Source organism: Nyctereutes procyonoides, unplaced genomic scaffold (assembly GCF_905146905.1).
Source record: "Nyctereutes procyonoides isolate TBG_1078 unplaced genomic scaffold, NYPRO_anot_genome, whole genome shotgun sequence".
Classification (NCBI taxonomy): Eukaryota; Metazoa; Chordata; class Mammalia; order Carnivora; family Canidae; genus Nyctereutes; species Nyctereutes procyonoides.
Genome location: NW_026575140.1, coordinates 85,560,027 through 85,631,564, shown reverse-complemented (window position 1 = coordinate 85,631,564; position 71,538 = coordinate 85,560,027). Strand labels below are relative to the sequence as shown.

General features: G+C 45.4%; 1 protein-coding gene across 7 annotated transcripts; it reads left to right on the top strand.

The window, feature by feature from the left end:
• The first annotated feature begins 15,050 nt into the window (after positions 1-15,050).
• Positions 15,051-57,203, top strand: SNX19 (sorting nexin 19). Of its 7 annotated transcripts, XM_055306075.1 has the most exons (13): positions 15,051-15,207; positions 16,527-17,057; positions 17,796-18,395; positions 20,569-20,707; positions 21,753-21,853; positions 21,969-22,088; positions 23,928-24,058; positions 25,290-25,383; positions 25,880-26,060; positions 28,696-28,825; positions 53,121-53,305; positions 54,493-54,580; positions 55,659-57,203. In XM_055306075.1, the coding sequence occupies exons 2-13, from the start codon at positions 16,698-16,700 to the stop codon at positions 55,789-55,791; spliced, it is 2,262 nt and encodes a 753-aa protein (XP_055162050.1). In that variant the 5' UTR covers positions 15,051-15,207; positions 16,527-16,697; the 3' UTR covers positions 55,792-57,203. The 7 variants fall into 7 exon arrangements, with proteins under 7 accessions (XP_055162050.1, XP_055162051.1, XP_055162048.1 ...); XM_055306076.1 differs by lacking the exon at positions 16,527-17,057; XM_055306073.1 differs by having other exon boundaries at positions 16,600-18,395.
• The last annotated feature ends 14,335 nt before the right edge of the window (positions 57,204-71,538 follow it).

Sequence of the window (71,538 nt, the reverse complement as noted above, 5' to 3'; positions counted from 1 at the left end):
GAAAGGAAAAATATTTTCAAAATGAGCTGAGCATCAGGGAACTGTCTGGTGATTTCAAAGTGCCTAACATATGTGATTTTAAGTCTGGAAAAAAAAAGAAGATGAAGGGAAGAAACATTGAAAATTGAAAAATAATAGCCAAAATTTTTCCAAAGCTGATGAAAACTACAAAACTATACTGAGATCCAAGTACTCCAATAAACCCAAGTGCAAGAAACACAAAGGAAACTACAAGGAGGCATATCATAATCAAATTACTTAAAGCCAGAATTTAAAAAAGAATTTCAAAGCAGCAAGATATAAAAAGGCATATTTCATACAGAACAATGAGATAAAGATGATGGCAAATTTCTCATTAGAAACAGTGAAAGTCAAAAGAAACTGAAGCAATATTTTTGAAGTACTAGGGAAAGAAAAAAAAACTGTCAACCTTGAATTCCATACCCAGAAAATATATCTTGCAAAGGTGAAATAAAGACTTTTTCAGGCATAAAAATGTCTGGAAGCTTTTATTACTGACAGAATGTCACCACATACACACAAAAAAAAATATTAAGGAAGTCCTAAGTCCTTTGGGTAGAAAGAAAATGATACCAGAAAGAAATATGAATATACAACAAAGAATGAAGAGCACCAGATCTGATAATACATGAGTAAATATAAAATTTATTTTTATTACTTAAATCACTTTAAAAGACAAAGACAGTTCACTCGTTAAAGCAAAAGCAAAAATACTAAAATGTATGTTGGGATTTACAAAATATGCTGAAATTAAATGTATGACAATACCACAATGGTCAGAAATAGAAAAATAAAAGAATGTGGTTGTAATATTCTTAAACTATATGTAAAGTGGTATAATATTTTTTAAAGATTTTCTTTATGTGAGAAAGAGGGAACATGAGCAGGGTGAGGGTAGAGGGAGAGGGAGAAGCAGACTCCCCACAGAGCAGGAGCCTGATATGGGGTTCAATCCCAGGATCCTAAGATCAGTGAACTGAGCCAAAGGCAAATGCTTAACTGACTGAGCCACCTAGGTACCCCAAGTGATATAATATTTTTAAATATTTTTATTTTAATTCTAGTATATAGTTAACATACAGTGTTATATTACTTTCAGGCATACAATATAGTTATTCAACAATTTTATACATTATAAAGTGATATATTTCCTAAAAACAGACCATACTGCATTAAATATGCATACTATAAACCTTAAACGAGGGGTGCCTGGGTAGCTCAACTGGTTTAGCCACCAACTCTTAGTTTCAGCTCAGGTCATGATCTCAGGGTCATTAAATCAAGCCCTAGGTCAGACTTTGTGCTTGGTAGGGAGTCTGCTGGAGATGATCTCCCTATGTTCCTCTTTCAGTTCTCCCTCTCTCCCTCTTCCCCCCTCAAAAAAGATTTTATATATATATATATATATATATATATATATATATATATATATATTAAATCTTAAATGAAACAAAAATATTGCAAATGAGGCAACAAAGAAGAAAATATGGTATCACTAAAATGTTCAATTAATCCAAAAGAAGGAGAAAAACATAAAAAAGAAAACAAAAAATAGAACAAATGAAAAACAAACAGCAAGATGGTAGATTAATACTCAGCCATATAAATAGTCATATTACATATGTGTGGTCTAAACATTCAGATGGATAGAAAAGCAAGAACTAAAAGTTATCTACAAAAAATCCACTTTAAACATAACACATTGTTAGAAGTAAATGCATGAAAACTACTTATCACTCTAACACTGATCAAAAGAAAGCTGGAACACAGCTTGAAAGTGATCTTGTTAGCCAAATTTGTGGCAGACCATAAAAAAGAATAATGCCAGAAAAATGGAAAATGAGGGCCTTTTTCCAATTCATTCTATAAGGTCACCATTTCTCTGATATCCAAACCTAAGACATTACAGGAAAAGAAAACAGCGCCCTCTCTCTCTCTCTCTCTCTCTCTCTCTCTATATATATATATATATATATATATATATATATATACACAAATATACATGTATACTATATATGTATATATATTACATGTATATATATCCCTTATAAATATTGATGCAAAAATTCTTAAGATTTTAGGATTCAAATCCAATATGATTTTTTTTTAAATAATACATTATGAGCAAATGGGGCTTGTCCCAAGAATTTATGTTTGGGTTAACATTAGACCATTAGTCAATGAAACTTACTGTATTAACAGACCATATGATTATCTCAGTAAATATAGAAAATGTAGTTGATAATATGAATGTTTTATGCATCAACTTGGTTAGGGTATAGCACTCAGTTATTTTTTTTTAAAGATTTTATTCATTCATGAGAGACACAGAGAGAAAGAGAGGCAGAGACACAGGCAGAGTGAGAAGCAAGCTCCATGCAAGGAGCCTGACATGGGACTCGATCCTGGGACTCTGGGATCACACCCTTGGCCAAAGGCAGGTGCTAAACTGCTGAGCCACCAAGGGATCTCCAGCACCCAGTTATTAATCAAACACTAATCTAAGTATACTGTGAAGGTATTTTGTAAATGCGGTTAACATCTACAATTGATTGATGTTAAGTAAAGGAGATTGCCCTTAATAAGGGTAGAGGGACTCATCCACTCAGTTGAAAGGCCATAAGAGCAAAAACAGATTTTCCAGATAGAAAATTTTGCCTCAAGACTTCAGCATTAATTTGTGCCTGAGCTTGCCGTACAGATTTTGGACATGCCAGCCCCCAAAATTGCATGAGGTGGATTCCATAAAATAAATATCTCCTGATAGATAGTTATATAGATAATTTATAAATATAAATATATGGGGGGCAGCCTGGGTGGCTCAGTGGTTTAGCACTGCCTGCAGCCCAGGGTGTGATCCTGGAGACCAGGATTGAGTCCCACGCCAGGCTTCCTGCATGGAGCCTGCTTCTCCCTCTGCCTGTGTCTCTGCCTCTCTTTCTCTCTCGCTCTGTGTCTCTCATGAATAAATAATAAATAAATAAATAAATAAATAAATAAATAAATAAATAAATAAATAATATTATTTACTTACCAGATTTTGAAATATACATTTGTTATGTATATGTATATGTAAAAAATAGAGAGAGATTGAGAAACAGAATGTTAAGTTTTCTGAACTGGTTTGCGGGTTTCTGGAATTAATTCTCTAATCTTACTGTACTTAAATTTATTAATAATTCTATTTCCAGTGGTAAAGAAGGTAGTGATGGTCTGTGGCACCATGTGGCAATAAAGATATACAAAATACCATTTTTGGGTAATCTACATCAAATACTTACAAAAGTCAAGGTTCTTAGCGACCATCTATTTGGTATCTAGTTTAGTTAGACTAACAAGTATAACAAGATTGGCTGGTTGCTCCTAAGTGCACTGGAGAAAGTAGGAAAAAAAGAAATTGAACTCAGGGCTTCAAGTTCCTAGCTCAAGCTCAGTATAAATTAACTGAAAATGTCTATGTTATGCTTGAAAGAAAATCTTATCTCTAATAGCAACAGAACTGAGAGTTCCAAAAACCAAACTCAGAGTCTCATCTTCCAAGTAGCTGAATTACAAAGCAAATTGAATTATCAACCTCATAGGATATATTCTGTTCAACTAAGGTACATTGTCTAGGAAGGAACGACATCCTAAAAACTACAATGGAGACATATGGGCAGATCCTGATGAAGCTGGAGATACTGAAACCTTCAGTCCCACTGAGTCTTCTTTGCCAGTGGACTTCTTTGCTGCACCTGTCTGAAGAGATTAACCTGCTTTTCATGAGAGAACTCTAATGGCCTTTCCCGAGGTAGTTGCCTTGCCAGATACTACTAATTCTTCTCAGGGCTACACGCATATGACCCCTCTTTGCTTCTAGGTCTGTGGCAAGATTAAAGCCCAAGCAGACCCTCAAGGGTGAGTTACAAAGGAAGTATATATACTCTAAAATAACTGCATGAATTTTCCAATTTATACAGAGAGAAGTCTGGGGAATATATGTAGGAATAGATATTAAGGGTGTGGAACATAAAATTGGATCAGATCAAATGTATTAATATGGTACAGTAGCAGAGATTCTCATTTCAGTGTTTTAGCTCCAGGGGTTATAAAGTGCTCTAAAAGTTTGTTTTGTTTGTTAGCTAAGACATGAACCAAAAATTAGCCAACACTAAATGAAACTGATGTGCCAGAACTGCCTTGGTATACCATAAAGTACCCAAAAGCTTAGGAAGATTAGAATGTCACAGTAATTTTATCAGGTAAGATCTGCTAGGCCTCTGTGGGAGGGTCCAAGTAACATCCCTTTCACCACAACCATGGGAAATAAATTGTGAGGTGGGCCTTCGCATTCTTATCTGAGGTCGCTCTTCTCTGTAAGCCAGAAATCACAATGAGATTTACTGCCTCTTAACTAGGATACTTAGATGAATGGGTTGTAACTGGATCCCAAGGTAGCAGTGTGTTCAGTGGTGGCACTTAGTCATCACAGACAAGGTGAGTGAGGTTACAAATGGAAAGCATGGTCAAGGCAGTAATCAGAATAATCCGACACAGAGATCTATGCCATTTGTTATTTGATCATTGTCCCTAGAAGAGACATAATGGACCATCTACTAAATCAAGAGTCTCAGGTCAAGTGAGCAAAAGTCTAACTTGCATCACCAAGACAGAAAGTATTGCCCCTTCAATCAGTTTTCAGACTTGATCAAGTTTTACCTGGGTGACTGTACATTAGAGGAAAAGAAAATAATTAGACTTTTGGGGGTTATTGAAACGTTGACTCTGAACTGTCACTGATTTTAGGAGACCTAAAATGTCAATGTAGTTCACTGCTCAGAGCAGCAGCTATGCCGGTCAGATTATCAATAAGGTTCTAGTTCAAGTCTATCTCACAGTGGGTACAATGGGTCACCAAACAAATCCCACGGTTATTTTCACAGTTTCAGAATGCATAATTGGAATAGACACATTGAGCAACTAGAAGGATCCCCACACTGCTTCTGTAACCTAGAGAGGAAGGGCCATTATGGTGGGAAAGACTAGCTGAAAGCCACTAAAACTGCTTCTACCTGGGAAAAGAGTAAACCGAAAGCAATAAATACCACATTCCCAGATGGATCTCAGAGACTGATGCCATCATCAAAGACTTGAAGGATACAGTGTAGTGGTGATTTCACCATATTCCCATCCAACTCCCTAGTTGGTCTGTGCAGAAAACAGATGGGTCTTGGATACTGACAGTGGATTATTATAAATTTAATCAGGTAATGATTCCAACTACACCTGCTGTTCCAGATGTGATTTTGTTGCTTGAACAAATTAACACATCCCTGATTCCTAGTATGTAGCTATTGATCTGGAAAAAAATGTATTTTTTCTTGATACCTGTTAATAAAGACCATCAGAAGCAATTTACCTTCGGATGGAAATATGCCTTCGCTATCCTAATTTAGGAGTATGTCAATGCTCCGGCCTTATGTGATAATTCAGTCCACAGAAACCTGATTGCCTTTCCCTTCCATAAAGTCCATAAAGTATTTTATCACACTGTCCCATTACACTGATGGCACTGATGTGCTAATAAGCTAAAACTAGCAACTATTGGTAAGAAATTTGCATGTCAGAGGTTGAGAAATAAATACAAGATAATTCAGATGCCCTCCCCCTCAGTGAAATTTCTAGAAGTTCAGTGTTGTCATACATGTCAAGCTATTCTTATATCTCTTAGGTACAATGCCTAGCAACCCTCGAGTTTTACAGGCAGCATATTCCTCCTTCGGGCATGCTACTCTGGCCCATATACCAAGTGACCCAAAAAGCTGTTTGAATAGGGCCCAGAAGAAGAAGAAGAAGAAGAAGGCTCTGTAACACATCCAGGGTGACATGCAAGCTGCTCTGCTACTTGGGCCATATGATCCATTAGATCAATGGTGCCTAAAGTGCCACTGGCAGATACAGATGCTGTTTAGAGCCTTTGGCAGACTCTTACAGGTATTTTTCGAAGAAAAACAAAAGGAAATCTTCATACAAAGAATTGCACATGGGGCACCTGGTTGGCTCCATTGGTTGAGATCTGCCTTCGGCTTGGGTTATGATCCTGGAGTCCTAGGATCAAGCTCTGCATCAGGCTCCTTGTTCATTGTGGGCCCTGCTTCTCCATCTCTCTCCCTTTGCCTACTGCTTCCTCTGCTTGTGCTCTTTATGTCAAATAAATAAATAAAATCCTGAAAAAAAACAATAAATTGCATGCAAAAATTCATACCAGCCTTATTCGATATAGTCATAAACATTAAAAAATCCAATGTCCATCCACAGATGAATAAACACATTATGACATATCCATTCAATGGAACATTACTCAACCATAAAAAATAGATCAATTAGCAATTGATTAATGCAGCAATATAATGAAACTCAAAACAATTATGCTGAGTAACAGAAACCAGACACAAAAAAGTGTATGGCGTATGATTTCACTTATATACAATTCTGGAAAATGCAAACTAATCTAAAGTGAAAGAAAACAAATCAATGGTTACCTGGGGGAGTGGGCAAGGCAATGCTGAGTGGGCAGGAGGAAAGTTTTGAAGATGATAGATATGTTAGCTACTACTGTGGCAGTGGTTTCATGGGTGTATATACGTGTATATGCATCAAAACTTAATCAACTTGCACAATTTAAGTATGTGAAATTCATCTAATGCCAACTCTACTTCAGTCGAGTTGTTAAAAATATTTAAATATAAGAAAATAACTGCATGGGGCAAATACTTCTGTTTCCTATTCAAAATGATGTTGTAAGTTAAATGTCTCTTATTATAGCTTGTTATGAGATTTGTTTATTTTGTTTTCATTTCATTTTATTTTTATCCTCTTAAGAATTTTATACAGTATTATATAAATTTGGAATAACCATATACATTTGGACTTGATTTGGGAGAATTGGCTGGTAAAATTCTCCAGTGTTTTGTTTGTGGTAAACTTTAAAAATATTATTTTATTTCTTAATAGGTTAGATCTATCCAGACATTCTATTTCTTCCTGAAACTATTTTGTAATTTATATTTTTCTAATTTTTTTTCCATTTTATCTCAGAGTTTAAGCTAGCTATCACAAATTTTTTTATCTTTAATCTCCCCTATATCTGTATTTCTGTCTCAATATTGTTACTGTGTTTCTCTCCTTTTTATTCTCAATTTCACTTGATCTTTTCTTACCGCTTATTATAATCAACTTTTGACTTTCTTATAACCAATTTTTGGCTTTGTTCACCTTCTTTATATTATTAATGCTTCCTAAATCTGTGTATATATGTCTTCATTCCAGTTCCAGACAGTTCTCTGCCAATAGTTCTTTAAATGATTCCTCTTCTTCATTCTATCTATATATTATCATATATCCTATTTCCTTGCTGTGATACAGTCTAGGTAATTTATTTAAACATGTATTCCAAGCCATTAATTCTTTCTTCAGCTATATAGCTGTAGATAATCAATTATAATCAACTATTAAAGACATCTATTAAGATTTTTATTTCAGTTGTGTGACAGAGGATAAACTTTTCCTCTACCTTCCTGGATTCCATGTCTGATTTAAGAATTACACTGACATCAAGGCACCTGGGTGACTCAGTTGGTCGAGTGGCTGACTCTTGATTTTGGCTCAGGTCATAATCTCAGGGTACTGGGATGGAGCCCCAAGTGGGGATGGAGCTCATTGGGGAGTCTGCTCAAGGATTTTTCTCTCTCCCCCTCCTCTTCCCCTCCCCCTGCTCAAGCTCTCTCTCTCTCTGTCTCTCTCTCTCTCTCTCTCTCTCTCTCTCTAAAGAGTGACATAAGAGAGATTAAGAGGGAGAAAACATTTTAATTATATATGTGTGTGCATGGGAATTTCATAAAAACATGAGATTCGATGAGGCAGCCAGATGATTAAGACTTATATACTACCTGAGCTAAGGAAAGAGGAGAGGGCTTTCAGGCTTCTGCAGATGGGGAGACAAAGTATGGAAAGGAAAGAGGAGGAAATAGATAGTGAGTCAAGGTTGCCATGTTGTGCAGTTAAGAGTCTCTCCCGGGGAAAAAAGTTGACTCTGGGAGTAGCTCTCTTTGTGGTATAGGTACATTGACAAATGGAAATTTCATTTTTAAGTGTAAATTTCCTTTATAAAAGGAGAAAATTAAACTATACGTTAGGCTGTTTTTTCATTTAGTTCAAAATAATCCAAATGCCAAAGTGGCAGATTTTGGGGTCACATGTTCTGAACTCCTCCAGCAGTTTTTTCATTTATAGAAATTCTCTTTGACTATTTTTTTAAATCTACATGGCCATATTTGATCACTTGTCATTGCTAGGTCATATTTATGCTTCATTTCTTTAGAGTTCATATGCAAATAAGTATGTTAACTTCCATTTCTATGGCCTTGGTGGTCTAAATCCAATCTGTTGGTTATTTCTTTTGATTCTCACTCAGGGTGGCTTGCCTTCCCTTATACTTGATGACTTTGGAATTCATACTCAGTCTATATCAAATGTGAGGTAATTTGAGGGGTTTAAAATGAGAATATTTTTTTCAGAAAGGATTTTAATCTGTGTCTTCTGGGAGCTAGGGAAAGCCACTGGCCTGGAACTTCTTCAAACTCCGCTCAAGGACTGTGACTAAGACAGGAATTGGGCTCAGTTCTACTTCCTTCTGCTGGAACAAGGCTCAGAACCTGGATTACAGTCTTGCTGAGGACATCTGTCCTTAGGGCCACCCTGCCCTCCCACTCTGCCTTCATTTCAGAGTTTGTTTTCCGTTCTCTTTGGTTTTGAGAGAGGGACAGGATAGTGTATCTTGAACTCATCACCTACTTCTCCTCTTATGAGTCCATCAATTCACCACAAATTGTTTCCATTCAGGATCCAGTTGTCCTGCAGTGAGAAGGCCTAGTAGATAGAGCACTTAGTACCATGTACAGTCAGATGTTTAACTTAAGTCTATGTCTCAATGATCTTTTCATTTTTGTATGCTATGAAAGCAAATGTTGGCAACTATTAAAACTATCATCCTGGGGATCCCTGGGTGGCTCAGCAGTTTAGCACCTGCCTTTGGCCCAGGGCGTGATCTTGGAGTGCCAGGATTGAGTCCCACATTGGGCTCCCTGCATGGAGCCTGCTTCTCCCTCTGCCTATGTCTCTGCCTCTCTCTCTCTCTCTCTCTCTCTCTCTCTCTCTCTCTCTCTCTCTGTGTGTGTCTCTCATGAATAAATAAATAAAATCTTTAAAAAAAAAAACCAAAAAACTATCACCCTTCTTTTCAGTATCCTGATCATCAAAATGTGACCATCCACTTAACCCACAGACAGAAAGGAACTATTATGAACTGCTTTGTGTCTTCCCAGAATTCATATGGTGAAGTATTAACCCTCATAATATGTACACCTCATAATACACCTCATAATATGACTGTGCTTAGAAATAAAGCCTTGTAGTAGTTTATTTTACCTGTCAATTTGACTGGTTCCAGGGTGCCCACGTTAAAAAATATTTCCGGGTGTGTCTGTGAGGGTGTTTCTGGAAGAGAGTAGTATTTGAATCAATGGACTCAGTAGATTGACTTTCCAAATAGGGATTGGCATCACCCAACCCATTTAGGGTCTAAATAGTGTAACAGATGGAAGAATGAACTCAGTCTTTTTTTTCCCCTGCCTCAAAGATTGAACTCAAAGACATCTCATCTTCTCCAGGCTTTAGACTGGGATTTACATAATTGACTCCCCCAGTTCTCAGGCCTTTAGACTTAGACTGAATGATACCATTGGCTTTCCTGGGTATCCAGTGGCAGATCACAGGACTTCTCAGCCTCACTAGCAAGAGCCAATTTCTTATAGTGAACCTACATCTATATGCATGTGTACACATATATACTGATTGTTTCTCTGGTGATTAAAATTAAATGAAGTTATATGGGTAAGCCCTCATCCTAAATGAGTGGTCTTTATTTTTTTTAAGATTATAATTATTTATTCATTCATGAGAGAGACAGAGAGAGAGAGAGAGAGAGGCAGAGACACAGGCAGAGGGAGGAGCAGGCTCCATGCAGGGAGCCTGACGTGGGACTCGATCCCGGGTCTCCAGGATCATGCCCTGGACTGAAGGCAGCACTATACAGTCATACAAAGTCCATCTTTGAATTCCCAATACTTAGCCTAATGCCTGTTGGATGAATGGATGAATGGATATATGAATGGATGAATGAATGAATACATGAGATGCAATTTCCCCTTAAGATGCCATACTCTCTGCTGCCCCCTGGTGGCTATTTATTCTACAACACTCCATCTAAGGCATCTTCATGGCTTCTTCCAGGTAACTTGTTTTCCAATTCATGAAAAATTTCCCCTTCCTATTTTAGTATTATCATACTCTATTTTGGTCATCCTCCTCGTTTACTGAGAATTTTTGTACCAAGACCTCAGTCCTCACTATTCTAATGTCAATGACATTCTATGGCACTTAGGTCATCCTTCTCAAAAACAAGATTCAAAATTTCTTCCTCACCCCTAATATGTTATCTACACCCTACTCCAGGAATTCATTATGTGGCCACACGCAGACTTCATGGTCACAAGATTTTCATCTCTGGATATTTTGGTTCTGCAGTCAGTTGAATAATGACCCCCAAAGATGTCCGTACTCTAATCCCCAGAACCTGTGACTATGTTTTTATCGCAAAAGGACCTTTACAGATGTGATTAAGAATCTTGAGATCAGAAGATAACTTTGGATTATCTGGGAGGACTCAACATAATCACAAGGGTCTTCATAAGAAACATGCAGAAGGGTCAGGATGAGAGGAGGAGAAGTGACAGCAGAAGCAGAAGTCAATGTAATGTGAGGCCAAGAGCAAGAGAAGGCAGGCAGCCTCTAGAACCTGGAAAGGGCAAGAAAACAGTTTCTTCCATAAAGACTCCAGAAAGAACACATCGCTGCCAGCTGAATTTAGATTTATGACTTTCAGAACTGTTGAGAAAAAAATTTACATTGCTATAACCACCAAGTTTATGGTAATTTGATAGAGCAGCAATAGGAAACTAACACAGGCTCCAACAAACCGACTTCTAATCACAAGCTTTTGTTCTTCTGGCTCACTAGTCTTTCAGTACGACTAACCCTATTCTCACAATTGATTGTCTCTTTCCTGGCTTCATTTCCTTTCCTAGACACCTGGACACGATGATTTTAGAATGTTAACAGCTCTCTTCTCAAGACATCAAGGCCCTAACCTGAACTAGGTCCTCAGTCCCTCTTTATTCTCCTGTTCCTCATAGCAATAATTCTAAACCAAGTCACCTGCCGCATCACTAGTCCTCTCTTTAGTGGGTTTCTTTGACTTCTATTTTTGAAAGAAAATTGAGGTATGGCATGACCTGCCTCCAGCATGGCCCCCTTGATGCAGTGTCCCTTGTTCTCACTGTTCCTCTTATTTCTCTCCGCTGTTTCTACCTAACAGACCTTCCTTCTCTCATCCCCTTGCTCTCTCTATCCTCCATTCACCTAAAATAACTTTACTTCTTTTTCTTTTTCCAACATTTCCCAACTTTCTCTGAAGAATTTATTGACACCACCAATTCCCCAATTGACCACCTTTCCTTTGTGTTCCCATTTTATTACACATATTTCTACTGCACTTGTCATACCACGCATGAGAATGTTTTATTACATTGACTTGTTTATGTGTCTTTCTTCTTTAACTAGACCGAGAGTCTCTTGTGGTGAATTATTGTGTCTTATTTGTCTTGTAATCTCCAACCAGAACGTTGCCTATAATGTTTTAAGAAATGGTAAGAAGGAAAGTGGGAAGGACTTAGTGAAATGGTGAGTGATGTGGCAAAACGGCCAGCCTCCTCCCACCACATATACACACCGTCGCCAGCACCAAACATCAGTTCTGCCTCTCACCTCCTCCTTGTGATTAATCTGTTTGGAGACTAAGGCTGGTCCCAGATCTCTAGGCAGAAACTCATTCCAGTCAAAATGACAAGTGCACTGGCATGTTCATCAGAGAGTCCTATTTCATCAAATCCATTTCAGAATCGGGAAGGCACTCTTGGCTACCTCCGTGCTCCAGGCCATCTGGTCAGGTGGCATAGTGCCCACATACAAGGTCAGTTCCTTACTGCCCTGAGCACTCAGATTATGCTGCAGAGTAAACTTTCTCTCTGAACGGTCACAGGAAAATCTTCAGAATCACATTGGTCTCTCTCTCATCCACTTCTTTTAGTTCTTGGCTAAGCGGCAGGTATATTTCTCCAGAGCATCATCGGGATCTAATTGTCCTTCTAACTGAGAACAACGAAATGGTCTGGGAAGACAAAGGAGGCAGCACCCACTTCTTATATTCCTTTTTTTTTTTTTTTTTTTTGGCGGGAAGGAGAGCAGCAGTGACGTGGTCTGTGCCATGGAAACATTGGGCAACTTTCTGGGGTCTCAAGGATGTGTCCGGTTAGCTTCGCGGACATTCTGTCCTAAATCAGACTGTTTGTGTTACAATTGATAGGCACTAACTATGCCTCACATCTAAATGATGATTCCTTTTGTATTCAAACGAAATCTTTGCCCTAACAGTACAAATGAGAGAAGCTACAATATGTTTGCTCCTTGTTGGCACAGTGTTTGGTTGGAGTTTGCCTGAAGATTCCTCTAAACATCTGGGAACTGACGCTGTAATGATGAAGCCTGCTAATTTCGTAGAGAAAGCTGAAGCTGAGCAATCATAAGTAGCTCTATACAAATGAAATGCATCCTGTGCCAAAATAAAAAGGACAGGCACACTGCAGGCAGAGCTGGTAGGGACGAAGATGAGGAAGAAAGCTGGCTTCACGTGACACGGGGACATTCTTGTGCATGGTCAGCTCTACTGCCAGGTAGTCAATCTTCCCGTAGGTAATTCTGTCTGTGAAGATTTCAAAGCAGATACATTTGAGGATTGTCTGAAAAATACATCTCTACTTCTGCCCTTTTTCCCCCTATATATTTAGGGGGAATGGGGGAAGACAACACGGAGGGGGTTAGAAACCAACTGTCACCCTTGAAGATTCAACATAAAGGCTACCCTCTTTGCGAGGTTCCCTCTAAACCACTGCCACCCACAGTGATCTGTCCTTCCCCTGAATATCTGTAAGATTTTGCATTTTACTGTATACCATACTGACCTGTGTTATTAGTTATCCATTCACGATGCAGGAACTTGTCTCCTCAATTACCTGCCAGGTCCTGGAGGACAAGGACTGCTGGATTCGTCCACAGTACCTATTCACAGTGACTGAATACATCAAATCCTCAAAATATCTGATCGCTTGGGTAATGCCACCAGCAAATAACCCCCAAACCACAAATAGGATTTTGTTACACAGCATATGAAATGTAAGGAATAAATCTATCTCTGTATTAATATTTCACGCCTCGTGTTCTGCAATTCCTGAAAACAAGGTAGGGGAGTTATGTTTTGGGGGCTGCAGGGGTGTATCGGAGGAAGCAGGGTAAATGTTAAAATGTGCTAGGCCAATGAAAGAGTGTCCACGTGGGATTAACACAAACTGGATCAGTGAGAGTTTGCCTAAGTAGCAAGAGATGTGGCCGGCTTCATTTAGTAATATTTTTGTATATCTTTTTATTGGAGTTGATTTGCCAACATATAGTATAACACCCAGTGCTCATCCCATCAAGTGTCCCCCTCAGTGCCCGTCACCCCGTCACCCCATCCACCCGCCCTCCTCCCCTTCCACTACCCCTTGTTCGTTCCCCAGAGTTAGGAGTCTCTCATGTTCTCTCACCCTCTCTGATATTTCCCACTCATTTTCTCTCCTTTCCCCTATAATCCCTTTCCCTATTTTCTATATTCCCCGAATGAGTGAGACCATATAATGTTTGTCCATCTCCGGTTGACTTACTTCACTCAGCATAATGAACTCTTGGGACTTCATCAAGATAAGAAGCTTCTGGGGATCCCTGGGTGGCTCAGGAGTTTAGCACCTGCCTTTGGCCCAGGGCCTGAACCTGGGGACCCGGGATCGAATCCCACGTTGGGGCTCCCTGCATGGAGCCTGCTTCTCCCTCTGCCTGTGTCTCTGCCTCTCTCTCTCTCTCTCTCTCTCTCTGTGACTATCATAAATAAATAAATAAATAAATAAATAAATAAATAAATAAATAAATAAATAAGTAAATCTTAAAAAAAAAAAAAGATTAGCTTCTGTGCAGCCAAAGAAACAGTCCACAAAACTCAAAGACAACCTACAGAATGGGAGAAGATATTTGCAAATGACATATCAGACAAAGGGCTAGTTCCCAAAATCTATAAAGAACTTATTAAACTCCACAGCAAAGAAACAAACAATCCAATCATGAAATGGGCAAAAGACATGAAGAGAAATCTCACAGAGGAAGACATAGACATGGCCAACATGCACATGAGAAAATGCTCTGCATCACTTGCCATCAGGGAAATACAAATCAAAACCACAATGAGATACCACCTCACACCAGTGAGAATGGGGAACATTAACAAGGCAGGAAACCACAAATGTTGGAGAGGATGCGGAGAAAAGGGAACCCTCTTACACTGTTGGTGGGAATGTGAACTGGTGCAGCCACTCTGGAAAACTGAGTGGAGGTTCCTCAAAGAGTTAAAAATAGACCTGCCCTACGACCCAGCAATCGCACTGCTGGGGATTCACCCCAAAGATGCAGATGCAGTGAAGCGCCCGGACCCCCGCACCCCGGTGTTCTCCGCAGCAACGTGCACGGTCGCCGCCGAGGGAGGAGCCTCGGTGTCCGACAGGTGGTGGATGGAGACGCGGCCGTGGTGCACACTCGCAGGCGCGAGCACCCAGCACCCGCCCCGAGGATGCAACTGGATCATCTGGTCCTTAAGGCTCGGTCCCGCCGCCCCGCTGGGCCCCGCCCGCCCAGGCTCCGCGCCGTCGCCGCCGCCCCGCACCAGCAGGGGGAGCCCGCCCGTGCTCCCGGCATGCCCCGCTCCGCCCTCGCCACCCGGAAGCAGTCGCGGGGCCGCCGGCCTCGGGGTCGGGAGCCGGGAGCCCCGCGCGGTCGCCGGGTCAGCCTGGCGGAGGCTCCCCCGAGGGCGCGGGGGACACCGTTGGGCCCCGCCCTTCCCGGCTCGCTCCCGGCGCGCCCCGGCGCTGTGTGACCCGGCCCTCGGCGACGGTGAGTGCTGGGCGCGGGGGCTCCCGGACCCCGGACCCGGATCCCTTCCCTCCTCCTCCCCCCCCACCCCCCCCCCCGGGCGCTGCGGAGGCTCCAGCATCCCTGCCCCCCCCCCCGGCCGTGCGGAGGCTCCAGCATCCCTGCCCCCCCCCCGGGCGCTGCGGAGGCTCCAGCATCCCTGCCCCCCCCCGGCGTGCGGAGGCTCCAGCATCCCTGCCCCCCCCCCGGCCGTGCGGAGGCTCCAGCATCCCTGCCCCCCCTCCCTGGGCTGTGCGGAGGCTCCAGCATCCCTGCCCCCCCCCCGGGCCGTGCGGAGGCTCCAGCATCCCTGCCCCCCCCCCCGGCCTGTGCGGAGGCTCCAGCATCCCTGACCCCCCCTCCCTGGGCTGTGCGGAGGCTCCAGCATCCCTGCCCCCCCCCGGGCCGTGCGGAGGCTCCAGCATCCCTGCCCCCCCTCCCTGGGCTGTGCGGAGGCTCCAGCATCCCTGCCCCCCCCCCCCGGCCGTGCGGAGGCTCCAGCATCCCTGACCCCCTCCCCGGCCCTGCGGAGGCTCCAGCATCCCTGACCCCCCTCCCTGGGCTGTGCGGAGGCTCCAGCATCCCTGCCCCCCCCCCGCCGGCCGTGCGGAGGCTCCAGCATCCCTGACCCCCCCTCCCTGGGCTGTGCGGAGGCTCCAGCATCCCTGCCCCCCCCCCGGGCCGTGCGGAGGCTCCAGCATCCCTGCCCCCCCTCCCTGGGCTGTGCGGAGGCTCCAGCATCCCTGCCCGCCCCCCGGCCGTGCGGAGGCTCCAGCATCCCTGACCCCCCTCCCTGGGCTGTGCGGAGGCTCCAGCATCCCTGCCCCCCCCCCCCCCCCCGGCCGTGCGGAGGCTCCAGCATCCCTGCCCCCCCTCCCCGGCCTGTGCGGAGGCTCCAGCATCCCTGACCCCCCTCCCTGGGCTGTGCGGAGGCTCCAGCATCCCTGCCCCCCCCCCCGGCCGTGCGGAGGCTCCAGCATCCCTGCCCCCCCTCGGGCGGTGCAGAGGCTCCAGCATCCCTGACTCCCCCCTCCCCGGGCGGTGCGGAGGCTCCAACATCCCTGCCCCCACCTCGGGCCGTGCGGAGGCTCCAACATCCCTCCCCCCCCCCCCCCCCCCCGCCGTGCAGAGGCTCCAGCATCCCTGACCCCCCCTCCCTGGGCCTTGCGGAGGCTCCAGCATCCGTGACCCCTCCCCCCAGTGGTGCGGAGGCTCCGGGACCCCGCGTTATGAAGGCAGCACCGTCTGGGCGCCCGGCGGGAGCGAGGGGCACAGGCAGGGCCGCCTCTGTCTGTTTGCAGCGCCTGTAGGACGCCGAGGGCCCAGAGCCGCGCTGCCTGAGCCGCTCCCCGATATCCTGGTCTCCGCGCACAGCTCAGGTCCCGACCCCTGACTGACCCCTGACTCACCCGGAGTAGAAAGAGGCCAATCGATCCTCGGTGCCGTCCGTCCATCCGTCCGTCCGTCCGGCCATGCAGGCAGAGACCGTGTCCCCGCCGCGGGAGGCTCCGGCCCAGTCCAGCTGGAGCCTCCCCAGCCTGCTGAGCAGCCGGAAGCTGGTGGCCGCGGGGATCGTGCTGGGCTGGCTCCTGGTCATCCACTTGCTGGTGAACGTGTGGCTGCTGTGCGTCCTGTCTGCGCTGCTGGCGCTGCTGGGCGGGTGGCTGGGCTCGGACGCCGTGGTGGGGGCCTCGGGCCGACTGCACCTGGAGCGCTTCATCCCGGTGGCCTCCTGCCCCGCGAGCCCCGAGGCCGAGAGGCAGCTGGAGCAGGAGATCGATCGCACCATCCAGATGATTATTCGGGACTTTGTGTCGTCCTGGTACCGCTCGGTGAGCCAGGAGCCGGCCTTTGAGGAGGAAATGGAGGCCGCCATGAGAGGGCTGGTCGGGGAGCTCCGGAGGAGGATGGGCGTGGTGGACAGCCAGGCCCTTGCCCGCAGGGTGCTGACCCTGTGCGGCTGTCACCTGCAGAGCTATATTCAGGCCAAGGAAGCGGTGGCCGCGGAGCACAGTGGTACAGCCGAGCCCTCGCGGCTCTGGGAGGCCTACTGCCGAGCCACTGCCCCCCACCCCGCGGTGCAGAGCCCCAGCACCGAGGTGGCCTATACGCGCGGCTTGGTGAGCGTGCTGCTTCAGGGACTGGTGCCCAAGCCGCACTTGGAGACGCGCACCGGCCGCCACGTGGTGGTGGAGCTCATTACCTGCAATGTAGTCTTGCCACTAATCAGCAAGCTGTCGGATCCCGACTGGATCCACCTTGTCCTTGTGGGCGTCTTTTCCAAGGCCAGAAATAATCCAGCATCGGTGGTTAAACCCACGTCCGCAGCTAGCGCCCTGGAAAAGCCCTCAGTGCCCACGTCTCTGCCGCTGATAGTTGAGGTACAGAGTCTGCCAGAAGTGAGAGCCCCTTCTCCAGGCGCACCGCCGGTGCTGCTGAGCTGTAGTGAGCCAGACGGGCCTTCCCACCCCTCCCCAGACGTTGAAGAGGGCCACGAAGCCATGGAGGGAGAACTGGGTGTGGTGACAGAAGAAAGAAAAGTAGGAAACAACTCCTCCCGTTTCTTACAGCCAGACATTCGAGGCCCTTTGTTCCTATGTGAAGACACAGAGCTGGAGTCTCCGCTGTGTGAACTGAGCAAAGAAACCATCATGCTCATGACCCCAGGCAACTTCCTCTCTGACAGGATCCAGGATGCCCTGTGTGCCCTAGAGGGTCCCCAGTCCCTGGAGTCTAAGGATGTCGAGGGATCCGAAGGAATCGAAGGAGCAGAGGCTGAGGAGGGTCCAGGAACAGAGACAGGGTTGCTGGTCTCCATGCTGACTTCCTGCCCAGAGATCCACATTGACGCAGCAGACAAAGAAGGAGAACAAGGGGATGTCACCTCTCTTACAGCTTTGCTGACAGATCCAGAAAGGACCTGCCCCCCATGCCCCTCGTGCTTAGAGAAGGATCTCACCAATGGCGTGAGCTCCGTAGACCCTAGTCTGCCACAGGTTCTGCTTTCTTCCTCTCCAACCGGTCCTCTCAGCTCAGCCACCTTCAGCTTTGAGCCCCTGACCAGTCCAGATGGCCCGGTTGTCATCCAGAACCTTCGTATCACTGGTACCATTACTGCTCGAGAGCACAGTGGCACTGGATTCCACCCATACACCCTCTACACGGTGAAGGTAACAGGATTAGAATTATGGCCACCCACTCCGGGCTGGGAATGGGTTTGGAAAGTACAGTCAATGAAGCTAGTATTCTAAGGGAGAGAGGCTCCTCTTACTTGATTTGCTGGGTTCAATTGGACAGGAATCTATATGTGAATGGTCTGAAAATTATTTGTAAAGAAAGCAGAGTTGGGTTCTCTTTAGAACCTACAGGAACAATCCTAGAATCTCAGGGTTCTTAGGATACTGAGGGTCATGTGTTTCAGTTGTTCCCAGCGTACAGAGTCTTGTCCAGAAACTAACTCTCTTTCCAAACATCCCTGTGAATTTCTTTCTTTCCTTTTTTAATTACTAGTATCTTTTGTACCTTGTTTAGGAAGAGATTTATTTACCTATATATACCTCAGAAGGTAGCAAGTTCCTCACTCTTAGAGGTGTTTAAGCACAGAAGTAGGAATTACTTGGCAGAGATGATACGAAGGGGTTCATGTAGCAGATGGTGAGTTCAATTACAGCAGCAGCTCCCTAAAACTAGCTTTAGGACAGACTGCCTCCAAACCAGAAGAGGGCATTTTTGTGAATTTTCATCCAAAATCTATTTAAAGAGCAACCCAAGTGATTTTTGAGGTGCAGCCAGGTTTGGGAATGTATGAGTATTGGCTAGTGTTCCCCAAGGAGCAGAATATTCCATAGAAACTCCCAGGTGCTCCAAGTGTGAGAGCCCCACCCTGTATTTTCTCTATGTCTCATACCTAGGCCTTGCCTTCTCAGTGTTGGTCTGAGGGATTACTACTTTGCTTATGTCAGTTCATAATGAACACTTCTCTCCTGCTCTAGAAAATTTTAAAACAGCCTCAAGTCCCACCAACAAAGACACCATTTCTTCCATCACTTGCCCCACGATATAATAGCTCCCCCAAACAATAATGGTAACCTACCCTTAACGAGAAGAAGTACAGACACAGTTATTCCACGTCACTCATTATATCTTAACTACTCCCTGAAAAAGTCTACCCTGTACTGAGTTGAGTTGCTGCTTCCATGCTGTTCAGGGTGTTTGCTCTGAGGGAACATTCAGCACAAGTTGTATTTTCCCACCTACTGGCCCTCCACACATTTGAAGACCGCAAACTTTGACCCCTTACAACATCTTCGGTCTTCATGTGACTTCCAATCATACAGATGATATGTACTCAGGAAAAAAAAAATCAGCTTAGCTCCGAGAATAATAATTTTTTTTTAAATTTTTTTTAATTTTTATTTATTTATGATAGTCACAGACAGAGAGAGAGGGGGGGGGGCAGAGACATAGGCAGAGGGAGAAGCAGGCTCCATGCACCGGGAGCCCGACGTGGGATTCGATCCCGGGTCTCCAGGATCGCGCCCTGGGCCAAAGGCAGGCGCCAAATCGCTGCGCCACCCAGGGATCCCCCGAGAATAATAATTAATCTGCCCAAAGCAAAATAAAAACACATGTTCCTTTAATGCATTCCAGGCAAACAAATGATTTTATTCATTAGCTCTTTTGGACTATTTGCTCTTCACCTCCAACTAACTAAATCATCACTGATGCAGTACAATGGCAAATGGTTATCCTCTTGGAACGTCCAATCCATAGTTTAGGAGCAAAAGAGGCAGTATCATTTTTATTGCCGTTGTACCTTCTGTTTTAAATTCTTTGAGATTTGAAAGATAGTAATATAGCCTTTCTTTAAAAGATTTATTTATTTCTGAAAGAGCAAGAGAGAGGGAATACAAGCAAAAGAAGGAGAGGGAGAGAGAATCCCAAGGCTCCAAGCATGGAGCCCGACACAGGGCTCAACCCCACGACCATGAGTTCACAACCTGAGCTGTAACCAGGAGTTGGACACTTAACCAACTGTGCCACTGAGGAGCCCTGTAGCCATTTTTATAAGTAAAGAAAGTGTTTGCAGGAGGGAGTTTTGAGATGGAAGAAGGGAATGGAGAATAGCAAAACTCACTTTCTGGGCCACATATGTTGGGAACTGCTTCTCATTCCTTAATTCAGCCGCTATGGGAATAGGAGTTATTCATTACAACTCAGAGCAACAATCAGATCTAGTAGGTTCAGAAACAGCATAGGAACATCTCCCTCCCACTACCCCTACTCCGCTCTTACCGTGTGGCCACTGAGGTGATGCACTAAACAGATTTGTTCCTTCAACAGTATGAAACAGCCCTGGACGGTGAGAACAACAGTGGCCTGCAGCAGGTGGCCTACCACACCGTGAACCGCCGCTACCGCGAGTTCCTGAATCTACAGACTCGTCTGGAAGAGAAATCAGATCTGCGAAAATTCATCAAAAGTCAGGAGTTTTCCTAGCCCAGACTGCTTGCTTTACACATCCAGCCACTTGATCCAAAAGGCTGGAGGCCTACTAGTTTGTGGGGGGAAATGGAGGAGGAGAATGCGGGTCCATGCTCCCCCAGTTTGCTTTCAGATATTTTGGGTTTTTGTGCTGGATAGCCGTGATCACATTCTTTCAGAGGCACTTCTTTGCTATTTAATGCTTTGTTCTGGGCCCCATCTAGAGTAAGCTTAAGAAACTTTCACATTTCCTCCTGTGTCTGTGAGGTAGTGTGAGGAGTTAAATTAACTTTTCCAGATATATAGATGGATTGCTCTTAAGTATTAAAATAGTATCCAGAAATGCTTGCCATCCATCCTTTAACAACCAGTCTTTTTGTGTGTTTGCTAATTGACACCCATAAGACACAGTAAGAGTAAGAAAATGTAACTCTAAAATAACTCTAAAATTTAACTCTAAAAATAAGCTAGTAAGCAGCTACATGGTTTAAAAAAAAAAATTACTGATGATCACCCAAATCTTTTAATAAGCTTAGGCATAAGTTAAAGGTTTCAGTTATACATTTTCTTTCTTTATAATAATAGTTACTACTAAATCAAGCTTGAAAACCTATGCTAGGTTCTCTACTAAATACTTTACACATATTAGCTCATTTAATTAACAACTTATGAGATAGGTACTATCATTATCCTCACTTTACAGAAAAAAAAAATCAAAGGAAGATTAAGCAACTTGCCTATGGTCATTCTTACAGTAGGGATTGGAGCAAAAATTTAGACTTGGGCAACTGGACTTCAGAGCCCTCATGTCAAACCACTGTATGTATGGTCTCCTGTACCTTAGTATGAACACTGATAACGAGAGTAGATTGCATGTACTATATCCTTGGGATATATTTGGAACCCCTGAAATAGGGAAATTGCAGGAATATATCCAACAGTTGTATTTTCTTTACATATATGATGTGTTTTATATGGAATATCTCTCTGTGAATGCTAAGTGAATGAGTTTGTGTTTTTGTTTTTGTTTTTTTTTTTTTAAGATGTGAAAGGTCCTAAAAAGCTCTTTCCAGATCTTCCATTTGGAAACATGGATAGTGACAGAGTAGAAGCCCGTAAGAGCCTCCTGGAATCCTTTCTAAAGGTCAGCATCCTTCTGCTTCTGCTGTGCTCTCATTCTAATTACCAGATACCTCAGCCAAGCTGGAGAGACCTGGAGACTGGGAATTTCTCTTTGAAATCCTTTTTGTCTTTTGCAGCAACTCTGTGCCATTCCAGAGATCACTAACAGTGAGGAGATGCAGGAGTTCCTTGCTCTGAACACAGATGCTCGTATTGCCTTTGTCAAGAAACCATTCATGGTGTCCAGAATAGACAAGGTACCAGCAGGGCCACTGCGCTCAGCTTTAGTCTCTCACCAGAGTGTAGGCAGTGACTGAAAAATAAAGGAGGTTGGGGGCAGGGAGAGACAGCAGAGAGGAGTCCATAGAACGTGGACTAGAATTTTCGAGACCAGTTGTAAATATTGGTTGGATCATCACCTAGCTGAATGACAGTGAGCAACTATGATACTACATGTGTACACATGTCTCCTGGGGGATAGTATGACACAGTAATTCTAAAGGAGGGCGATAAGGATCAATTTGTAACTCCATAGATAGGTGAGGGCAGGAAAGTCTCTCCTGGAGATAAAGATCATTCCTGGTGTTGGTCACCCAGGAAAGAGCCTGAGACTGGACACTAAGCTGGATTTAGATTGGTGTGGTGATTCTCTGGAGAACAGTGTGTGGAAAGAATTATACTTTTTTCAAGAGGGTGTCTCAGAACCTTTGGAGATGGTGGGAAAAGGACGTTTGTGTAGCACATTGTGTCCTGTAGGCAGTGATTACCAGCTGATTTTAAAGTCTCCAAGGCACAAGTCTAAGGTTTATGTTTATCCAAAGAAGGCATATGTTTTAAAAGGTTAGAAAACACTGACTCATTGGCAGAAGGGGGGACCTCTCTCTAGACGTCAGGGGATAAAATGAAAAAGTGGAATTTCGTGTGGTAGGAATTAGGAAACATTCACTGCTATGAGGAAAAAGCTGCAAACTGGAAAGGGATGAGTGAGGTAGAGTCCCCAGCATTCCGTGCAGACGTGTCCATCCACGCAGACGTGTTTACTCACTGAGTCACCATCCACTCGTTGCTTGCCTGGTCAAGTACCAGCTGCTGGCGATACAGCACTGGATGGAGCAGTTAAGGACCCTCCCCACAGACTACAATTTGTGAGCCTTGAAAGCAAGTGCTATTTTTTAAGCTGCACTGTCTCTTCGTGCTTCCCTCACTCCATGTGGTTTCCCTGGTTTGTTATCCCCTGCGCTTCACTGTGGCCTTACTCCCCCTTCAGCCTTGGCTCAGCTGTGCTAGCTGTGCTCCTCGTAGAGGATGAACACAAGCATGAGTTAAGGAAGGCATGGTGCTGCTCTGAGCTAGCAGTGTTAATTAGCAAGGAGCACCAAAGGAAAAGTAAAGATTTCTTTTCATTTCTTTGGTATTTTAGGATTTCGTTTGTCTGTACATTTTCTTTTTTAGCAAATATCTATATGTGATTTTCCCATTCTGAGAAATACAACTCTTCAGTGAGGATTATTTTATTTGGTCTTTATGAATAGTTTATATCAACTCCAGATGCCTTGATTTACTCTTTCTATAAAGGAGAAAAATTGTTTGGATTAACTGGAAAAACCAGTTCTTTGTGAATTTTCTGAGCATGCTAGTATTACATATGCTTCTAGAATGTATTTCTTCTCTGATAATCTTTAATCTTTCCTTTTTCCATATATTCCTACCTATATCACTTCTACTTATTCACATCTTGGCGAAAGTATTATTGATTTGAGAACTAAAAATCATTCCTTTATGTACTAGGAGAGAAATTGAAAAATGCAAAATATTTCACCAGCCTGAAGAGCTCCCAGGTTTTTATTTATTTCATTGTTTGTTTTGGCTTCTTTTCCTATGGCGTTGTTTGCCTTAACTCTGTGAAGAAGCAGATTTTTATGACCCTAGGGAAAAGGGAGGATAGTTGCCAGTAACTCTATCTGCTCTCAGACTAGTGGGAGTGAAAAGGCTCCACTAGCTAGCCTAGCTCTCTGCTCATCTTCATTGCATAAAGCACCTGAGACAATTGCTCATTTGGTGGTTTCTGTTTGACTCTGCACCTCTGACCCTTGCAGATGGTGGTGAGTGCTATTGTGGACACATTGAAGACAGCATTTCCGCGCTCCGAACCCCAGAGCCCCACAGAAGAGCTGAGTGAGGCTGAGACAGAAAGCAAGCCCCAGACAGAAGGCAAGAAGCCTAGCAAGTGAGAAACCCTTCGGTCACCAAGGGACCCTTGCCAGTTCTCAGATTTGTCAATCTTTAGCCCAAGCCCATCCCCACTCTCTAAGCCCAAGGAGAGAAGAAGAGATGGGTCACACACACCGGTTTTTATACAAAGCCAGACCCCACACTCCTCAGTGCTCAACTTAGAGGAGCCTGAGATCAGCATAGGCACCCTGCTGAAGTTTGTATTGCCATGGGGACCCAGGACTTAACTGACCAGGGAGTTTTGACTAGAGGGCAGACTCTAGATAATCTCCTTTTCCTGCAAGGAAAGATTTTTCCTGGAAGATTGAAATATTTCTTTCCTATTAAGAATGACGGCTTTTAACTGTTTGTCACTCCTGGAAATCTTAGCTCAGAAGATGCATATGCTAATAATAAGAAAGGCCAGACTGGACACCTGTAGAGCCTGTTTTAGGCTCTTCTCTTGCACTAGGGTCCCAGAGGAAACCGTTCAGGGTCAATACGTAGAAGGGAAAGGGTTCCACACTTAACCCTTACTGCAGACTTCATATCTGAACCTGGACCATTATGAAGAAAAAGAGTGAGTGAGTGAAAGTGAGAGAGAGTGTGTGTGTGTGTTTTGGAGAGGGGAGAAGGAAGGGTGGCAAGTTTGTAAGTTCGTGTATGTGTGTCTCACTATTTTTGTGTTCCTGTCTCAGGGACCAGCAGTTACACAATTTTTAGCCTTTTTCTACTGAGCCCATATTTTGAAGGGTGACCAAGATATCTGTGCTTAGAAGATCCTTGAAACATGAGGTTAGCATTTGCAGTCCCTCCCCTGGTTTTATTTGGAACGCTAGGGGAATAAGTGGATGTGCAAAAAGGGTAATAACAACAACAAAAACCTTGGTTTATGCCACTTGTCTACTTAATCTCCAACAAATTTTTAATGAGTATGCTAGCCATTCTTCTAGCTTATGGGAATACAGCCATGATAGACTGGCCCCTGTTTTACATTAGCAAAAGCCCTTTCACAAATGCCTTGTGAACATAGCTTAGGCAATGGCTGTACTATGTATTAAGAGTTGCTAGAGCGTATATCGTTTCAGGAATTTCAGGGCCAGGTCTCTCCTGGCAACTCTGACCACAGTAAGCTCCCAAGGATAACTATGAGTGTTCTTGTTTTAAGGTATCAATTCTTGTCAGCCCTTGATTGGGGATCAAAACCGTGAATTACATCTTGTTTCTGTGTCTTGTATCAATACCAGGTCTAGACTGAGGTTCTCCAGTAAGATTGCTCCAGCACTGAATATAACTGAGGCACCTGAGAAGATTCTCTATTGTCTCCAGGAAGGCAATGTGGTAAGAGGTTCTTGGATAACTACTGAAATTAATAGCTGGGATGTTAATCCCGCAGTTAGAGACAATTGAGACATTCTCCGAAACCAGGAGGGATGTGGGTGCCTTGCTAAAGCACCTTAACCAGCATCTAGATCTCTAATTTTTGTTCTAAAAGTATTTTCTCTCGGTTTCTAATTCCTACCAGGTCTAGGTTGGCAAGTTAGCTTCTCAAGGGTCATAAGTTTGGAATAAAGGATGGTAGAATGAGAAGGGAAGCCAGTTCCAGGGAGAGAACAGATGACCCAAGTGCATTTGCAGCCAGTGAGAATACAAAGGCATTGCTTTACTTGCAATTTAGGTAGAAAATAAAAACTTTCCGAAGGTGGTCACAGAGTCATTTGGGTTCTATACTCTCACGATACTTACGCAGGGAAGGAACAGGGAAAATCAGAAGTGCCACAGATGCTCTCCTGTTTTCTTCATTCTTTATGTGATGTGCCACTGGCTCTTTCTTCAGGAGTCAGAGATCCTGTCCATGTCTGGGATGGAATCCTTTATTGAAAAACAGACAAAGTTATTAGAAATACAGCCAACAGAAGTCCCAGAAAAAGAGCCTGAACAAAGCCCCAAAGGCTGTGTGGATGGTTATGTGTCAGATGCAGCTGTGCCAGCCCAAGACCTCAGCAATAGTGCTCCAGGTACGTGACAAGATCTCTGCTCCCACAGAGAAGGGAGGCAGGCTGTGACAGTTGGAATTCATGGATTTAATTTCTCTTGCGTTCAGCGAGGCAAACCATGTGTTCAACAGCAGTGTTTGAGGTACTGTGCCGAGGCCTGGGATACGAAGGAATTTGACACTGTCCCTAGAGCTGAGTCAAACAGAGAAACGGCACAAAAACGGGGTTCTGGTCCAGCAAAATAAGATCCATGCTTACAATATCATTATTTATGTTATTTTTGCCACACTTGGGCATCTTTAGATGACTCCCTTTATCTGCAAACTTACTTTCTTTCACGTCTGTGGTACCCGTCTCCTGGGGTCCTCCCTCAGTCCCCTTTGTGGATTCCCTTGGTAGCCTTCCAGAACTTTATTTTTGGCTCTCTGTTCTTATTCTGCATACTCCCCCTGAGTGATCTCATTTGTACTCTTGATTTTAAATCTACTGTGTGCTAATGGTACCTGACTATTGGATGTTGTCTTTCCACTTGCCTGTTGGAAATCTCTGCTTTGATATACCACAGGGCAACTGAAGAGCAACATGGAATCCTTCCTTTTCCCTGGATCTTTTCCTTCTGGTTCATTTACTGCCCTGGCAGATGCCACCTCCCAGTTCCCTAACATAGAGCAGAGAGGGAGAAGAGGTGAGGACAGGGCAGGTTTGCTTCCCAGAAGAAGCACAGATGTTTTTTTCACAGAGGAAAAATTGAGAGCCCTGGACATTGTTTGTTTGCTGAGCTAGAACTTATAAAAGGTTTTTCAAGTCCACCAAGACAGAGTCTCTCACTGAAAAGAAAAGATCACAAAATCTTGGGTTCAAAAGGGGTGCGGGGGAAAGGCTGACTTCAGCATTGTTTCTCAGGTGCCCTTGAATAGTCACCTTATCTCTACTGTATGGACCTCAACCTAACTGTGTGAAACGTGAAGTTCACAACTCCACCTCTTCACACATCTCTCTCCGGTTAAGTAAATGAACTGTGATAATAGCAAAGCATCAGAGAACTGTAAGAAATTACAAATAAGACAAAATGGGTAACACAGTATACTTCTAGCCAAAGTCAGGCCTGTAAGTTTCAAACGTCATATCTCTAAGGGTATAGTTTATGCCTCAGCTTCTCTTCTAGCCCTGAGAAACTCAAAATGCTCACCTGATAAGAAATTTACCAGTGTTCTTCCAGAGGACTTGGTGCCTCTTTTTGCTTTCTTATTTTTTACTGCTATGACCAGTTGTCACCACGTGGTGGCAGCTCTAAGTAAACACTAAAACAAAACCCTAGAATCCAGAAGGGTGGCTGATGCTCAGGATGGTGCTGTTACCCAAGGAACTGAATATCCTGTCTTTGAGCAAATGACTGGAAAGTAAATATACCAGTCCCCATGCCCCCTTGAAATGCAGTGTAAGAAAAAAATATATATCAGATGGGATTAAGAAAAAGTAGGACTCGGTTCTAGCAGATTCACCCAAATCTAAAATTATTAATGTCCTAAAGAACCCTTTAGGGAGGAGAGCTTGAGCAAGCTGGCCCAGACAATACCCACTGGTCCCAGACTAACAAAATTAGTGTTGATGATTGATTATGATACTAATTGCAGCAGTAGCACCAGATTGTTGAGATTCATTCTGGAATATTATGTATTCCTAGGGACATCTCCTAGGAAGCAAATCACAGATGACATGGGACCCCCTGAACTGGGTTAAAGAACAGGTGTGGGGATCCCTGGGTGGCTCAGTGGTTTGGTGCCTGCCTTCAGCCCAGGGCATAATCCTGGAGACCCGGGATCAAGTCCACATCAGGGCTCCCCGCATGGAGCCTGCTTCTTCCTCGGCCTATGTCTGCTCCCCTCTCTCTCTGTCTCTCTCTCTCTGTCTCTCTCTGTCTCTCATGAATAAATAAATAATCTTTAAAAAAAAAAAAAAAAAGAACAGGTGCTTCCATCCGTAAAGTACATCTGTTCAGGAGACTTTGGCTTAACATGGGTGTGAACCTATTTGTGGTCTTTCCAGTCTTTGAAAAAGGAAAGGAATCAGTCATTGTCATGGCATATTTTACCAAAGGTGGAGTTCTCTTCCTAGAACCACATGTGATCTCAAAAGCAAACTGAAGCCTTCTAGATCCCAATCGAACAGTTCTGTGTAATGGAGATGCTTTCAAAGCAACTTGTTTATGGGACAATGAATCCCAAATCTTTCCCTAAATCTGTTGCCCACAACATTTCCGTGAAGCTTTGTGGAGGCCAATGGAATATAAGAATGGAAGAAACTGGGCCTTGCCAGTTCCAGTTAGTCACTAGTTGGGAGCAGTTACTTGGAACAGAATTATTCAGCTCCTTGGGGGAAATACCAAAGAAACAGCAGCTAGATGGGCAAAATAATTATATGCAAAATCTTTTAGAAAGGTAAATACTATTGAGTGACTAAGGAACATAAGCAAAGGAATTGTAAAGAAATATAGAGCCTATCAACTAAACTTTTTAGATATAAAGTAAACATCTGTTGAGTATAGAAGGATTACAGAAATACACAATGATCTAAAGATGAAGATCCAATGTATGGAAATATGTTCCTCCAGCTTGGGTCTCTTCTGAGTTACCTATGATGTCTTTTCATTCCCCAGGAGCAGAGACAGAGCTAGCTGACACAGCCCTAGATCTGCTCCTCTTGCTGCTCATGGAACAGTGGAGGTGGCTGTGTACAGAAAACATGCAGAAAGTTCTTCATCTTGTCTTTGGGACCTTAATTCAGAGGTAAGACAGAGGAGTTCGCCATTGTATCAGAGTCTCAAGTTGGACAAGGGTGGATGTGATGCTGAATTCTGCACTAGAGAGGAAAATAAGAGTCTAGGAACCCTGCAGCCCTGAGGGAGGACAGGTTCTGTCATAGGGGCACAGGGATGAGACTGCCTCAAGAGTACCGAAAGGCTTGTGTTAATCACCTCAATGTCTAAGGTATAAATGGGTCTGCTTCTGTGAGGCTTCTGGCATAATCCACTGATTTATAGACCCTGCCTGTGATCTTAAGACACTTTACCTTAACTCTTCCTACTCGGGGATCAATTCTCCACCCAGTTAAACCCCCAAGCCCTGTACCTTTCACTGTGTACAGTGGACATTTCTCTTCACTGACCTTTTCACTGGGATGATAAATGGTGAGACAAGGAGAAAACAGATCAGTGCTCTGAAAATTAAGTTTGTTTTCTCCAAAAGGTATATAAATATTAACTAAAAAAAGTTACTTACGTTGGATGGTAAGGAATCAAAGTATACTTGGATGTAAGATGTGGATTGTGATCCCAAAGCCACTTGCGTCTCCTAAAAGATATGTACGTGGGTGGAGTTTTTAGTTGCTGACTTCCTAACCATGAAACTGACACAAGCTTTGCTAAACTCAGGATGGCCAGAGACATGGTCTCAGAACTAAACAGATATACAGTGCTTCTGTTTTGACCTTTTGACCATTTTTTTTTTTTTATTTCTCTCCTTTGAGACATCCTGGCAGATACTAAAGTAAGAAGCCAAATTCTGACCTCCTCTGTTGGCATGTGGCTCATGATAATAAGTCACTCCAAAAAAGAAAAACCAATGTTAAAAACAGAATTATGTGTCAGTTCTACAAGTAGAAAATTCATTAACAACAAGCAAGTAAATCTCCCCTCCCACACTCAGAGTTACTTAAGATTAGGGAAGCCTAATGAGCTTTAATAATAAAAAGACCTAGTGAAAGACGATGATGTGCTTTTACATTTGCTGAGTTCTCCTCATATGCCAGCACCTGAGCTCTGTGTACATATGTTTTCTTGTAGCAGCCAAGTGAGGTAGGTAGCCCCATTTTGTAGAGGAAAATAGAGCTTGGCAAGCCCAAGCTAGCATGCCCAAGGCCATAGTTAGTGACACCTGGACTTTGAAGCTACATGTGTGTAAGTCCAAAGCCAATGTGCTTTTTCCCTACGTGTTGTAGCTGACGACTGGTCTCTTAAGTGAAACCCACATATAAAAGGCCGACAGTCTCCATGCTTTCCCCCTTGTCCCTCCTCTATACTCAACTCTGCCACAAGAGTGCTTTTTCTGAAAAGCAAATATGAACATATAGTCTGTGCTTAACATCCTTCAGTGGTGCCCTGTTGCCTACAAAAGTGATTATTCTACTATGTTTCCCAGAGTTCTAGGGTTCCACAGAGGTGCTTTAGAAGCTAAGGGGAAAACTGAGTGCACCATGGTCTAAGCAATTTTATTTTGGTCAGTATAATAGGCTAGAGATTTGGGTAAGCTTTTGTTTAAAAAAGGGCTCCACTGTGTTTAAAGTATGTATTTATTTATTATATGAAAATTTCAGCTTCCTCCTTATGTGACATGGTCTGGTGCCAGCCTTATTTCTGATTCTGCCCCATGCAAACCCTTTCCTCCTGGCCAGACACTCTGTGGTCCCTCTTGCTCTGGGCCTTTGTTCATCCTCTTATCTCTGCCAGAATGGTCTTTCTCTCTTCATTCTTCTGCTCATTCTCTCTCCTCTCTCTCATTCCATCTCCTTCCCTATGTCCAGAGTTTTCCCTCTTCTTGTCTGCTTCTACTGCTAAATATTTTCAAAAATTAAGCATTAAATGTCATTTATTCTGTGAAACTTCTTGTGGCATATTCTTCTACCTGCCCCAAAATCTAAGGAGCCCTCCTTTCTACTCACGGTTGTGATGATTGTACGACTTATCACAGTGTATTAAAGAAACGATCTTTCCCTAAACTAGTGGTCCTCGAGTGGGGAGCAGTTTTCTCCCAAGGGTATTTGGTAATATCTGGAGATATTTTTGGTTGTCACAACTGAGAAGGGAGGCAGGAAGCTATTTCATCCAGTGGGTAGAGGCCAGGGATGCCGCTGAATGCCCTACACTACACAACATTCTCCCTCCTCACCCCCCCCCCCCAAATAACAATGAATCATCTACTCAAAATATCAGTAGTGCAGAGGTTGAGAAACTTTGCCCTAGACTACCAGTTCTCCAAGGGCTAGACCTGGCTTTATATCCCCAGCAATTTACACAGGACCCAGGACATAGAGGATGCTCATTAGATGTCCAATAATTTAATTATCTTCTATCTCAAATAAAAGAATAAACAATTTTTTTCTCATTACCCTCATACTTGAAGTAGAGTCTGTGTTTTTATTCAGTCACTTGTGAACGTTGCTGACCGAGCCTTTGTTTCTTTCTTCCTCTATTAAGTTTCTCCTTGCTGATCTTCCAAGCGCTTTCCAAAAATTGGAAGATTCTAAAACTAGCTGGTATGTGATCATTGATTACCCCTGTCCTTGAAGTCATTTACATGATGAATTGGTTTCAAAACACAAGAAGTCACTCAATAGGAACAGAAAAGTATAGATGAGTTGGGAAATTTTAAAAAGATTAAGATTTATATATTAAAAAGGTAGGAAGAAGTTTACCTAAAGTTTGAACAACTCGGAATATTAAAGGACTAGAGCCAGTACCAGATAAAGAGAGAGAAATATATTTGAGAATCATACGCAGATCACTGAAGTGGTATTTTACGTAGTTAGGGTTCTTGGAGATCTAAAAGAGGACTTAAATACAAGGGAATTTCAGACTGAGAATTCTAAGCCAGGTTGCATTACTCTCAGTGGGCAATGATTATAAATTCCCTAGGGATAGGGAAGAGACAAAGGATAAAGTGGAGCCCATAGGATGTGCAGAAGTAAATGTGTCATGCCCTCTGGTCTAACCATACTGGTAGCCAGTTGTCCAGGCTGTTGGTAGCATTCTTCCGCTTTACCTTGAAATACTCCGACATCTCTGTCCAGCTGGTAATTTGTTTTGGTCTTACTTCTTTATTCACTGGGCTGGTCAGTAGAGAACAAAACAGACTCCACTCCTACTTTTCACATTTTGTACAGTTTCTTGGGGGTTAGAACTGAGGGCCTTATTCATGGTCATCAGGCTAAGGTGTGGTGGAGGCAGAAATCAAACCCAGGTGTTCCAAAGCCCAAGCTCTTATCTACACAATATACTACTACTATGTTCTGATTAATCTCTCTGGGCTTTGGCTTCCTCATCTGGAAAATAGTAATTATATCAATCTCTTTAGGTTCATAAAAGGTGTCCAGTAGATGTTAGGTCTTAATATTTGCACTTCAGTAAAAGGAAGGAAGGAAAAGAAAAACAAATATTTTTTGTTTCTAATTCCTCCTGCTAGTGGCCCCAAATTTGCTCTACTTTTATGTCTTCAGGATGCCCGACTCTATACCAGTCTTCTCCTGCAACGGCTAGCGTCCTCAGTGTGCCTGGCTCTGAGTTTTGCAGAATAGAGCTCCTAAACAACTATGGCTTCATAAAGCCTTTCCGGGTGACCCTGTGCCAGTGGGCTCATTAGCAGAGTATTTCTGTGTCTTACATGGGGAAGCATACCACCTGGGTCTCTTTGTGGCACAGACAGGCATAGGTTAAGTACAGAGTTCAGTAGTCTGGTGCTCCTGGTTACATGGCTGGAAAGAGCTGCTGGAATCAAGTAGTGCCTTTCCTCATGAAGAGGACTTTGAGTCAGGCCACGTTTCTAACCTTTTCATCTCCTTTCCGTGACACCTCCACTAGAACCATGCTTCTGGTTAGCTGGGTAGGTAGCCACCTGGTGGCAAAACCCACAGGGAGTTCACACCATAACGAAATCAGGGAGAGGGTGAGGGCTTACAGCTAAATTTCTCTTGACTTTATTTTTCCTTTTCCCTTTTTTTTTTTTTTTAATGGGGTGACATCTCCATTTGTTACAGGAAGGAAATTCTGTATGTTTCTAGTGAATTTGAATGAAGCCAATATGAATTTTGTCCAAGAACAAAATACTGTGGTTGATCACTTTTTGAAAACTCGTTATCTGTTATCTTTGCTCATCATAGATTTTTTTTTTTTTAGGCAATGATGTTTTGTGCTTGTTCAGTTGTCTCATATCCCTTCCTGTCAAAAGGTTCCTACTTATTTCTAATCAGAGTGTATCCTTAAGTCCATTTTGTTTTGTGTTAGCTACAGTGGAAATGGGAACACAGCCAGCTGACACCCTTCTCACCCCGAGTCTCCACAGACTAGAATTAAGAGCCTCATCCTTCCGTGGTCAAGGCCTTCCATCTTTCCCTAGAAATCATTCCATCTTTTTAATGATGTATAAACATGGCCCTCTTCTGAAATCTCTTGTGCTGGGTTCACAGTACTCTTGAAGCTTTTGTAAGATAGGAGTCAAGAGGAAACCATAGATATCTAGAAAAAGAATTCCAGTTCCCCTTCCATAGGCTTGCAGGATCTGTGGTCTCATACTAGCAAGTTCCCCTGTGTATGGTAGACATGGACAAGACAGGGCTTATTTCAGGACTCAAAGTGTAGACATTGATGACCTTGTCACCTTCAGAATATTTGGTATCCAGCAAGCCTTTGTTACAATTTTACTTTGTACAGACACTATGCTGAACACACAGCATATTATATCACTTAATCCACTTAAAAACTCTGTGAAGGAGGGATCATGATCCCATTTCAAAGATGAGGAAGCTGAGGCTTACAAAGAATTGTGGTTATTTAATCCAAATCACAGAACTAATAAGTATACCACAAGCAAAATTGAACACATGTTTGCCTGATTTTCAGCTATAATGACTTTATCTTTTAGGGATTACCCTGGGATTTAGAGAGATTAAAAACCAGCAAAAATTTTTGCCTTAGAGTCTACATTCCTCAAGAGGAGATTATCAGTCACTTTGTAAAATCCAAACCACATTTCAGTGTGCGCACATTCACACATAACACAAAGGGCCCTGCAGCTTCCTAAGGTCAGCCCGTGTTACTTCTCCCCTGGACAGCTTACATTACTTTTTATTTTTAAAAAGGAGTTCATACAGTGCTACATTCTTGGGCTTTACTTGCTTTGGTAAGCAAATAAGCTGGAATTTGATCCCTTCCCCCCCACAAAGCTACAGCACCTCCCCCACCCTTCCACCTACCAGTGCTACTCTGACAAGAGGTATGGTGTGGTCCCTGCCTGCTTCGTGTTGACCTCTGGGAGACTGTCCCCATGACGCCTGCTCAGGGGGCATCATGTTTGTTCTGTCTCTGAAGCCACGAGTATCGGAGCTGTATCCTTTTGCAGAGTACTGGGCTCTCCTTCTTTAAGTTCTGCACTTTAAAGGGAAGGAGAGTCGGTATTGGTGCCACTGAGAGCTACTGCCACTTCTCTGGTCATCTTGAACACCCTGCAGCCTGGGCATCAGGGACGGTGCAGCCATCCACACTTACGTTTATCTCCTTAAAATGTCATAATTTTCCAACCTCCACCATTATCAGCTCCAAGAAGATAAGTTCTTCTGTCTTCAGCTTTGTTTACTCTCCTTGCTCCCTTAAAAGATCTATATACATAACTGCCTTGGAAGCCAAGGACTCCTGCCAAATCATGAGCGTGTACTCCCTCACTCTTGAGCTTTCTCTCTAGCCTAAAAAAAAAAGAGAGTAAATTCAACCTCATGACCCCTCCTTCTAAGCCAAAGTTGGAAGAGTGCTGATCTGAGCCAGGCTTCATAAATCTCCTTTGATTGTTGATGGTGTGGAGAGAGTGGGGGAAGGGAGCTGAAGAGAAGTTAGATGTCCAAAAAAGGCATTGTTAAGTCAAAGGAAAGTCTTGCACGCATGCGCGCCTGACCTCGTATGTCAGCTTCTGTGCTGGGAACATCCAATTATGTAAGAAGGAGCACTCCTTGTTTGGAGTTAGAGACAAAGGGAGGGGCAGAGGAGTGGGGGGAGCAGTCTAAGCCAAGGAGTGAATCCAGCTTGTGCGGACTGCTCATGTCCGAAAACAGAAGAAACTTAACAATATCCCTGCATGCATCAGATTCAGGGTTAGGAAGTTGGACAAGTACTCAGACATGACTAGGTTGGAGGGAAAGAGGAGAGATGTACTGTGCTTCATTGATGGTAGAAGGTTTGGGGCAGGAAGATCCAGCCAAGGTAAGGGGTAAGATTATTATGGAGTCCTGATGTAGATCAAAGGAATGAGAAGAAGCTGGACTGGTTCCCTGCCTGGATGCCCAGAGCAATGCCACAATAAAAATATGAGGCAAGCTAGCAGTAGAGTACACAAATGCCACGTCCCGTGGCTCTGCCCTCCCCGTGGCCCCGAAGATGGCATCAGACTCTGTGTCAAAAGGGCAGCAGACATATTCCTGGCATCTACATCAGGATTTCTTAAAGAGTGAGTGAGTGAGTGTGTTTGTGTGCGTATGTGTGTGTGTTGGGGGGCACGTGAGAATGGAGTAGTGTGGTGAAAAGAGGAAGGAAAAAAGGAGAAGGTTCTGGAATCTGTGGGCAAAGGAGAGTAGAAAAGTATGTGAAATCAGGAATTATAGAGAAATGAAGGAGAAAAGATAGAATGTGTCAGGTTTAAGGAGTCCCACAAACAGGGGACCCAGGAGAAAATTAAATGGCCAGCTCTGGACGTTATGCCAGGCCATGGACTCGTTTTCTTAGAAATGCAGTCTCTACAAACCATCTCCCAGGAAAAGTCTGGAGAAGGCGTGTGGAGAGCGAGGAGAGGACCATCGCAGAGGGCTGTGCTGCCAGGCACGAATGTCGTCTTTCTGAGAGACCGTCTGAATGGCTGACCACGTCCTGTTTGCCTGCACTAATTCTTTTCGGCCTCTCTGGAGCCTTAAGTGCTCCTTAAGTGGAGTCCATGTGCTCATATCTAGGTAGTAGGTGGCTAAAGGGTCTTTCCGTATTGGTCATATCTTCAGGGAAACTCCAGGCCACCAAAGGGTACAAGCAAGTGCAACAGGAAAGGGGCTGACATTTATTTAATACTAACACTAACAATACCAGCTAAGCAAGCAGCTGTGTGCTTCATGTACTAACGTGCCGGGCAGTTCTGTGAAACACATATATTTACACGTTTTACAAGTAAGGAAAAGGATATTCAGATTAACCTTCCCAGAATCATCGGGCTAGTAAGTACCACCCCCAAGATTCCACTTCGATCATCCTGGCCTCAAAGTCCATGCAGTCTCTGGTACTCCATACTGCCTCCCCGACCTCCTCACCTGCAGGGTTTCTCACCAAGCCATGGCCACTAGAACTGGCCTCACTGGGGAGTCCCTGGGCCTCCCTCATTTGCAACTAATCTCTCTTGCTTTCCATCTGAGTGGACTTGGACACATGCACACGATGGTAGTATATAGATATATTTTTGTCTGCATATTTTTTATTTAACATTCCTGGATCAGAGATTGCATGGTCTCCCTTAGGTATCCCTAGTCTACATCCTCTTCCCAATCAGAAAAAGATTTTCAGAGTTAAGATTCAGAGTTACTCAAGAAACACAGATTGCAGCTTTCTTTTTTCCTCCATAAACTTCTCTTTATTTTAATTTGCTTCTGGTGCCCTGTGGTTTCTTACACCTGATCTCTTTCTATGCACAGGTTCTGTAGGAAGGTAGTGTACTTCTGCAAGAGCCCCAGATACAAACTAAGTCTCAAAATTATCTCAAACCCTGTCAGATTACTTTCTGGCCCTCTCATTATTGACTCAAGTAGCTTTTAGATGTACTGAAAATAATTTTTTGCACTTATGGCTTTGCTCACATTGTATTGTGCTTCCTTGGGGGAAAGGAGCACTGCTTGTCCCATGCCTCTTCCACTAGACCTTGACAAAGGGGAGTTCTCAAGTTATGTAGATTGGGCCAGGATGGGCCCCAGAGGTCTCCCTGCTATAGTTCTTGGGTGTCACTTACTCTACACCCATCTTAGGATGAAGACATCATGTTTTTTCTATCATACCCTGAGGATAATAGGGTATGATAATACCCTTAGATAATACCCTCTTGATGGTAATATCATACCATATTCTAGTTGAATACATCTTTAAGGTTGTAACAGGTAGGTGGTATCTGATTGCCTGTGCCTGTGTGTTTTTGTCCTTCCGCCTGTAAATTCTCATACACTCAGAGAGGCAGAATTGATCATTGCATCTATTAAGAATAAAACAATATCAGGAGCTATTTAAACCTCAGAACCCTTCTTCAAGTCAAGTTGCTGGTGTCTCCTGGCCGTCTATAAGTACACATGGGAACCTAGGATAGTTCCAAAGGACAGTTCCAGACTGTCAATATCATGAGAGCAAGGATTCTGTCTTATTCCTCATTCTCTCAATACACATGGAAATTTGGTCAAATGAACATCACATGCCATTCCAATCAGTCCCCCTGTATATCACTAGTGAGGATCTCAGGGATTCCTCAGTAGTGCTGGGGGACCGGAAACAGTGTAAACTGAGTGTCTGTTACATGCTTCCTCCACAGCTCTCTAAGTGAGGACCTTGAATTCCCAGAGCCACAGTTGAACCTGAGAAGAGGTTTTTCCTTTGGGCCCTTCAGGCCCTCTCCTATCCTAGTTCCATTCTCCTTTCCAAAAGAACGTAGTGACCTCTTTGCTATGGACCTCCCACCGTGTGGCCCATGGAAGCTGGCCCTCTCTGGAAGCATCTCCTGCTGTCGTGTTTCTCAACCTCTTTCCTTCCACACAGGGAAGTAAGAATATGGGCTTTGAAGTCAGATCTGAATTCAAATCCTACTTTGCATCTTACTATCTTTGTGACAGAACAAGTCACTTAACCTCTCTCTGCCTCAGTTACTCTCCAAATGGGAATAACAGTACGTAGCTCATAAAGGTAGTCCAAGGATAAGAGAGGATAACGAAAGCCTCCCGGTGCATGCCTGGCGCGTGGAGCACTCATTAACTGTGAGTTCTCGTCCATGTTTACAAGCTCCGTGTTCCATTTCCTTGGGGACTCTAAATTGCTAGGGCAGTAACATCTGATGTAAAGAATACGTTTACATTTTAATGTGTTTCTTTTTGGAGAAGTCTATAGTGTGCTTGCTTTGGATCTCTTAGTAGCAAAAGACAAATTATTTTCTTCACCCTTTCTTCTTGTGATCTTTATCTGTGCTCTCCATCCTGTCTTACATACTTAAAGTCTCCTTCCCCAGTCCTATCCAGAGCATAACCTCAGAGTTTCTTCAGACCGGGGAACTGCCTCCTAATGCAGGTGCTCCTAACCAGCTCTTCATTTACTCTCTAGGAAATTAACTTTGTGTAGTTTTTGTTATAGTGACCTCTTTACAAATAATTTTTGGATAAGATTTGATGCGTCTGCGTCCAGTAGCAGCTGAATACTAGCTCTCCAGATTTTATAATGTGACTCTTTCTACTTTAAGGTTCTTTTAGCCTAAGTGAAGAGAGAACCCATATGAACCAGTTAGAACTATTGAACAATATGAGGTTAAATGCCATGGTGTAGACATTAAACACAGTAAAAAAAAAAAAAAAAACACTTAGGATTCTTGGGGGTAAACGTTAGGGAGGCTTTATAGAGGAAAGTAAGCTTTTAAAGCTAGACATAATATAGACGTAATATCATTTAGACAGGTTTTGCGTAAAGAATATTCCAGACAGTGAACATTTTTAAAAGAGGACATTATTTCTACTTTTAGAGAAAAAGTAACCTTTAAATGTATTTTTAATACCTGAGAGAGGCAGAAACAGAGAGTGTGTGTGCGAGACAGAGTGTTCATGCGCCCAGAAGACAGAGAAAGATCATTTTGTTAAACACATCTCAGCGCAGCAAGCTCTTGCTAGGTGGGGGGACTTGGACTAGGAATCCTCCCTCTGGGCACCAGGTGGCGCTGCAGGCTAACCTATACCCGGTCCCCTTCTTGGAGGGAGTGCGGAGTGCTCACTTGGGGATTACAGGTCCTGGTCTTGGTGGGGATAGTCACGGAAACCATTCCCTGTCGTGCTCCACGATTCAGAAGCTGCTTATCTGCCCTCTCCTCTGGGCCAGTGACTTTTGTATCTTTCACCCTCCTCCCCTCGGTTCTGATCGGTCTTCAGTGGACACTTGCTGCCTTGAGCAGGATATCCTGCCAGATGTGCCCTGCTGAGTATATCACACCCCTCAGGCAGTCAGCACTGGAGCTGATTCACTGGAGAACATTTCTGACTCAGAAACCCAGAGAAAACCAGAAAGTCTACAGTAATTAAACCAGCTGGACATCTAACATTGAAAAAAACTGTTGGTACACTCTCTGTAAGCTAATTGCTCCTTTTTGGAGACCAGAATCCCAGATTTCCATCTCACTGAGGGGGACAGATTGCACCCATGTTGGGAATCTTATCCACCTCTTAAATGATCCAGGGTATTTCCTACTGCTTTCAGCCATGGGGGGAGATTATTTGCCTTTTCCTGTTAACTTGGAGACAGACATATTGGAGACATAGCCATATGTTACGCTTAAGGTTCGATCTTTACCTCTATCTTTAGATATAGATTCACCAGATGCCCCGTGGAGTAGACCTGGATGGTACTAGAGCAGGGAGGGAGTACAGGTGAACCCGTAGGAAATACTACTGCTGATGTAATTATGGTGCCAGAGATTTTCTTGGGGGGAATTTAGTCCTTCCCCAATAAATATATAATCTGTAAACATGGTATGCTTGCTGTGTAAATGCAGCTTCAAGATAAGTCCCTTGGCCACCTCCTCCCCTGTGCCCCTTGTTTTCTAACCACAAGTGGTTCCCCCAGAATCCCTACCATGTGGAGATTCTGGAGTCGTCGCCACAGATCTGTTCCACATCCTTAGTATCAGGATGGATAACCTTCTATTTGGAAAGATTTTAAAATTCAGCCTATAGATAGGAAACTAGAAACGAATACCTTTGGGTAGCTTTTCTACCCCAAGGTGATTCTGTTCATTATAGTTACTTTTCCCAATCCTCCTTTCAGTGTTTTTCCTTGACATCTGTTTTTGTCCATGCCTTGTTCTTTGAGGCTAGTCTTTTCCAGCTTCCTCAGCATAACTTGGAGCCCTACCACGTGTGCTTATTTAATCCCAGTCCCTAATTCTCTCCCAGATCATGGCTGAGCATACTTTAACCTGCAGTCTAGTAGAAGTTGGGAGCCGGTCTCATCATGTAGACCACGCAGTTACCACTTTTCCAGCCTCCTGTTCTCCCTCCGCCCTCCCCTCCCACAGTGATGGGGTTTGCCCAGAGCAGAGCCTGGACACCTCCCTGTGGGGTGAACTCACTGGAAACAGCAGAGGTGTGGTTGTCAAGACAACAATGAACTTCCTGCCTTCTGCCTTCCTTTGTGTCTCGCCTTTCTTCCAGTGCTCCAGTTCTAAGCATTTCTCTCCCTCTCCCTGCCCTTTCCCCTCCACAGACTCAATATTCTTCTGAATGGGTGGCAATTTTAATCAGCCTTCCCCCACCTTCCTGCCCCAGGTGCTGAGAAAGAAAGGCTCAGGATAGGTGCCTGGTGACTGAGAATGACCCAAGCTTGCTGTTCACCCAGGAGCGAGGAAAGAAGGGAAGAAAAAGATTTTTGGATCATGCAGTCTAAAACTTTCACTTGCAGTGAAATTTTCTAGGGTCTTGTTTTAGGAAGGATTCCTAAATATAATCTTCACATTACCCATGATCTTTTGGGGACTGCCCTCAGTCTTAAACATATACAGGACCGAAATGGTTCGTTGTTCTAATATTTACACTGCTGAGCCTGCCAGGAGGAGAACCCGTTTTGCAAAAGGGATAACTGAGGCATGAAATGCAAAGCTCACTCAGGATCTTGCCAACGTTAAGTTCCTAGGGCCTGGTAGAGTCTTTTAAGAGGATCCAAGGGAGTCTTTCTTCAACTCATGCTTTCATTTTTCTCATTTGCTCTTGTTAGTGAGTAAGACAAGGCAAGAATTAGCCCATTTTATTAAGAAGGAAGCCAGACCTCAGTTCATGCAAGTGGTCAAGCCAAGCCCAAAACTGCGACTTTTCAGTGTTATTTCCACTCTTTGCAGCACACCGCCTGTGTGAAGCCTTTGTGGCTCTTCTCACCACTGAGAGTGCTTTTCCACAGAAGAGTATGAACTAGTTTTATACTCTGTATTGCCTTGAAAACTGTGGTGACAGAGGAATCTCTTGGGCTTGGAGCAGAGACGTGGACTGTTCCAGAGACTCTTAGGGGGTTTCTGGTTGTGAGACAGATGCCCTGCTGCTTCTTTTACATGGATCAAACTAAGAGCACAGGCAGTCATCCAAGAAGCATGACTTTGATTTTGCCTAGCTTTAAAGTCTATCAGCTGTGATGTTTCAAAGCTGGATTATGGTGCATTAGCAACATAGTAAGGAGCTGAAAAAGTTGATCTGAAGGTCTTCAGAGGTATACTAGATTTGTGTAAGAAGCTTTTGAATTGGAAGCCTAAGGGTATCACGATACTCAAATCTAGAACAAACTTTTAGAGCTCTCCACTTGCAGTTCGTCTCATTTATCCCATGAACACAGAACCTCTCAAGTATGTTCCTCTCCTGTTTTTGTTAGGAAGGTAACTTCACTCTTGCTTTTGGTGATTTTTTTGCCCAAACATTGTGCCACTTTCTTTTCTTCTTACTAGTTTCAAGTAATGGGCTGGAATCAGTTTGATGCTGCTGCATCCATCAGGGGCACTTCCCAAAATACAAGTGTGACTCACAGTCCTCATAACCCCTTTGCTTTTGTTTGACTTTGAGTTTCTTCTGTCCTCTGGGCCTATTTGCCAGGAAAAGTGACAAAAACATAGACTGCTGGCAGGTGTCTCTCTTCTCTAGGATTTATAGAGTGTGCCAGATACAAAGCATGGCTGACCCACTCCCTTCTACCTCTCTTGCCTTCCAGGGGAATGCATAACCAGGTGTGAATTGCATGGATTATTCATGATGAATTCTTAATTCTAGCTCAGCTGACTTACTGTCCAGGATACTTACAACATTTACCCTACAGCTGGTGTGTTGGCACACAGTTTAGTTTTAATGTTAGCCAAAACAAAAGGTTATTAGGAAAATAAGTCTGCCAAATGTTTATATAAATACATACAAATGCCAAATACAAAGGATTTCTAAATTGTCCATGATTTTTTAAATCTCTTATTATCTTTCCCCATAAGCATGGGGAAGATGCTACTGAAGAACTTACTATTCTTTTGCTGCTTTAAGTATTGGGATGTTTGCCTTTTGCAAAGCTTATTTTGACCTTTAATCTTTTAAGACCATTGTTTTTCCCATAGAGAGCATTACTTCCTTTAGTAACTAATATTTGTTGATTACCCATTCTGTGCCAAACAGTATGTTAAGTGATCAAAATACAAAAAAGACCCCAAATTCCTATCCTGGGAAGTTTAGTATCCAGTTGGAGGTACAATCTCACAAATAAGGGATTGGAATATAAAGTGAGGATTTTAAAAAGAACTATAGGTGGTGAGTAGAAGGGATGAAGTGATGGATGATGTGAGGTCCAGAGAAGGCTCACAGGAGAGATGACTTCTGAGACAGGATTGAAAAGGATGAAGGGAAGTTCAGAGCAGACATTAGAGACTGAAGTATTGGTGGCAGAGCAGTAAACAGCCTGGCAGATTTGTGATAATCCAAAGAAGTCATGTATGATTGGGAATAAAAGATGTATGGGAGCCCTGGGTGGCTCAGTTGGTTGAGCGTCTGCCTTTGGTTCAGGTCATGATCCCAGGGTCCTGGGGCTCAGCAGGGAGCCTGCTTCTCCCTCTCCTTCCTGCTCATGCTATCTCAGTCTTCATCTCCATCTGGCTCTGTCAAATAAATAAAACCTTTAAAGACAAAACAAAAGGAGTAGAAGATATGCAGCAGGAGTGGCTACATTACCCTGAAGAAAGCCTACGAGCCATTCACAGATGAAGTTTTCCCCCATTTGTGGGGAAGCCTTCTACAACATGCAAACAGATGATGACACGATCAACTTTGTAACTTAGAGAAATCACTGAAAGAGTGCCCCAGAGGATTAGTAGGAGGCAAAGTTAGAACCAGGGAGACAAATTAGGAAAGGGTTGCACCAGTAGAAATGAAGGCTGCTGAGGAACGGCTGCAGCAGTGGGGAAGGGTGCGGAGGCATAGCACCCCCTAGATTCAGTGATTGTTTATGTACTTCTGTGCTGTTGTCGGGAGGTGTGTGGATTCCAAACAGGAAAGGAGCAGAGAATGACCCCGTGTTCTACTGTGTGGATTGAGATGCGTAACTCAGAGGACAGCATAGCAGCCTTCTGACCATATCCGACGTGTGATTAAAAGTCTGCAGCTACTCATTAAATGAGTAGATTATTATCTCCTTTTGTGTAGAAATAAATGATGATACACGAGGAAGCAGGGACTGTATTCCTAGTAATTCTGAGATTTTTTGAGATAACTTAAGGACCTGGGAGCCCAGATTGTATCCTTCATCTTCTCTCTGCAAGTTCTTGTGTCTTGGGAAGAAAAAGGGAAATGTGGGATGTGTAGGTGGCACAAAGGGAAGGCTTTCTGACTTTCTGTTCTTTGGCACACGATGCTCACATGGCAGATTCCCCACTCGAGTAGAGCAAAACTCAAGGATAGTAGAGAGAATATACACAGCCGAAGACCTGTCAATTCATTGAGGACCAAGAAGCTTAAAAAAAGAAATTTTGGGGCAGCCCGGGTGGCTCAGTGGTTTAGTGCCGCCTTCAGCCCAGGGCGTGATCCTGGAGACCTGGGATCAAGTCCCACGTCGGGCTCCCTGCATGGAGCCTGCGTCTCCCTCTGCCTGTGTCTCTGCCTCTCTCTCTCTCTCTCTCTCTCTCTCTCTCTCTGTGTGTGTGTGTGTGTGTCTCTCATTAATAAATGAAATCTTTAAAAAATTTTTTTTCTTTTGACATAAAAAAGCTAACACTGGATATTACGGAAAACAGCTAACAGGAGACTGGAAGTGGATGAATGTTACTAATAGAATTCACATGAGAACAGCAAATGAGATTTAAAAAAATAATAACATCATTTTATAGGCCATAATAATGAGTTAACTTAAAATTCTAACTCAGAAGTTATCACTGAGAATTTTGCAATAAGATTGATTCATTCAGGGATCCCTGGGTGGCGCAGCAGTTTGGCGCCTGCCTTTGGCCCAGGGCGCGATCCTGGAGACCCGGGATCGAATCCCACATCGGGCTCCCGGTGCATGGAGCCTGCTTCTCCCTCTGCCTGTGTCTCTGCCTCTCTCTCTCTCTCTGTGACTATCATAAATGAATAAAAATCAAAAAAAATTTAAAAAAAATAGACAGTGAGAAACTGCCTTTAAAAAAAAAAAAAGATTGATTCATTCACTTCGATGGCTTGTTGTATGACTGACACTACGATGCTAAACGCTGAGGAAGATACCAAACTGCATTAAGTAAGATCCCTTCCCACAAAACCTTACAATCTAATTCTTTGGCACTTACACAAAGCTCCACCAATATGTATGGAGTAAATGGAATAAACAAATTAAACACAGAATTCCAGTAAGGAAAGGGAAGAATCAAGGTCAGATGAAACCAGGGTGGTTAACGGAGATCAGACTACAAGTATGCACAAATTTTAAAAAGGGGTGGGGGGGGCACATCCTGAGTAATGCAAAGTAGTAGCAATAGAACTAATAAGAATGGTGTCCAGTAAGTTGTAGATAAATGTTAGGGGGGAAGACTTAAGAAAAACAAGAAAAGCACAGGAAATACAGGTAAATCTTTTGAAACAGAAGCTATATTATTCACTGGCTATATTGAGAAAGCATTTATTCATTTATTCAACAGCGAATTGATCTGTTTGCCAAGCTGTTTAATTTCTGGGTTTTTTCTCTCAAGGAAAATGGTTTGACAAGAATTGGACAGACACAGTTAAACGAGAAGACCAAATTAGGAATGTAAATAAGAGAGCACTTAACCTATTTTAAAGCTCCCGTACGTGACCCAGATGAATTATACTCTATGGAACTAAAAAAGTGTATTTATCATTGAAAACCTAAGATCATTTAAAAAAAAAAAAAAGTTGGCATATAGGATATGCTGGGTTGGAGATGGGCAAATATCTTGCCTTTTAAAAAAATGGATGCAAATCATTGGACCCTGACATTTATCTCTAGAAATTTCTGAAGCAGATTATTAAATAGGCATTTTGTGAACATGCTCAGAGAGGGAAATAGCGAGCCCCAGAAATCAGTATGTGTTCAGGTGCCCTGCCTGATTAGCATAGTTTCTTTCTTTAGTGTGATTATTCAACCATTAAAGGAATGCATTGGTTATTAAATGTAGGTGGATTTCAACAAGCTTTTGCCGTATTATCCTAATATCCGTGTGGACAAAATGGACATACATGGCCTGGACTATAGTACCTTTTTTTTTTTAAGAATATATTTATGTATTTAAAGAACATACATGTGAGTGGGAGAAGGGGCGAAGGGAGAGAGAGAGAATTCCCAGCAGACTCTGCACTGACTGTGGAGCACGGCTCGGGGCTTGCGCTCACAACCCTGAGATCATGACCTTAGCCGAAATCAAGAGTCCCAACTCTGAACTGACTGGGCCACCCAGGTGTGGCAAGGACTGTATGTAGTACTTTTAAGTAATTCATGGCTAATTGAGTTTCTTTAGCCCAAGAGTATCTAACAAATTTATGTTATCCTGGAGGGAAATTTCTAGTGATAGATCATTTTTCTTGTTTTTATCCTGGTCAATTTTTTCATCAGTAAATTTGCTAGTAACTAATCTTGGAGGTATAATTAATACTCTGGATGACAAAATCAAGATTCAAAAGGTTAGAATAATAGGTCAAAACCAACAAGATAAAGTTAATAGAAATATTGTAAGTCAGAATTTAGATTTAAAAAAAAAACTGCACAAGTACAGAAGGGCAAGACTAGGCTTAACAGAGGAGCATGTGATTTTTTGCTAAAGTACATATGTGGAGCTAGGGTCCTAGTTGACTACAAAACTCAGTATGAGTCAGTGCTTTGAAGTGTGTGCCCAAAAAGCCAGCACAGTCTTTGACTATATTAATAGAAGTATAGTGTATGGATTAAGGAAGGCACTAATCCTCTGCATTCTTTCATTTTTTGCTGGTCAGGGCACATCTGGAGGCTGTGTTTGGTTCTGGGTACTCCATTTTAAGAGAGAACCGAAAGGAGCACACACCCAGGGGATGGAACCAGGATGAGGAATGGTTCGTTTCTCTCCTTCATTCTGCAGACCTTTATTGAGTGCATTCTGTGGGCTCAACTTTGAGGTTGCCAGAATCAAGGATATAAAAGAGACTTGGAGAAATAACAGTTGAATTTAAAAAAAACAAAGTGTTTATTCAGGAACTCTGCCCATTTTTAATTGGATTATTCAGGGATTTTGGTGTCGTGTGAGTTCTTTATAGTAATTATTAATATATTAATCCCTTATTGGATATATCATTTGCAAACATCTTCTCTCGCTTAGTAGGTTGCCTTGTCGTTTTATTGATGGTTTCCTTCTCTGTGTAAAAGCTTTTTATTTCAGTGTGTTACTAATAATTTAATTTGCTTTCATTTCCCTTGCCTGAGGAGGCATATCTTAAAAAGTGTTTCTATGGCCAATGTCAAAGACATGACTGCCTCTGTTTTCTTCAAGGCTTTATGGTTTCAGGTCTCACATTTAGGTCTTTGATCCATTTTGAAAGAGATTTGACCTAGTAACTCTAGTATTTCCCATTAACTCCAGAGGAACAATGTAGGAAGTAGGAACAATGACCAGAAATTTCAACGAGGCAGATTTCGGTTGCCAGTATTTAAGGAGCATCTCTAATAAGTCTAATAAGGTTATCCTTTTCAGGAATTAAGCAACTTCCCCACGGTCACATTCCTAATTGGCGGCAGAGTTAAGATAAAAGCCCAACTTTCTAGATTCTCGGACCAGAACCCTTGGCTCTGCCATGATGATACACAGGGGATTTCAACTCTGGGTGGAGGTGAGATAGGGATCGTCTGTTTCCTTCCAGCTATGAAGTTATATGTTCCTATAAGTCCTTGGCTTATATATGCAGTGCTCCTTTTCGTCTGTTTTCACATGTCAATTGGTGAGATTATTGGAATAGATAACCTCTAAGATTCAACAAATGATTTCTTTGACTCTTTGACTTCCTCCCTTGATTCAAAATGCTTTAATTCTTAATGCACATTAGATTTGTAGCTGTGATTGTAGGTTACTAATCAAAAACAAAAGCTGTGGCTAGATATAGAAGCATGGAACTCAGATTCTTAAAGCATGGTTTTCAGGCAAGTATGTCGTCCTCCCTTGAAGCACATGTTTTAAAGATGTGGGTCCATGATTTAAAACATGAAAGCAAAAATCAAAGAAGAAATTGTGTAGACTCTGAGCCATTTTAGATTTCACAATAGTCATTGAGAAAAAGAAATAGGAGTTTCTTGCCCTTGAAGTTTATTTCCTCCCCATTCTTCTCCCCACACAGGGCAGGAAAGGATGGTGACCTAGATACACAGTCAGAGGGCAACAATGCTGAGATTGTTCAGGCACAGCTGAGTAACTTGGGCCTGGCCAGTGCTAGGACCAAGAAGGCTAGTGCTCAAGCTCACGAGGAGGAACCGTCTGTAAACAGGGCTGTGACAGGAAGGCAGAGGCCTGGGAAAGGAATCAGGGAAGAGAAGTGTTACTTTTATCAGGTGTGAAATTGGCAAAAACAGCTCGTTTAATGGGAAATGCCCTGGATCCACACCATCGCCCTCAAGATTGCCTTTCTCTCCACCCAGTGCATTGGGGCTACCGATTTAATGAGCAAATCCTCCTAGTACGGTGCTAGGACTATGGGTGCAGAACACAGTGTTCACATTTTATGCCATTGTAAACATTTTACAGGGTGCTTGGGGGTGGGTGGAGGTGGGGAGCATTTCCAGGAAGCTAAAAATGTAGCTTGGGCTTTTTCCCCCTTTTCTTGGAACTCCTAATTCCTTATACTGTATCAGTGTTTTTCTAACTATTTTTAAACTTCAGCCCACAGTAAGAAGTACATCCATATCATGACCCACTGTGACTGCACGGTACACGCACGCACACAGAAATACACGTCTGATAGATCCTTATGTGCATCCATATAGGAAACAAAAGGCTCCCAGATCACGAGACGCACATTAGGTTTTCTAATCTGTTTCTATGGAGATGTTTTTAAATGTCACAAACCACAAAGTTGAGTGCATGGCTGCCTCTAGTGCTGTTCAGCCCACAATTTTGAGAAGTATTGTGCTACAACCACCAGTATTGAAATGAGTGGAAATGGCCCAGCACTTGGCATCCAAGACCCTAAGGTTCAGGTAGTGATTCCCAAATGGGAATGATTTTGTCCCTCAGGAGACATGCAGCAATGACTGGAAACGTTTTTGATTGTACAAAAGAGGTACCTGGGAGGGCTGGAAAGCTGCTAATCATTTTACACTGCGCAGGACAGCCCTCCAACAAGGAATTAGCAGTCCAAAATGTCAGTAGCGCCAGGGTTGGAAAACCCTAATCTAAGGGTAATAAAATGAGTTGACGCTCCAAATGTGCTGTAGATCTGTTTACGATGGTAGAAACTTTAACATGATCTTCTTTTACTCTCTCTTTTTTTTTTTTTTTTAACCATAATTTGTACAGCAAGGTGAGGTGGGAAGGTCATCCTCCTGGGGTGGATATAAAGAGGACGAGCAATGAGTCTGTTGTTTTCTTTCATTTAGACTGCACCAGGCAGTTTTGTTAAAATATTGTTACTGCTAATAGGAATATTTTCTATGTTCCAACTTCACTCTCCTCCCCCTGTCCTCACCGTTAGGCCAACTTGCTCAGGGTCCCTCCTCACTCTGCTCTAGCAGCTCTTGGCAAAGAAGTGAAGGGACGCTGGCTAATTAGATTAGACATGGTCCCTGAAGCTTTCTCCCCTTACTCGTGAGACAAGATTCTGTTGTTTTTATGGGAAATGACCTTCTGCTAACCTTGAGGTGCCATCTTAAGCCCTAGTATTAAACTGTCTCCTTTTTAGCCTCTGCTTCATTCCTCTATCTGTAGCTATTTCAGACCAGGTTCTTGTGAACAACGGACTAGACATGCACTCCCAGTGTAATGGAAAGCCCTAATCTCCACATCTCCCTCCTTCCACGTCTGGCATCAGAAAAGCTCTTGAATATCTCAGTGTCAATCTGTTGTTGCTTTTTTTCTCATTTTATTGGCTATTTCTGGGCCCACTAGTATGGCTGCCATGTGCTCTGAATCATTCAGAGGCAGCCTGAGAGAACAGACCTGGTTTGGCGTTTTTTCCCCCCTCTGTCTTTTCATTGGAAAAAGGTAGGATGGTAGAAGGAGGTAGCTCTAAATCAAATATCAGAACTGGAACAGTAGTAGAAACTAAAACCAATGCTATTTGTGGCTATTCTCTTCCATATTTATTTTAGCGTATTTACCTCATGTGTCTTGAATTACATAAACAATAACATTTGTATTTAGTAAATGAATTCTTATAAATAATTTACAATAAATAAACCAAGGGATACGTGTGTGTGTCCACCTTGAAACTTTAGATTCCTGCAAACATAGTAGTAGGCTAGTAAGCGGTACCAGCAGATTCCAGAAACTGATACTGGAACAGCTCCTGTGGACTTCAGACACATGCATTCCATTCCTTTTGCTTCAAGAGAGCTATAGGGACACAGATTTCTTTTTAACTTTCCCACTCGTAGGTTAAGAATAGAAAGACAAAAAAAAAAAAAAGAATAGAAAGACAACATGTGGAGCAGAGAGATGAAGGGAACTGATAAGAAGCTAAGGCGTCAGTCTCTCTCTTAATTTTCCAAAGTTAATCTCTTCGCCTCCTCTGCTCTCGCCCAGTGTCAGAGTGAACCGAGCAGGATGAAGGGAATTAGTGAGGCTGCATAAAGCATAAAGCGTGGTGGTGTGTGGAGCTCCACTCTGGAGAGGGATGACAGAGGAAGAGGAAGGGAGAACGGGGACTGGAGGGGGAGAAGAGCCCACTGGACGAAGAAACCCCTGCCCTCTTCATTGTCATCAGTTGTTGGTTCTAGGCGAGGTGGTAGGCAAGGCAAATAATACAGAAGCCCCACATGTGGCCATTTACAACTTAAGGAACACATACGGTGGGATAACGAAGCAGGCCTTAGAAATCGTTCTAGGAACACCTGGGTGGCTCAGAGGTTGAGCATCCGCCTTTGGCCCAGGGCGTGATCCCGGAGTCCCAGGATCAAGTCCCACAGCAGGCTTCCTGCGTGGAGCCTGCTTCTCTGTGTGTGTGTCTCTCATGAACAAATAAAATTAAAAGAAAAGAAATTGTTCTAAAGCTCATGGGTGTTTTTCTGTTTTGTCCGAGGGGCAGGGCAGTTTGGGGGTGGGGGCAGTCGGCCCTGGTCATTTTCTTGGCTTGGGCTGTGTCCCTTTCTCCTTCCACTTTGGGATGCTCGGCATTCCTGACAAGACAGCCGACTTCAGAAGGTCTGAGGGCGAGAGGGGTTGCTGCCCTGCCTCCTCTCTGCACAGGCTGCGTGGGGTCGGAAATGAACGCGGCCAGCCCCAGATGTCCAGGGGAAAGCCTCTGTCCTCTTGGAGGAGCAGGGGTGGGCGGAACCAGGGCAAGAGGAGAGTCCTGCAAGGGGTGAACATTCACATCTGCACGGTACCGGAGTGTGGTTGACGTCTGTTACCTCCAGGGTATGAAGAGGAGGAAGGGTGACGGAAACCACGGCACCTCGCAGGTGGAAGCCGCCTTCTACGTTACGTGCCTCTATAGACGTGCAGCTTGTTTCATTTCTGCCGGTTTGCACAAGACTAATTTTCTTATGTTCCTCACATGCCTGGGACTGACTCTTCTAGGGCCTTCTGTTGATCAGTTCGGTGCCTCAGGGTTTACAGTGCTTGACAGTTTCTTTATCAGCAGTTGACATTTACTTGGAGACTCGAGTTCTGTCAGTTCTGCTTAACTCCCGCGACTTGACTTGACTCCCTGACTCATCCGCATCATGAAAGGGCTTATTTTTACTTTTCCCTACTTTGGTTCCCCTTCCCAACATTCCTATTCAGAGTTTAATAAGCTGTCGTCCTGTAAATTTGTGTACGTTTATACATTCGTGTTTTGCCACATGCTAAGATTTGTTTTGCACTCAGCTGGTGTGCCTGAGTCACCAAGGCACAATGGAAGAGAACAGACGGGACGTCCTTGCCATGATGCAGCGCAAGGGCCTGTTACTGTCAGGTGAGCTGACAGGAGTTCAGAACAGTCAGTCTCCTACATCGTAAGACAAGCCCAGAAGGTGACCGAGGTACCCAGATGCACTGTTGAACATTCTGCTCTAAGAAGGGTTGAGTGGATGATGAGGTACCTCGGAGGAGTCACAGGCGTCCGTGGCCCCAGAGGACGACAGTAAGGGCACAGTGGCTAATGTGCAAATGCGAATGAAAAACTGAGCTAGACGAATTCCAGCCGAAGGCCTCTTGTTACAGATCCTCCTGGCTCTTTGGAGGACTTCAATATTTTGGTTTTTCAGGGGCGCCTGGGTGGCTCAGTCAGTTACACGTGTACCTCCGACTCCGATCGTGATCCTGGGATCAAGCCCCACGTTAGGCTCCCTGCCCAGCGGGAGGTCTGTTTCTCCCTCTACCTGCTCATTCTCTCTCTCTCTCTGTCTCTCTCTCAAATAAATAATTAAAATCTTAAAAAAAAAAATTCTGATTTTCAGATGCTTGCCCCTTCCCTCCAGTCACTCAGATGAGACCTGGATACACATCATTCACCTTAGCAGAAGTCACACAAACATTTGTGGCTCGAGGTAAAGAACGAGAGTTGGGTCACTTGATCCCCTGCAGAGAATCTGATCAGGGCATCACATCCACCTCCCTTTGCTGACCCTCTTCTATAAACAGGAGCAGAAATTCTTGCTACTGGATCCCTTTCATCAGGCGTCTTAGGCTCGCTGAATGAAAAGCCCTATAAAAAGGAGATGCGACCCTAATAATAACAAATACAATCGTGATGGCTATTTTGGGCAAGAGCAGCTTTGTGCCGCTCTTGATCTGCATTGGTGTCTGCCATTCCTGCCCTGCCATTACCTTTCGGACTTCCTATTCTTAGAATCATTTGTGAGCCCTCGACTTGGGGGATTGCAGCCCCCAAGGCTGGAATGCCTAGCTTGAGTGGAATGCAGACTGTCTGGCAGAGTGGAGGTTAAATAAAGTTTGCCTTGGCAGCCCCTCCTGCTCTTGGATGGGCGACAAGTAACTCGGGTATGGGAGCAATGGCAGGAGCTGCCATGTGGTGCAGAACCAAACAGAGCAGGAGTGGTCGATGGTCCACCGGTTAGAGTCACAGCCTTGCCAGTGTCGGCCCTGCTGCGTACTGGGGAGGCCTTGGCAGTCTTGAGCCTCAGCTAGTGACTGTATCGCTCTAAAAACAGGCAAGAGCAATAGGGTAAGAGTGAAATGCTTCATAGGAACTGCAGATTTGGTATGTTTGCCCCCTCAGAGTTACTGCCTCGTTTTTTGAATGTGAGATGAAGGAGGACATCTTCATCGTAATAGGAACAATTGCTAGTCAGTCAGCAAACAGTTCTTGAGCACCAGAGCACTGTGGGAAACTTTTTAAAAGTGTAAGACATAGAACTCTTGTGATGCTTATAATTTAGTTGGAAGAGTAAAGCTGTAAACACATGAGGAAATAATTTATATTCCAAAGTGAAATATTTCCAAACCCAAGCTGTAGAACTACATGCCAAAGGAGGTCTAAGGAGGGAAAGGGCACACTCTTAGCTAGCTGGAATGATCTAGAGGACCTCTGTGGAGGACGTGGGCTTCTCTACTGGAAAGAAGAGGGTCTTGTCAGTGAGGGGACTCTATGAGCAAAGGACTGACAAAGGACTCTCAGAACAGCTCGTGGGGACGGGAGGAGCAGCTGGATATGGACAGGGTGGCAAACGGAGACGGGTTTGTACAAAATCACCAAGCCCTTCACTGTAAAGGCTGTGTGTGCGCATTGCTGAGACGTGACAGTGCTTCTCACCAGAGGATAGTTGGAAAGCTCCAATCCTGCCCAGAAACGGGGGCCCTTCGCGTGCTCTGTTCTGTGCAACCCCTAGTACAGCACGTAGCTCCTTTCCTTCCGCTTATCTGACCTCTCTCCTCTCTTCCACCACAGGTGGCTAGAGGTGCAGGTGGCTAATCTAACGTGTCCACAGCGCTGGGTGCAGTACCTCCAACTTCTTCAGGAGTCCATCTGGCCTGGTGGGGTTTTACCTAAGTATCCACGGCCCGTAAGGACCCAGGAGCAGAAAGTGGCTGCTGAAAAACAGGCCTTGCAGAGCCTGATGGGAATCCTGCCAGGTAATTGGACAGTGAGACTGGTTATACTGATAATTACTCCTTTCCTGCCCAGCTTTGCCACCATTACCCCGTACCCCTCAAAACCCTGTGGACCCACCATTTCTCAGGCTAATAGGTAAACGATCAGAGCTGTGATCCTCTTACCCCTCGTGCAAGTGATGCTAAGGAAATGGAAAGGATCGCTGTGAGCACACCATAAATAGTAGGTGAGAATCCTACAGGTATTTGGGGTAATAAGTTCGGCCTCCACCACAGAGGCAGAACTGTTCCCACCAGATGAAGACTTCGGCTTCTCTGCCAACTCCTGGTATTTAGACCAGGGAAGAAAATGGTATGTCCCACAGAAGCTCCTCCTTGATAACTTAGGGTCATTGAATAAGGTCCTTGGCAGTAGATAAAAACAAACCTGAAGAGGATTTTTTTTTCTTTACTTTCTATAGGTTTTTAGGTGGGGAAGGCAGCGTGTTGCCTGTGGCTGTGCTGTGGTAACCAGGGTGCAGTAGTGAACTGTTAGCTCTTAGGACAGTGTTACATACTCTTTTTTTTTTTCCGTTATATATGTATTTTTTAATTTAAATTCAATTAGTGAACATATAGTTTATTATATGTTAAAAAATTATTAGTTTCAGAGGTAGAGTTCATTGATTCATCAATCTTCCTCACATCTCCTCCTTAATGCCCATCACCCAGTGACCCCATCCTCCTATCCCCCCTGCCTTCCAGCAACCCTCAGTTTGTTTCCTAGGATCGAGAGTCTGTTATGGTTTATCTCCCTCTCTGATTTCATCTTGTTTGATTTTTCCCATCCTTCCCCTATGTTCGTTCCTCTGTCTTGTTTCTTAAATTCCACCTATGAGTGAAATCCTATGATAATCGTCTTTTTCTGATTGTCTTCTTTCACTTAGCCTAATACCCTCTGGTTCCATCCACGTTGTTACATACTCATCAACTTCTGTTCTCCACCCTAAGCTTACATCAGAAGTACCTGCACTTCTATGACAGGTTACAGAATTATTTAAACACTTAAGAAACATTTTTCTTAGCTTTTCCATTCTGGTGTGGCTGTGTGGTTGAGAAGTTTGCCAGAAATACTCAGTCTGAATACAGATAGCAGATATCATGAGATAATCTTAGAACCTGGGACTTCAGTGGTAACACTGAAACCACATCTGTTTTTTCCTCCTCAGATATTGTGGTAGAAATCCTTGGGGTGAACAGATGTCGACTGAGCTGGAGTCTAGTCTTGGAGTCACTACAGCAACCCCTCATCAACAGGTAGGCTGAAAGACGTGTACACAGCATCTCCGCAGCTCTGGCCTCATAGTGTCCACGGTTTCTAAGAGAGCAGCCCACACTGAGAAGAACGGAACCACAGTCTTTCTTTGCCCTGGACTCTGACTGCAGAGCGAGATGTCCAGGTCTACACACACTAAGGAGTCCACACTGCCGGCTTCTGAGCAGGCTGTCGTGGGTAGTGAGCCAGTGTTGGACCAGCCACTGTTTGTATTTGGAAGAACTCGGCGTAGGCCCCGTATGAGCTAGTGAAATGCCCTGTCACCCTCCAGGCTTATTCAGTGTGCTTAACAGTTCTTGCAGCATCTGCCAGCCCCTGTGAACACTGAGAATATTCCCCGGCCTATATAACCCAGGCAGGATAGTGATTTTCAGCTTTATGTTCAGGGCCTCACAGTAAGACTGATTAGTGTTAGAATCAGGAATTGTCTTTGCTTAATAGTAAGGAGACAAGATAATGAGGTTGGGCTCTGATCAAAGGACCAGAAATACCACGTGAACACCGCTATAGAGTAATCCAGAAGAGGTAGATATTTCCCTGGCTGGTACCATGGGATACAAGTCTTCTGAGAAGTATTCAGGACTTCCAGTCCTTTCTCAGACCCTGTCCCACAGTGGACTGTATCTATTAACTGTCGCCACCCAAGGGCTCTGGCTTTTGTTTCATTGCCTGTAAGGTCACCTGTGGATCTATAATGATTAATTATGAGAAACAGCCGTAGTCAGGAGTTCTGCTCAGTAAGTTGATATTGCAGGGGTTTTTCCCTCCCTCACAGCTCCTCAGAGCGGAGCTGATGTGCTAAGATAACTAGATAAATAAATGGGGAACTTCCAAAAATCAGGTCTCAAGTTCTATTTCCACCTTCATCGGGGTCATAACCTTTATTCACCAGACTTTTATTTCATGGCAGAAGCTTCATCAAGCTATTGAAACGTAGAGTTCACTAAGGAGATCAGTCATGGGCAAGAGGGGGAAGGGAAAACAAATGTCATAAACAGGATCTGGTGTCTGCTGACCGAGCCAGACCCTCCTCTAAGTTGTTTTGTCCATTTGTTTCAGGCATTTGATTTACTGCCTTTGGGACATCATCCTGGAATTCTTGGATCTCAGTGCCTCTGTTGAGGAGCCTACCGTAACCGCCTCTGCCTCAGATACCCCAGGCAACCCCAAGAGAACGGGTGTCTCCCCTTAACCATAGGTTATTCGCCCATTCTTGGAAGGCTGGGAGAGGAGAGTAGCTCTGCCATCCCGCGACCATCAGGAACCTGTGCCCTCTGCAGCTGGCCTGTAGCTCGGAAGGCCTGGGGTCCCCGGGGCACAGTTGTCCCCTGGCTCTACTCCATAGAGCAGATACCGTAGCAGGTGATGGGGGAAGTATGTACCAGTCGTATCCATATACATTTCCATACTGTTTTTGTGGTGTTTGGATTGTTGCTGGTGGGTAGATCCTGGAAAAGGAATCTGTGAGGTAGAAGAATGAGCCCCTTTTGCCTCTCCTTTGCCCTCCTCCCTGAGGATGTTTGCCAGGAGCCTGGCCCTGTGCATGCACTTTCCTAAGCCACCAATACACAAGCTGTAGATAGACCCAAGAGAAAACTGATAGCCAGATTCCTTGGAGGAGTAGGCAATTTTCTAGAGCTCTCTGTTCCCACCAGGCAACTGAAATTCATCCAGGACCACTCTTGAAAGCCAGAGCCCCACGCTCTGTCTCATTTCCCAACAATTCCAGAGGAGGGAGGGCAAACATTTCTCAAGGGGCTTTTTGCTGATTGGCTGTTTTCCAACACATCATGGAGGATGTCACTGAAGGCTGCTTCCCCGGGTGGCTACACTTTTCCTGTTCAGAAGACTTCGGAGCGACTTCCAAAGCTTCTCAGTAGATCCACCGCACTCTCCACACCCTTTCCTGAAAGAGAAAATCTGCGTCACAGATTTTATGTATTAGCTTTCCTCCCAGCCCGTCCCCAAGAGCAGTTGGTTTTGGTCTTTGTGACCTTCTCTGTCTTCCTTCAGCAGAATCACATGGCAAATCGCTTATTCAGCCCAGTGCTTCCAAAGGAAGGGACACATGCTTCGTAGCTGGGAATGCCCAAAGAGTAGGAAACCCAGGTGGCTGTGGGGCTTCTCTCCTCACCAGTCTCCAGCAGGGGACTTTTAACCTGAACCGATAATACTAGCAAACCTGCAAGGAGTTGCTCACCCACAAGAAGCTTTTTACTTCCTGTTCCTTAAGGATCTGATTAGTCTTTAAGAAAACTTAAAGATGAAGGCAAAGGTGGTATGTATGTAATATCTTAGAAGAATGGAACAGTTAGGAGAAATTATTGGTAGGGAGGCAGACAGAGTGACAAGGGAAGTGCTATGCATTAAATGCATGTGAGTAGCTAACAGAAGAGGTTTAAGGAGGTCCCGGGAGACCTGTGCCACCCTCATCCCATGAGCCTGCCTGTTAGTGCCCTGCTGTCACTGAATTATGGATCCTCCCATTTGGAGGGGGATGTTGGGGTTAGACTGACGAGAATGGGAAGGGTCTAGAATGAGCATCAAGTTCTCTTAGACTCTGAAGTAGATGATGTGCACACAATTAAAGTGGTTATGAGAGAATGTTGTGCAATCTATTACTTTTTTTTTTTTTTTTTTTTTACCCCTCTGGAGGCTTGTACCCATAAAGTGTTCTGCTATGATTGGAAAGCTTTAGGTAGGCTCTTACTGCCTAAGGACAAGGAGATGAATGAGATCATGTCTCATGGCACCCTCTAGCCTTAAAATACGATTGTTACAGTGACTTTATGGCTCCAGAGCTCCTCCCACCCCGGACACTCATGGGCAGAAGGAGCTCAGCATGTCTAGGTTTAGTAAGTACTTGCAGGAGTGTGGGGTTGGAGGGAGTCCTGCTTTGCTCACTGAAGCTGATCCTCCACCTTTTTCAGTGAGGGCCAGGCTGCTCATCGGTATAGATGCAGTAGCCAGCTCATTTCTACTACCCTTCTCTCCCCATACTTCACCCTTATATGTACTTAGCCACCTATATCGCTTTGAATCTCTGCTGCTAGATCTGGCCCAGATGTCACACAAAGCCAGTACGTCAGTTGACACGCCATAAAATCCTTGTGGCTGTAAATTAAGGAATTTTTTGATATTTCCAACCCAAAGAAAACTTGCCTGTATTTCATGTTACATATGAGATGCCACCTCTGTTGTCTGTCCCAAAACATAAGCTCTCCTCAGGCCCTCCTCCTACCCAGAAGGGAAATCATGGGTATCCCCAAGGAAATAATCAAAACCTACCTGTGGAGTGTGGGTAGCAGGCACAGACAACAAGGGAGATGAGCACTTGGGAGGGAGCCACAGGTGTTAAGAAGAGATGCTCCCAGCTGAGAGACTGATAAAAGGCAATGAAGAATCAGGCCTGCATTAACCCAGAACATCCCTGATTTTTCTTTTGCGCTACCCAGCACATTCATTTCCAGTTACTATTATTTTCTTTGCTCATAGCACCAACAACAGCTGTTAGGTCTTAGGTGGAGTAAAAATACATGTATATGGCTGTATGAGTCAGGACACTCTGGACTGAAGGAAGACTCCTAGGAAGTGTTATTTTCTTCCATAAAAGGAGTACCTGAATAGGTAAGCCCCAGGGGATGATGGATTCAGCCCCTCTGACCCCACAAAGGGCCCAGATTCTTCCCATATTTCTGTTTTGCCATTACAAACATGCTTGTCCTGTTCTCAGACTGCCTACTTTCATGGTTGCTGCAGTGCTGGGCATCACATTTGTACATAACTATGAAAGAACAGGGCGTCTCTCCTGTGTTTTCTTCTAAAGAAAGAGGAAACCTTTTCCCAGAAGCCCTTCAGGAATGCTCTCCTCATGACCCATTGGCCAGAACTGTCCACCCCTAGGCCAACCCACAGCCATTGAAAATGCCATTACCTGGTTGGCTTGCAATAGTACTTACCACCCCATACCACCTCCCTGCCCCGGAGAGGAGATGATCCTCCAGGAAAGTTAGACACCTAAAAAAATTATTAGATGTTACCCAAGAAGAAGCAGAGAATGGGTACTAGCAGACTGTTCTATCATCTGTACAACATCAACAAATCCCCCATGGCACTCTGGAACTGAACTTTCGCTGAAGGCATTACATGAAGCACTTCACCTAGAGTGACTTATGTAACCCATACATCAGCCCTATAAGGTAGGTTCTATTACATGTCTCCATTTCGTAGATGAGGAACACAGATCGCGAGTTGCCCGCAGTCACTTGAAGAAATGGCAGAGCGTAGGTAACAAATCCTACTGGTCTCCCCTCAAGCCGACACGCATAATCACCATCATCTTCGTCTGCGTTTCTTTTTACACAAAGCAAAATAAGACCAGATTTTCATTTTTAAGGAGCTCACAGTCTAGTGAAGAAGTTAGTAAACCTTTTTTGGTAATGGGGCAGGAATAAATATTAGACTTGTGGCCACGTGGTGGTCTTCGTTGCAGCCACTCAGCTCTTCCGTTGTAGCATGAACGCAGTCCTAGACAATGCATATAGGGAGGGCCGGCTGTATGTTCCAATCAAACTACCTACAAAAACAGGCAGCTGAGCACATGTGGCCATGAGTTGTTTGCAGGCCTCTTGTCTAACAAGTTAGAACAGCACTTCTCAAACTTTAGTGAATGTGTGATTTACCTGGGGCCCTACTGAAGAGTATGTTGCATTTTTAAGAAGCTCCCAGATGGATGCCAGTGGGCGTGCAGATCTTCAACCACACGTTGAGTAGCAAGGGCTTAGGACATGGACGACTCTCATCGGTCGGGCACTTCACTGGGAGTGGAGGGCCCTGGAAAGCCTGAGGTCATAGTATCTAAAGTGACTCCTGAAAGATGAGTAAGTAGTGAAAACATGGGGACGGTATCCAGAGGAACAATGAATGATGTGTGCGAAGACAGAGTCGACACAGAAAGATAAAGACTGGATGATTCCACGGATGTGAAGGACCTGAGTGGTCAACCTCACAGAAACGGTAGAAATAGGGTTGTTGGGAATTAGAGAGGAGACTATTACAGAGCTTCAGTTTTGCAAAATGACAAAGTTCTGGAGATCTGTTTTCACACCAGCCCAAGTGGATCTGACACCACAGAGCTGTACGCTGAAAAGGGTGAAGACGGTCAATTTGAGATTCCGTGTACCACAATCAAGAGACGTAAAATTTTGAAAAGCTATGGAGAGCTACAGACGGAACAGTGTGCCCAGGAACCCGGCCTTGTTCTCCCTCTGCGTGGTGGGGACTATGAGGAACCTTCCTGAGGGGTACTTTTCGCCCAAGCTCACAGCTCCTGCTCGGGAAACGTGGGCGTGGGACCGCACACGTCCACGGCCCTTCCTAGTCCTACTCCCCTGGACTCACGCATGTGTCCGTCACCTCCCGGCCCCAGCCTCCATTCCCCCGAGCCTGTTCCCCTCATTTCTGCTACGGAGATGGCCTTGGGGCCCTGCAGAGTGTGGGCGCTCCACGCTGGAAGGCCTGCTGCCCCCTTGCCCCACTCAGCGGCTGTGGGGATGGGGTCCAGTCACGGAGCCTCAGTGGCTCTTCGATCCCTCTCTCACAGAAAGGGGCAGAGACGCTACAACCACTCTGAGAAGTGAATTCCCAGAACAAGCTTCATCAAATAACAAGTGCCGTGCAGTGACCACGTGAAGGCTTCCCTGCTGGCCTGGTCGGGGGGCAGTGGAGACGCCTCGCTGCCCTCTGGTGAGCCCCGCTCCCCAGCCCTCAGAACCTGCCCTGTGCGTTCTCCCAGGAGGAGGAGGGATGGTCGGCCAACCCTGCTGGGTACGGATGGGAATGGAACCAACCAGGGGGGGATGGAAACCATGATGCTTCTGTAGTCCAAGGCCCCACTGGGCAAGCTCTTGCGGGGCTTGGCATCCCCATTTCCTTTCCGCCGAGAGTGCCAGAAATCACAGGCAGTACTTGCTCTGCCTCTGTGGACAGGAGAAGGAAAGGGCACCCTCTGCGGCGGAGGGCGTGAGGGAGGCTGTGGCACACAGGGCCTTCCCAGCCAGGAGCCGGGCAGGGGAGACCACACAGCCTTCGCCTCCGTAGCCTATGACTCGCCCAGTGTTTATTACACAAAGACATTACTGGCTCATTTTAGAAAGGAAAAAACCCAGAAGAATGTGTCAAGCGAGTAAAACTCATCCAAGTCCCCTTCCTGCTGTGCAAGTCAGTGGGCCCTGAAGCCGAGAGGGCAGTGACATGTGGAGCAAATGGCACCCACGGCCACCAGGGCAGATGCCACTGGGGCAGATGCGTGATGCTCTTCTCCGACTTCCAAGCCCTCCTGCTGCCTCCCTACACCTCTCACCTGTCTCTGGTCCAAAAGCACATGTGAACTCTACTTTCTCAGGAGTGAAAACAAGCATGTGACAGGCTGCAGAGAACTCCAGTCTCTCATGTGTCTTCAACATGACAAAATCTGGTTTCTCTCCACATTTTGACCCTTGGAACCTTACCTGCAAGTGCTGCTGTAGAAGTCACTAGCAGGCTGTTTCTAGGCGTGGAGGTTTGGGAAGGAAAAAAAAATAATGGCATCAAGATCCAAACTCAGAAAAGATTTCTTGAATGTCTTGAAACATTGTCTACTTTCAACTCAAAACAGACCTCTCTGTCACAAGAGTTTCTTTAGGAAATGCAAGCTAATTTCAGTATTAGGGTGTTTTAGTGATTAAGAAGGGAAGTCTGTGTCTGTATCTACATCCATATCGTGGCTTTTTTCCCCCCCTTCACTCTTTCCCTGTCACTGTTGCAGCCTGTTAAAGCGATGGCGATCTGGCTATAATTACTTTCCAACACTCATGTTAATCAATGAGGGAAAAGGCCAAGCTAGATAAACCCAAAAGTCTGCGACTACAGAGAAAGGCTCTGGCATGTGTGCAGAAGCTGTGACTTTTCTGTTCGGGGCTGAACTGGATTTGGTGACCTTCAAGCTCAGGTCATCACCCCTTTTGTCTGTGCTCCTTGGAGAATCATCCTGCCTCAGTAGCAACGGAGAGATTAACAAAGATATGGCAACGTGTCTGCATTTCGTAGCTTGCCCTTAGGGAGGATCTACCTCATTAAGGACTAAAAACTTACAAAGCCTTTTTGGAGTGTACATTCTTCACCTGTATTAACATGGAGTCCAAATCCAAAGTATTGGCAAGCGAGTTCCTTTCCAGCTTCATGTACTTGTGTCAAAAGTTTGCCTGTAAACGCGAATGATTCAAGAATCCTGAGGGCACCTTTCATGAAGAGTCTCCAAGAGAGTCGCATGGGGTTGGTTGGCAGGAGGACTTCTGCTGGGAGACAGAATGTCTTAGGGAAATGGTTTTCTGGAAATCCAAGGGCCTGCATCCTGCCCTTTCCTACTTCTGGCCTGTGACCCACGTTCTTCCGGCTGTGCACACGTGGGCACCCTCTGTCTGGGCCAGTTAGTCTCACTTCCCCATGGAGGTTTATCTGACTGTGCCAGCCAAACTTCTCTCTCCTTTCCCTGTATGACTGTACACTGCCTGTCAATGCGATCAAAGTCAATGTGCATTTTAAGGGGTCCTCGGTAAGATCCTAATTCTTCAAGGGCAAGGAACATACAACCTGGCTTATCCCCATCATATCCCTATGCCTCAACGTTCCCATAGATTCACCTAGTGCATAGTGGGTACAAACGAAATGCTGAGCCTCGTTTAATTAAAGGGGATTCTGCTGCTTAACTTTTAGAAGGTAAAACATGTTAACACAATGAATTTCCTGGGGGCAGGAGATGTGAGAGAAGGACAAGGGGGAAGCACATTTTCGTTTTTCTGACCATTGTGTCTTTGTTTAACAGCAAATATCAAATGAAAGAAATTGGTTTTTGTATTTCCTGTGCCAAAACCCACACCATTTTATAACAGTACTATTTGCAGTCTAAGTATAGAGGCCATAAGGTGCTAAAACTGTGAGCTCTCTAAAGAAAATTAGTCCTGATTTGAAGATATTTTTTAAAAATCCTCCAGTCACCAAAAAATACACAACATACCCTGTCTACTCTCTAGGCCGCACCTTCACCTCCTGGATCAGAAAACAAAACAAAAATCAGCAGGGAATATTCTCAACTCTTCCCTGCCCCAGACAAATTTGTAAGAAAGTGATTACCATGAAGAGAAAGACTTGCTTTGCTACCTGACTTCTTTAAAATTGTCTTGAAAATCCTTTGGCCCCAGATTTAAAATTCTTCTTTTCAAGCCTTCTCCAAGAGCTTATCTAAGCCACGGCTAAGATCCCGCGAGGAAGACTCTTCAAAGACAAAGTAATAACCTTGAAGAGAAGAAAGGCTAGCATAAATTCCCCCTCGCTCTTACAGGTGGTTGCGCCACATTTCCCACTGCAGCTATTTGCTCAACCACCACAGATCAAAACTAGGCAGCTGCCCTAAGAATGAAAACTAATGAATCCAAGACACCTGGATCAGCGACAGGTCAACATGTTGGCCTTGGAGGGACAAAGTCACCTGCTGTTTTGGAGCATCAGAGCCAGCCTCCAGGCCGTGACTTGAAAGAGAGCAAGAGCAGGTAAAGGAGCACAGGAGGAGGAGGTTCAGTCTGAGAATGAAAACAATGATGCATCTCATGTAAAGAAGGAAACTCTAGACAATACAGTGCTTGGGTCATATATTATCTTAGAGTAGGTCTGCATAAGAAGGATCCCATCTGCTGTGGAATGAAGTCCGTTCTGGTGCCAGTGAACATTTGCACAACACATGATGTGGAATAGTCTCTGGAGCCAAGATTGGTTCTGTATCCACCCCAGAGCAGGTTGGTCAGTCTCCAGTATAAACCTCCTTGGGATTAACCACTTATTCCAGTGTTGTGCGCTGGATAATTAATACCAGATCTGTTCCAGACAGCTTTGTACATCCTGCATACGGATAAAGACCCAAGAAGTTGTTTTGGTGATCTGTTTGGATGGGATGGAGAAAGCTGCTGCTCCAATATCTGGAGCAGCAGTCGTCCCCCAAGTACAGGTGTGTGCCTTGCAGATGGGGGCTTGTGGGCGGCAAGTGGCATTTACCAGGCCGAAGCTTGTCTGGGCAGGTAAGAGGGGAGAAAAGTGTGTGCGGTTACAGAAGTGGTATCTGCAGCCTGAATGCTGGAAGAGAGGGGCTATGCGCCTCCTTTTAGCAGTCTGGGGAGCACGGAGGCAAGAGGTTGTGTTTCAGCGACACTTTGGATACAGAAGAATGCCCACGGTTGGGGTGGAACGGCCTGAGTTCTTTATAAGATTAGGGTTTTGGGGATCCCTGGGGGGCTCAGCAGTTTAGTGCCGCCTTCAGCCCAGGGCCTGATCCTAGAGACCCGGGATCGAGTCCCACATTGGGCTCCCTGCATGGAGCCTGCTTCTCCTTCTGCCTGTGTCTCTGCCTCTCTCTCTCTCTCTCTCTCTCTCTCTCTCTCTCTCTCATAAATAAATAAATAAAATCTTAAAAAAAAAAAAGATTAGGGTTTCTGTGGATTCTTCCCAAGTGATAGAAATTTTCCTTTCCTAGTATCGTCCATAGCAGGCAGTATTGGACCAATAGTTTGCCTAAGCCAATTTCTTTCTTTTCCCTCAATTCCTCAGTTCTTTGTCATTTTTGAGACCCTTTTCTTTTTCTTTCTTTCTTTCTTTCTTTCTTTCTTTCTTTTTTTTTTTATTTATTTAAGAGAGAGCACAAGCAGAAGGGTGGGGCACTGGGAGAGGGAGAAGCAGACTCCCACTGGGCAGGGAGCCCAACCCAGGGTCAATCCCAGGACCCCGGGATCATGACCTGAGCCAAAAGCAGACACTTAACCAACCTAGCCTCCCAGGCACCCCTCAGAAACCCTTTTATTAAACACTAAGTAACAAGAAAAAAAAACTCAAAAAACTTCATATTTCTGTCTTTTCTCTTTTGTGTGTGTGCAGCACCAAAACTTCTTTTCTTCATCCCTAAATTTTTCTCCTATATCAGTTTAGGAGATCTAAACCACGATCTTCGTGGGTTGACTTGGATGCCCCACTAGTCTAATTATCTTTTTGATAAAGTAATGTGGACAGCAACTTAAGGTTACATGTAAATCTTAAACATATTTCTTGCATTTGACTCACATTTCATATCCTATGAGGAAGATTACCCTACTGTCCCCTCCTGTGAAATCAGAATCACCACCAATCCCTAAGATTAAACATTTTGATAAATTTTTTCCATGTTCCAAGCTACTTGCACAATGTTGTAGGCTAAATGTTTGTGTCTCCCCCAAATTCATTTGTTGAAGAGCTAGCCCCCAGTGTGATGGTATTAGGAGGCCGGGCCTTTGGGAGGTAATGAGATTTGGAAGAGGTTACGAGGGTGGTGCCCCATGATGGGATTAGTGCCCTTATGTGAAGAAGAGAAAACAACAGAGCTCCTCTTTCCTCCTGCACGTGAAGAGCAGGCCATGTGAGCACAGAGAAGGTGGCCGCCTGCTCACCAAGAGCAGAGGCTGCAGAAGGAAAGCCCCCTGCCGGCTCCTTGGTCTTGGACCTCCAGCCTCTAGAACTGTGAGAAGTAAATCGTTGTTTAAGCCACCAGTCTGTGGTCTTCTGCTCTGGCAGCCCGAGCTGAGATCCACAACTAGAAAGTTGAGCCTCGTACATCTCTTCCCCTGATTTTAAGTCCAGATTCTGAGACTCAGAGAATATAGTGACTTTCTGAGCCTTCCATGGAAAACCTGTTGTGAAAAACAGTTCAGGCTCTAAAAATTATTAAACCGCCTCTGGAGACATTGCTAAAGCATTCCTCTCCTTCAAAGTACCTCTGCGAGTTTACCCTCCTAGAGGCACTTTCTGAAAACTGGTGACAAAACACTGGGTAATTAATGCTTCCGTGGGAAAGAGCTGAGTGGAAGCAAAGGACGGTTGCTGATTGCACCTGTCTGTAGTTCTGTATGCCTTTGGCCTACCCAGCAAATAAAGCAGTGCCTTTTAAAAAAATGAAATGTAATTAAAAGTTTTTCTTAAATCGGCTGAACTTAGCACAATGTGCTGGAGACGTGCGCAGCTGTCTCGATGAGGCCCGGGGTAGTGAGGCCAGGGTAGTGCGCCCCCTAAGCTGCCCCTTGCAGGATGCCCGCCCGCCTGCCCTCCCTGCAAAGCCCTGGAAGCCAGACTGTCTGGCGTGCTGTGGCCCCCCAGCAGGGAGCACGACCCCACGGCACGTCCCTCGTTTCTCCTTACGCTGTCATTTCAGAAATTCTCAGAGAGCTTGTCTAGTTGCTCCGTCTTCTCCACACAGGCCCATGAGACTTTGCCTGTGCACAGTCGCTTGATCCACAACTGAACTTGGCAGCCTTCTCATGTCAATGAGTAACATTTTTCTTTCCTTCTGCTCTTGGAATCCCCACTGCCACGTGGCAATTTTCTTTCCATCTGCCTACATGCACCTAGAGCCCACACCCCCCAGTACCCCCTTGGCTAGCAGAGGAGGGCAAGAACACCGCGTCCCCCGGGAGCAGAGGTGGAGCCCCCGCCTGTGGCTGCCCCCCCCCCCCGCTGTGAGAGTACCTACTGTCACCTCGCCATCAGAGGAGGGTATCTGGCACGAATTTCACAGCAGCAGCTGCAGACTTCATCTGACTTGGGGAGCTCCTATGGGCCTGTCGCCATGGTAACCGGCCACCACCTGACCCTCACGCCCTCTGAGACTGTCCGATCTGACGCGGAACTGTCCCCAAAAGCAGACCCCGGACTGGCAGCTCTTGACCATGACCCCCTCTCAGAAGCACATAGCTGCCTGGAATGCGGTGCTCGCTGGGGTGAGGGGGCCTCCCTGTTACACGGGAGCAATCAGATGAATTCCGGGCTCAAAAGGAATTGCTTTCCCCCCTCCAAGAGATGTACTCTCCAGTCCCCAGCCTAGCCTCCCGTGAGAGGGTTCCTCCCCCTTTCTCATTATCTTCGTTCAGGATGCTGAGCTAACGTGGGCCGGGAGCATCACGGCCAAAGGGTCGGAGTATCTTCCAGGAGGATGCTCTGCTGGGGGGGGGGGGTCAGCCTGGCGGGTGTGGTTGTAATGTTGCTCCCCGCGGACTCTAATCTGAAAGGGCAGTCCTCCTTCCCACGGGAACACAGGAGAGCAGTAGTGCCCGTGAGACCCATAGAAATGGGGCCTAGTCAACCCTGGGGTGCGAGAAGGCAGGGACGGAAACATTTCAGACATTAGCCTTACCAAATGACCACTTCTTTGGAATTGTCACATGACACGACCCCTTCACCCCAAACTCAGGGAAGGGAAGCAACAAATGGGAGGAGCAGGTTTGCCCGGGCATTGCAAGAACCGGTTTCTGGTCGGAGTCGGGGTGATCCTGGGCAAATCTCTACTGGCCTGACTGAGGGTTTTTGCCTCCGCACACAGGTTGGACCTTGTAGCGGGTAAGCGCCCGCCCAGCCCTGCAGCATCCGAGCTGGGCCGTCCAGGTGTTGGGCCGCTTCTGGAGCAGCGACGGTGCTCTCTGCATGCTTGTCGGGGAGATGAATGTGTTATTATATTTCATCTCAAAGTTTATCTCAGTAGAGATTTTCTCCCACCTCATTTGGGTCTCAATTTCAGGAAGAAAAAGGGAAGCAGAAGGAAGGGAGGGAGGGAGGCAGGGAGCGAGGGATGGAAGGAAGGAGGGAGGGAGGAAAGGAAGAAGGAAAGAAAGGAAGGAAAGAAGGGAGGAGGGAAGGGAGGGATGAGGGAAGAAGGGAGGGAAGGAAGGAAGGAGGGAGGGAAGGAAGGAAGGAAGGAAGGAGGAAAAGAAGGAAGAAGTGAGGGAAGGAAGGAAGGAGGGAGGGCCCTAGTTTCCTTATCCATTAAACTGGAATAATAACGGTACTTTCCTCCCAGGGACTAGGCGGGGGAACGGGCTAATGAGTTCATGTGTTTAGGATCCTTAGGGAAACGTCTAGCACACATCACGTCCTCACTGTCATCATCATTGGCGAGGCCCAGACTAGAACCCGGGTCTTCCAACACCTGGCTCGGCGATGTTTCTACTGCCCGACGCCAATCCTATCCTTACTCCACGGACGAGAACCTAAAGCCTGCAACACCTAGGTGCGAAGCTCACCCCCAGAGCCCCTCTTGGACACAGAGGTCTTAGAACCGACGTCTTCAGACCCCATTTAGTCCTTCCACCAGTAAGCCGTGCTGCCCTCCGCTGCTCTCAAGGCTTCGCATGTCAGAAAGCAAGCATTCTGGTGCCCCACGGCCATCTCCCAGCCTCCTGGGCGGACTCCTCCACCCCCATGGGAAGCAAAGGCTCCGAGACGGCTCCTCGCAACGGGGCCCGCGCACTGCTCCCCGTAGGGCTGTCCATATCCTGTCTGTCCCCTGGGATAGTCTCCCCTCATCTCCTTCCAACCCCAATTATCATCAGGGCCAGACGATTCAGTATTTGACCATTTACGGCTCCCTACGTGCAAGCCTGGCTTTTTGCTCTCAGTACGACTCCTTGAGAGCCCCGACGGTTGCACGCAGGTGTGTGTTCACTGCACGTGATGAATTAGCAGGTATTTAAGTGGTTCTTGATTCATGAACCGACTGGTGGCCTGGTGGACCAACGATAGCGGAGTCTCCCAGGGGTTGACAATTGTCCTTCCCTCTTAGTTGCAAGTTCAGGATGATCAAAGAACTTGCCTCGATGGCATTTAACCCCACAGTGACTGAGCAGTAGGCGTCCCAGGGGCGGGGGAGAGCGGCGAGGTCCCCCTGCTGTCGCCCAGGCTGGCTGCCACAAAGCCTGGGAACCTGGCCACTGTCTGACTGCACCCCGTGTGCACGGAGGGCTCGACCCTCGACCAAGGCTTGCCCTCCGTCCATGGCCTGTGCCCCTCATGGTGCACCCGGGCCAGACGTGACCTCGCTCCGTGGTTACAAACGAGTGGAAGCCATCTGCCAGGGTCCCTTGGCACGGAAGGCCTGTGACCCGAGGGGCTCCACTTAAAGGGCAGCATAAATCCAGGGCATTAAAATAACCCGAATGGTGTCGTTTTCTGATCAAATGCCTTTCCCTGTCGGGTTTGTGATTTTCGAGCCTGAGAATGTCCCCTCGAGGCTCAGATTTCTCTGCTGTCACATTGGTCTCGGGCCTGGAATGCAAGCGCTGGCCGTGGAGGCCGCACGGAACTATGTCACCACCCCAAAATGGAGAGACATTATCTCATAGACAGTGGCAGCAGGCAGGCACCGGCGTGGTGCTGGCAGGCCGGGTCAGGAGGTGGCCCTGCGAGGCCTTGTCCCCGGGCCCGCGGACGGACAGCCTGAGGCTCAGCTGCCCATCTGCGCCCCTGGCAGCTGGGGTCTCGCAAGCTTCTCCGCGGGGGCAGGAACGTGAGCTCAGGGGCAGACAGGCTCCCGTGGGCGACCCCTGGTGCCCCCGGGGGCTTGGCCAGGGCGCAGGGGCCCCGCACACGCGGCCGGACCGCTGGGCCCGGCAGGTGGCAGGTGGGCAGGTGCACCCCCGAGGCCGCCACCCGTTTCAGCTCTCGGAGGGGAAACCTTCAGCCCCCCAGGTCATGGAGGCCGTGGGAGTCCTGAGCGCGTTGACCATGAGCTAACTCTGGCTTGAAGAGACACTTTCCCACCCGGCCTTGAGGGGTCCCCTCCTTGGCGCCTGTTCCGCTAGGAGGAAGGCTCCTGTGCCAGCCAAGCCATCCCCCAAATCCCCCCAAATCCCCGAAACGCCCTGCCCACCCGGCCTCCTCCCCCACGCTCCCTTCTTCCCGCAGGAAGAGCCCTGCCCTCCTGGCCCCGCTGAGGCCCAGCGCGAGCTCCTGTCGGGTGCACCTGCCTCCCAGGCCCGGCACCGCGGGAGGCTGCGGGGCACAGCTGGCCGGTCCGGGTGCGCTTGGCCATGTCCTGCCCCCCATGAGCTCACCCTGCGTGTCTCCTTCCCGGGGCACCCGGCCTCAGCCCCAACCCAGGAGGCGGCCACGCAGCCTCGTCTCCGAGGCCCGGCTCTGCGCCTTCCTCCCGCGCACCAGGCATGCCGGCTCGGGCCCTTGCACTTGCTCTTCTCTGCCCCAAGGGCCTTCCCCCACCTCCACCTGCCTCTCTCCTGTCCCCAAAGGCCACCTTCTCAGAGGGGACTTTCCTGACCACCCTGTTTAAAGAACCGCGGCCCTGGTCCCATAAGGCCCATCCTGCTTCATCCTTCAGCACAGCACTTACTGCTGACCTTATGTCACCATCCTGTCCTACATTACCTTACGCTGCGTATTTTCACATCTCTTCTTCCGGGGGACCCCCTAAGAATGCAAGTTCCATGAGGGCCAAGACCTGGCTTTCTCACAGCTTGTCCGTGGCACCTACAGCCGTGTCAGGAATGTTGTAGGTTCTTTTTTTGTTTTGTTTTGTTTTAGGATTTTATTTATTTATTCCTGAGAGACACAGAGAGAGATGCAGAGACACAGGCAGAGGGAGAAGCAGGCTCCACACAGGGAGCCCAACGTGGGACTCGATCCAATGACCCCAGGATCACGCCCTGGGCTGAAGGCGGCACTAAACCGCTGAGCCACTCAGGGATCCCTGTTGTAGGTTCTTGATACTTGGTCACTAAATGAATGGGAAGATGAATGAGCACACCAATATTTGTCTGCAAAGTAAGGACCTTTCTGGGAAATGATGCAACATGGGGTCTGCTGGGGGACAGCACAGGCTTCCTTAACAAAGAACCAAAGAGCGTCACAACTATCTAAAAGGTCCTTGAGGGCAGCCTGGGTGGCTCAGCAGCTTAACATCTGCCTTCAACCCGGGGTGTGATCCTGGAGACCCGGGATCGAGTCCCACGTCGGGCTCCCTGCACGGAGCCTGCTTCTCCCTCTGCCTGTGTCTCTGCCTCTCTCCCTCTCTGTGTCTCTCATGAATAAATAAATAAAAATCTTTAATAATAATAAAAATAACAGGTCCTTGAAAGGAGGTCAACTCTCACTTGTACAGAGTGGGAAGCTGAGTCCCAAGGAGGGAAAAACAAATGGGATAAGCACTTGAAAAAGTTAGTATGTCTGACTTCTAATAGTAACTCTTCTAGAACATGGCCTGACGTGACAATTCACCTGAACAAATCCGGGGTTACCAGTCTTCTAGTGGTTTTGCATTTGAATACTTCTTATTAGAACCAAGAACAGACAAGAGAACAAAGCCAGTCGCATCAACTTTCACCTCTTCATGCTTCCCGGTGTTTTCCGAGGTGTTACTGAAAAGGAAGCATCTCCACTGATTTTGTCCGATGCCCCTCAGTAGCCAGACCCGCACAAATACTGGAGGATTCCTGCTTTATTTCCCCCAACCTTTGTGTTCAGGCGGGAACCCTGCAGGACCATCTCCGTTTGGAATAAAGAGGAACTCGAGGCTCATGCTCACAGCTCGGCCACACCGGGGCTCCAGGTCTTCATCGGGCCTGGTCTGGAGGCCCCTGCGTGGTGCTGGCGCTGCGGGAATGGCCCGGGGCCCCCCAGTGCCTCTGCCGAGGGGTTCCGCTGACTGTCGCTGTCACAACTCATCAGACCACAACCATTCCAGGGTTTCCTTGTTTTGCTGCTGCTTTTTTTTTTTTCTAATTCCCCAGAGGGCTCCAAGAAAATCCCACCCCAAGTCTTCCCTCCCAGGTGGCCCTCGAGGGTGGCTGCCCCCTTGCTCTTCTCTTAAGATTGTGTTTGACAGCAGTGAAAACCAACAGTTCAACAGCAATCATTTCTTGGCAGGACGGACTGGCACGAGGCTTGTCCCAAAACAAAGTGAGCCTTTCAAGGAAGTGCACTGCAAGTTGGACGCACGTTCCCAGGACACCGACACTCTTGCACAGCTGACACCGGAGCCGAGGCTGAGCCGGGCCAGGGCCCCGGGGACCGTCAGTAACAGGAGCGAGCGGAGAGGAGACTCGGGGCC

Coding starts and splice junctions, on each gene's coding strand:
- SNX19 (XM_055306073.1), top strand. CDS start 16,698: ATGCAGGCAGAGACCGTGTCCCCGCCGCGGGAGGCTCCGGCCCAGTCC. Junction 18,396..20,568: donor ACACCCTCTACACGGTGAAG/GTAACAGGATTA, acceptor TTCCTTCAACAG/TATGAAACAGCCCTGGACGG. Junction 54,581..55,658: donor CAGCAACCCCTCATCAACAG/GTAGGCTGAAAG, acceptor CATTTGTTTCAG/GCATTTGATTTACTGCCTTT.